This window comes from Sciurus carolinensis, chromosome 4 (assembly GCF_902686445.1).
Source record: "Sciurus carolinensis chromosome 4, mSciCar1.2, whole genome shotgun sequence".
In the NCBI taxonomy this organism is placed as follows: Eukaryota; Metazoa; Chordata; class Mammalia; order Rodentia; family Sciuridae; genus Sciurus; species Sciurus carolinensis.
Genome location: NC_062216.1, coordinates 141,727,255 through 141,799,343, shown reverse-complemented (window position 1 = coordinate 141,799,343; position 72,089 = coordinate 141,727,255).

Genomic DNA, 72,089 nt, shown 5'->3' with positions numbered 1-72,089 from the left:
TTTTCTTTTTAAATTTAATTCAGTGACTTTTCAAACTTTTTTTAGGACTATGGATATAAGGAGGAAATAATAAATAAAAGCCATACACGACACATTTAACACCTGGATCTTTTAAAATCAACGTGGTTTAAAGATATGTAAATTTAAGGGAAAAGCTGGACTCTGAGAGTATGGATACAGGGAAGGGAGAAAAAACTAATGCGTACATATTTGATCACAGTGAGTTGAGAAACCTGTAGTTGTAATGGGAATATTGGATTAAAAGTACATTTGGCTTCAAAAGAAGAGGACTGGGACCCATTTGAGGTGTTTCCATTTAGACACAGTATGTGCTGACCCACATTATATATATCATTCATGATTAAACATGAAAATACTGGCTTCAAGAGATTACTAGGACTCTTGGTCTAAGTTGTTTTCCTCTAAATTGCTGCACTGCATAATTGTTTTAAACACATGAGGATGCTAGCTCCTTCTTTTGTTTTCTTAATTGTCTTCCATTAAAAGAGAAATTTCACATTTACATTCATTCTGATTTGTACAGAAAGCATCTGTTATTACCAAATACACGTATTTTTTATATTGGTTAAATAAAACGTTTCAAATTTGTCTAAACAGGCTCACCCTGTCTGCTTTGTTGTTACTAACAATTGTGATACAAATAGAAATGCATATTGTGATTATTTTACTACTCTCAAATACTCAGTAACTATGACACTGGTGATTCGGAATATGAATATGAACTGCTCTAATTAGCCCTTGAACAATGTGTTGTGTTAGAAATTTTACCTCAAGAGCGTGGTACGGTGGCACATGACTATAATCCCAGTGGCTAGGAAGACTGAGGCAGGACCACAAATTCAAAGTCAGCTTCAGCAATTTAGGGAGGCCCTAAGCAACTTAGCAAGACCCTGTCTCAAAACAGAAAATAAAAGAGCTTGGGATGTGGGTCAGTGGTTAAGCATCCCTGGGTTCAATACTTGGTACAATTAAAAAAAAAAAAAAAAAAAAAAAGAAAGAAAGAAAGAAAGAAAGAAAGAAAGAAAGAAAGAAAGAAAGAAAGAAAGAAAGAAAGAAAAATACAGAAATCTCGCCTCAAGATTTATTCTGCATAACTACTTTAAAATTTTTTTCCTGTTTCTATTCTTTTTATTTAAATTTTTTTAAATTTAACTTTTAATTTTTTACAGATTGAATTTAAATTCATTGTACACAAATGGGGTACCAACCTAGATACCCTTCAACAGATGAATGGTTAAAGAAACTCTGGTATATATACACTTTAAAATTTTTGACCAGTCCATCTCCTACTCCATCTCCCTTGATTAAAATTTTTCCCATAGCACTTCTCCCTTTGTAACACATAGCATAATTCACTTAATAATTATAGTCATCACTTACCTACCTATTCCACACTGGAATTAAACTTCATTAGTGCAGAAATTTTTTTTCCTGTTTCCCAATACGTTTCAAAGCAAAGAAATATTTTGAATCATTGTTGGCATTCAGTAAATATTTAGCAAGTAAATGAAAGAAGGAATATGCTATTTTTCAAACAGTACAGAGTGAAACCAGAAATGGTATTACATTACTGGAGCATAGTCCTCTTGACAATCCTAGTAATTTAGGCAGTCAACAGGTCAATGAATGTTTATTGAATTCTTTACCCCAAATGACAGCTTTCCACATCCCCAGAAGTTTAGCATCCATTCTCTATTAAACATCACCATACTTTTTAAAAATATCTTATACCTTATTGTTTTAGTCAACTTTTTCACTGCTCTGATTAAATGACCTGATCAGAACAATTGTAGAAAAGGGAAAGTTTATTTGAAGGTTCATGGTTTCAGAGGTCTTAGTCCATACAAAGCCATACATCATCAGAAAGCAGAGAGAGACTCCACTCACTAGATACGAATATATACCCAAAGCCATGTCCCAATTCCCAATTCCTCCAGCCACACCCTACCACTTCAGTTACCATTCAGTTAATCCCTATCAGGGGATTAAATCACTGATTGGGTTAAGACTTTTACAACTCAATCATTTCTTCCCTGAACCTGTTTAAATTGTCTCACATGTGAATTTTGGGGGGGACACCATATCTAAATCATAACATTCTACTCCTGACCCCCAAAAGCTCACATTCATCTAACAATGAAAAATACATTTAGTTCAGTTCCCAAAATTCTCATAGTCTCAACAGTTCTGAGTTTACTCAAAGTTCAAGTTGAAAGTCTTCTTTGAGGCTCAAGGCAATCTCGCATTGTGAGTCCCTATGAATTTAAAAGCAATTTACAAATATTCAATATATAATGGTACAGAGTAAACATTTCCATTCACCAATTTAGAGGCATAGAAAGAAGGTATAGGACCAAAGCAAGACCATGGTCCAGCTGGGCAAACAGGTTCTGTAGCTCCATTTTCGGCATCTGGGGAAAATGCCATCTTGATGTTATCTCCAAATGGCATGTGTAGCTCCACCCCTATGGCCTTGTTTGTTGTAGCCCAAGTGGCCTTTCTGTTGACTTGTCTCTGCTCAATTCCAGAAACTTTCCTAGGAAGATGTTCCATGCTACTGGTATTTCTTAATCTCTGGGGTCTCCACTGCAGCTTTGGCTTCCTCCTCACATCTCCACACTAACTTCTTAGACAGTGCCCACAAGGACTCCAACCCTGCAGCACCTTGTTTGGCCTTCCAGGCCTTCCTCTGAAATCTTGGGGGAAGCCTCCATGAATCTCTAACTTCAACATCCTGCATACTTGCAAAACCAACACAATGTGGTTGATGCCAATGTCTGCTGCCATATTGAACAGGAGCCAGACCTCCAGGGATCTTGACTGAAGGAGCTTGTGAGTGTATGGGTAGCTGAGCAATTGAAAAAATTCCTAGGCCTCCTAATGCAAGAAGGGTGCCCTTGAGAACTGGTCTCTTCTCAAGAAAATTTTCACCATTACTCCCTTGAGGCTGAGATGGGTGTGGTCTTGCCAGCTCCTGAGATGCCCTAAAGCCATCTTTCTTATTATCTCTAGGAAAAGTCTTCAGCATTATCTGTAGTGGAGTTAATGTCTAGCTGTAACTTCCTTAGCCCTAGTTTTACTCTGACCTTTCAAGTTTCCTTTTTCCAAATCTTTCTGCTTGATTTTCTGCTCCTGACTATTACAATAAATTGAGCTAAAAGATGCCAGCACCATTCGTGTCACCAACTGAATGCTATGGCTATGCTGTCTATAAATTTCACCAGATTAAGAAGTCCATCACTTTTAAAACCAGTCTCGCAGAAAGTCTCTGGACACAGGCAAAAGGCAGACAACTTTTCATCCAGAACATAATACAAATGTACTCTACTCCAAATTCAAATAGAATCATCCTATGAACCCTCTTGAGCACTGTCTTCATTATCCCTGGTCCCTTTGGCATTTTGGTCTTCTGAGCTCCCACCAGAATCAGCTATTAAGTTTGTCTTACAACAACCTAAAGCATTTCCAGCTTGTACTATTAATCATCTCAAAGTTCCTCCCACCAATTTCAAAAAGCTCAAAAAGCTTTAGAACCAGAGGGTCAGGTTAGGCACAGCAATGACCCCATTCCTGGTACAAATTCCTGTTTTAGTTAGCCTTTTTGATGCTGTGACAAAAGGACCCAACCAGCACGTTTGTAGAGGAGAAAAGGTTTATTTGAGGGCTCACAGTTTCAGAGGTCTTAGTCCATAAAAGGTTGGCTCCATTTCTTGGGGCTGGAGGTGAGGTTTAACATCACAGTGGGAGAATATGGCAGAGGGCAGCGGCTGACATTATGGTAATCAGGGAGCAGAGGGACACTCTAAGCTAGATACAAAAATATACCCCAAATCATGCTCCAATTTCCACCTCCTCCAGCCACGCCCTACCACTTCAATTATGACTCAGTTAATCCCTATCAGGGGATTAAATCACTGATTGGGTAAGACTCTTACAACCCAATCATATCTCCCCTGAACCTTCTTGCATTATCTGAGATTTTGGGGTATACCACATCTAAAATGTAACACCATTTGTCTTCTAGAGCATAGCTTACAGTTATATGCACATACCACACAATAAGTATTTGTTTAAAGAACAAAAGAATGAAATGCATTAAAGCATTAGGCTACTTGGGAATCCAGTTATTTATCACATGAACATCTGGTTTATGACATTATGGCCCACAATTGTAGCACTTTGCAAACTGGGATTTGCATATTTTCTACCATAACTGTATGGTTTGTTTCAAAGATAATATAAAAAATTAACTTAAACATATTCTCTGTTATATGTATAACCAAATACTGGCTGTAGGTTTTTGTGTCCCTGATTGTTTTTCTGTCTATTTTGAGCATGTTAGCATTAGGTAATAGGACATCACCACAGGCTGAAGAAAAAACAGACCAAAAAATGTAAGTAATTTATTTACCCTAGTGAAACCCAAATGATGGTAAATCTCTCCTTCAGAAGATTTCACAGAAGTTTAAAAGGAGAAAAGAAATTACAAAAACTATTCATTAAATTTTGTAAGGAGTTTACTAAATTCCTGTTTTGAGAATACAGTATTGAGCTAAATATACTGATTTTCTTAACTTGTTTTAAATTTAATTTTTGTTAGTTTAATTTGCATTGATTTTGTAATTTTATGGAAGTTTGTGGGTATAAGAGGTATAAAAGAAGGAACTAGAACCTAATTTTGTGTTTTATATATTTAAGTACTATTATAATGAAAATAGTTTAAGTTGGAATATGGGACCATGAAAATGTGTTTTTACTTTAAGTAGCTTTTAGTGGGGTGTGTAAGCTTAACTCAAGTTTGTAAAACAACTACAAAGCCATGAACTTTACGGCATAAGACACAGAATGATTATTCCAATAATACCCATTGTGATAGTTACAAATATTTTTGCAGTTCTCTGGAAAGCTCCTACCACATGGAAACAGGACCATTCCCTCTCTCTGGTATATTCCATTACCTCCTCCTTATCCCATAGATGCAGCCTGAGAATAAGTGCTTAACAAATGCTAGATATTAGTAACAATAGGAGTATTAATCAAACAATTAAAATCTAAAATAAACTAGAATATTTTGGGAAGAACTCATTGCCAAAAACATTAAATAGTGATGTCAAATTAATAGAATATATAATTATTGTGCATGAAAACTGTTCAAGTAGCTAGAAATAAAATTTCCCATATGTTCCTGGGAGAACATCTTTTCTCATGCCAGCAACTTCTACCAAAAGTGTAGATCAATTGTTTTAGTGTAATTCAATGGGATTAGGTTAGAAATATGAAATTCTAATCATATATATGTTTCAAAAATTAATATAAGAATTGACTATGATAAAGGAAAAGTAATTGTATTCTATGTAAAAATTTACAATATAAATATCTGTTGTTGTTCCTCTAATTTGGTTTTGAGATCTCTCTCCTGAAAGTGGCCATAAACTCTAGCCCTGCCTCCATGGTACTCTAGTATACTTGCCACTGATGTTTACACTGCGCCTTTTATGTTTTACTTCTTTATCCTGAAAGTTGGCATCCAGTCTAAACTGTGACTTGACATCCCTCTTGCAGAAAACATGTTTATACTAGCAGATAACTTGGAGGCTCTAGTCTGACCTAGATTTACTTTATTTCTACCAAGATAGGTACTCTCTAAGAGAGCCTTGACTCAGAGAAGAGTTGGGTTTGATTATGTCAGGTGAGAGAGAGGAGTCAGTACAAGAAAAAACAAGAAATAACCAAAGTAATGTTTTCTTACAAATCCTAACAATAAAAAGGCCAAGGGATCCACAAAGAGAAATGGAAATGATAAACTGTGCAGGCCCCACATGCTCAACTAGTGAGAAGCAAGAGAGAGAGGACCTAAAGGACTAAAGCTTTCATGGGGATCCAGGGCATTACACAAACAGGTTTCTTTCAGGGACTTCCCATGGGTGAATTTAAATCAAGCAGATATGAGCTCTAGACAGTCATGCTGTGTTTTCAAGATGATTACTGTGGCATTTCTACATAGACTGTGTGGGTGTGGAAGTCTATGGGCTAGGTCAAATATGGTATATCTAGCTCTTCCACATGGAGGTCACATGGAAGTGATTGTATTGGGAAGATATCTGATGATCATCATAAGGAAGTGGGAGAAAGTGCAAAACTAGAAACTGTGTCAAGGGTGACTAAGCTCTGCTTCTGGTAAGAGAAAGTCCAACATGTTTAAAATGGATTCTGAAACAACATAAAATTATAAGAATTAATTACAGTATTTTCTGTTTACATCATTATTCTTTACTTACACTAACTCATTGTGGCTATACATTTTTATATGTTTCTTTTATATCTTCACTTGACTATAATTAAAAACTGATTCCACAGATCTTTAAATAATCTTATTTAAAATCACTGTTTAGAATTATTTAAGATTTCCTAGAATATAACAACAGCTGTTTTACATTATCTTTCTGTCAATCTCCTGATATTTTGTTAGCAACCTGAAAACACTCTCTTTTAACAATTCAGAATCTTCGACCATAGAGCCAATCAATGATGACATGAATCCTTTCATTCTTGCCATATTAAGTTATAATGCCATATATCAAACTACGAACAAGAATTTTCAATTCATGTGTTATGTTTATTAATCTCAAGTCAATCCTGAAGAACCAAAGTTCGAATGTTTTCTCTGGTATGTGAATGCTAATCCACAATAAGGGGGGTGGGGCTAGAGAAGAATAGAGGTACTTGGATTAGACAGAGGGGAGTGAAGGAATGATTGTAGAATGAATTGGACATTATTACCCTATGTGCACATATGATTACATGACTGGTGAAACTCTACATCATGTACTACTAGAAGAATTAGAAGTTATACTCCATTTATATATGATGTGTCGAAATGCATTCTACTGTCATGTATAATTAATTAGAACAAACAAAAAATTTTTAAAAAGTACATATACGTAAGCAGTGAAAAACTATTTTTTAATGTGTATATACATATAAATTCAAGAAACTTGCTGTTACAATACAAATTTGCCAAGTTTTTTTAAACAATTTTCAATTTTAATTTAAAAAATTATTTCAGGTTTTCATGTTGCTTTGAAATTTTAGGTTAATTGAGAGAGAATTAATATCTTTTATATATTAGACATCTTCGCCAATGAATATGATCCCACTTTCCACTTAGTTCAGTCTTACTTTAAAAAGACTTATTGAAAATTTTTAGCTATATCTATAAATATCTTGCCATTGTTGCTTATGCCTAAGACTGAAAAATGAGGCTACTGTTATGAATTAGCTCAAGATTATATTTTCTAATTAGTTGTTGCTAGCAGATAAAAATTTTTTTGGTTTCTCTAATAATTTTATTCCATTCTTTGTGGGTGTGTGTGTGTGTGTGTGTGGTGTGGGCATTGTGCATGGAAGTCAAGCACTTAAATCCTGATCTATACATTCCATTCTGAAACAGGTTTTTATGAGAGTACATCCATGAATTTGTTGTGCCCTTGTATAATTTTAATAAGCAATCAAAATCTTGTTGGATTGTGTATTGTAATTATGTGTATTACCTGCAAATGAAGAAAAATATTCCTCATTTCTAATCCATATATTTATGTATACATTTTTATTATTGTTTTATATAGGACAACCAATGTAATGCTAAAATCAGTAATAATATTGGTATTTTTACTTTTACTCATATTAAAGAAAATATTTCCAATACTTTCATTTCCTACAATGTGTGCAGGTATTTTTCTCTCTCTCTTTTTTTTAATCTGATTAACACAATTTGCTTCTGTATTCTCTTTTCAAAAATGTTTGAATTTGATAAAAGACAAAGATTAAATATTTATTAATTTATTTGCATGTGTTAATGTCTTATCAAATTTTTACACCTTAATTTGATAATACAGAAAATGTTACTGCTGCTAGATTAAGTGTTCTATGTTAACCATTTTTTCCATTATTGGTTCTCCAAAATATATGCAGATTACTTGTAGCTGAGTACTTATTTTTATTCATAAGTCTGAGGTTCTACATTGAATTTATTTTTTCCTTCTGATGATAAAAGTACACAGGACTAGATCACCTCACCTCCTTTTTAACATTTTTCCTCTTACTTTTAAATCCCATACCAATGCCAAGTTTTCTAAACATATGTTTACAGTCATAATGACATTAAAGAATATAACATTTTAGCTCAAATAAGAATCTTTCCTTTACTTAAGTTTTTAAAGAACTATTTAAAGGAAAATCCTGCTGTAGAGTTGTTAAACATCTCTTCAGTTTCTGGCATAGTTTGGCATAAGATGGATGATTACAATGTGATATTTGATTGATTGATGAGATCAAATAGAAGTAGAAATAGAATACAGAAATCAGGAGAAGAAAACCTCAGATTTAAGAAGGTGTGTATGTATTGTGTATACACATACATAATTTTGGAAATGCTGCCTATTATATCATTCTTTGTAGATTCACCTTTCATATGAATGTATTATATAACCACTGAGAGTTCCTTCCCTGAAGAAATTTGTTTGAACACTCAGTGCAATAGTTCATAAAGATAGTTGAGAAACACTGGTCCAACCATGACACCTTCAAGATTATCATCTTGTCATGATTGTTCTTATATGGTCATTCTAATCCTAGCTACCAATTTAAAGGGAGTCATTATTGAACAGCAGAAACCATATCCCCCACAAAATCTTCTCGTTGACTACTGTGGTTTAAGAAGAAAATTAATCTTAAACCAAGAGTTCCCAATACTTAAGACAGACAATAAAATGGAATACTAGAATCCCAAAACCATCATGGTTGATATAATCTAAAAATCTTGTTCATGATTATCACATGAGGAACCAGGAGTTCATTTGTGTGCATACCTCAAGCAACAGTACAGGAAATATTTTGCATGTTTAAGTTGTACCCAGTTATGTTCATATAGTGTTCACTTGAAAATAAGCTGACATTTTTCTATTTGTTCATAAATAATTATTTGGTTGTCAGAATATCCTGTAAATTTTTAAAGCGTGATACAGTGGGAAACTTATGAAATTATATGTGACTCATAATACAATTATTTAAGCAGAAGTAGAAAAAGTTTGACTTTTTTATAAAATATTTACAACATTAATATTTTTATTAAGAAAAAGTGTGAGGCTATATAATGCAAACTTGATTTAGAATTCCCTATAGGATATTCTGAGGATTTTCAAAATAATCAGGACAGTGGGCTTGATACATTGATTTAATTTTTAAGAAAAATATTTTAATTTTCTTTTTTATTCATTTGTTTAATTTATCTTTTAAGTTTTTACAGACTGCATTTTGATTCATTGTACACAAATGGGGTACATTATTTCATTTCTATTGTTGTACATGATGTAGATTCATATCATTTGTGTAATTATACATGTACATAGGGTAATGATGTCTGTCTCATTCCACCATTTTTCATACCCCCTCCCTCTCATTTCCTTCTACATGATCTAAACTTCCTCCATTCTTCTCTCACTACCCACCTCCCCCACACCCATTATATATCATTCTCCACTTACCAGGGAAAACATTCAGCCGTTGGTTTTGGGGGATTGACTTTTTTCACTTAGCATGATATTCTCCAACTCCATCCATTTATTTGCAAATGCCATAATATTATTATTCTTTATAGTTGAATAATATTCCAGTGTGTATATATACCAGAGTTTCTTTATCCATTCATCTGATGAAGGGCATCTCGGTTGGTTCCTCAATCTAGTTTATTGTGAACTGAGCTGCTATAAACTTTGATGTGGCTGTGTTACTGTAGTATGCTGCTTTTAAGTCCTTTGGGTATAAACCAAGGAGTGGGATAACTAGGTCAAAAGGTGGGTCCATTTCAAGTTTTCTGAGGATTCTCCACACTGCTTTCCAGAGTGGTTGCGCCAATTTGCAACTCCACAAAAAATGTAAAAGTGTGCCTTTTTCCCCACATCCACGCCAACATCTATTATGTTTGTATTCTTGATAATAGCTATTCTAATTGGACTAAGATAAAATCTTAGAGTTGTTTTAATTTGCATTTCTCTAAACACTAGAAATGTTGAACGCTTTTTCATATATTTATTAATTTCCTGTATGTCTTCTTCTGTAAAGTGTCTGTCCAGTTCCTTGGCCCATTTATTGATTGGGTTCTTTGTATTTTTGGTGTAAAGTTTTGTAAGTTCTTCATAAATTTTGGAGATAAGTAAACATAGTTCTGCATTATATAAATTTGTTTTTTTAGCAAAGAATATGCTATGCAAAGTCTATACTATGAAAATGTTCTTTTGTTTTGTTGGTTTTGGGTACTGAGGATTGAACCCAGGGGTGTTTAACCACTGAGCCACATCTCCAGCCCTTTTTGTTTTTTATTTTGAGACAGGGCCTCACTACGTTGCTGAGGCTGGCTTTAAACTTGCAAATGTCTTGCCTCAGCCTCTTGAGTTTCTGGGATTGCAGGTGTGTGCCACTGCATTCAGCCTCCTATGAAAACAGGAATGGAAGAAAGAAAAGAAATAGTGAAAAATAACATGACAAAAACAGACATTCTCATCAGGTTAGCTGAGCAAATAAAAATATTTTGAAACAAATGATGAAGGAAGAATGGAGAATTAATATTTAAAGATAACTGGTATGAATTCCTTCAGCTAATAACTAAGCCATAATTATAAATGAATAAAGGCCATTTGGGAAGACTGGAGATATTACATGTGTTTAATAGGAAACACTGTGTTTTATTTCAACAACAGTACTTATTCTATCCTATATTCTAGTGTAGTTATAAGTCTTTCAACCCATTAGACTGTAAGATTTGTGAATGTAAAGGATAAGTGCAACAGTTCCCCACCTTAAGCCAACATAGGTAATGCGTCTAGAGAATTCTGTTACTACAAAAGAAGGTAGACAGGAGTAAGCCACTCCTGGTGCCTGTTTAGGAAGAGTAAATATTGACCATCTGGGATTTGATGCCTCTGGGATGACCCTTGGAGTCTTTGTCTCCTTGTATCCTCCATATGTAATATTTAAAATGCCAAATGAAATCTCACTTCATAATTACTAAATGTGTTATGCTCCACAATGCTGAATCACATTAAATCTTAGTTGTGAAGATCATAGTTTGAGAGAGTTACATTCAAATTGAAATGGGTGCAAGGGAAATAAACGGTTATGACATTTACAAAGAATAATTGCTGGAGACAGTTTGCTAGCCTCATGATAGCAATGAGTCAAAGCTGAAGGGTGGAGTAGGAAACAGTGGCTCTTACAGTATTTGGAGATCAGACTAATATGAAAAATCAGATACAATGTTCCCTACAGATATCATTAGATCTCCTTAACTAGAAGACTAATGATTTCCATAAAGACAGACATACTTTCCAACTGTCTAGCTCAAAAAGTAGAAAACTCTTATTGGTGGTTTTAAAGGATAGCCTGAAGGAACCAGACATTTGCAAAGGAATTTAACATGATAAAGTTAATAATTTTTTGGATCTCCTCTAACCCAGATATACTATAAATCTTCATTGGTGATGAATCCCTAAAAACTAGATCCTGAAATCTAAGAAAAAGTGATATTCTTACTGTATAAATGTTCTACTCACTTACTGGTGTCAAATTATGAAATCAACTCGCTCTTTTTATGAATTTTCTATAAATAAAATGTCTTTAGGTTAAAATAATTAGTCTGTTCAGCCCTGTTGTAAATCTGACATCTTAAAAGAGTATTTTCATTTTGGCAGAATTTATATTTCATCTAGCACATTGAAAAATGAATTCACTATCACATGGCAAAATCTGAAGTTTAATATTTCATCAAAATGTGAGTCAGCCAATGGGTCTTTTGAACCTTCCTTTTGACTCAACTTGAAAGTTTTGGCCTTTGTTCCATATCATAAAAAGGATCTTAACATGTGGAAGAAATCATCAGAAACTTGAACATGATTTTATTCTTAGACACATAAACTTGAACAAATTCTTGACAATGACAGGGCTATCAAAGGTGTATGGAAGCCATGTGGGAAGGTTCTCCCAAAGAGCCCCCCAGTTGACTGATCCTCAGGCAAGTCAGTGGGTGCCAATGTAAGTAAGCAGGATCTGGCTAGTCACTTTCCATTCAAGCATCCAGATGCTACGGCTGCTGTTACTATTGCTGGGAAAAATGTTTTAAAAGCTTGTGTTAACCCGAAAACTGGATCCACAGCTGTACTATTCCCCATACATTCACTGTACTTTTAATTTCGTTTGTAGGCAAAAATTTAAAGAAAAAGACTAGAGCATCATATATCACATGGAAAACATGGGAAATCAAAAATGCATTGACCTACCAATTATATCTCTTAGCTTAAAACAATACCTTGATCCCTTGCCAGCACTCAGCGTGTTTGACCAGCGTAGGCTACTCTTCTCTGTTGTGAAGTCATGGTTCTTCTCTTGTACTCTTAACAGCACTATCCAATTTAATACTTAATGAAATTCAAAGACACGCCTAGTACATCTGTGTACGCTGAAACAATAAAAATCCTCTTGTTCTAAATGATGTTACCACACTTAAGTTTCAGGTCTCATATGAAAGTGAAATAATCACTGAGACTGAAGAAGTCATCTATTGTCAGAGTCTGGTAGTGGTGTGTTCAACCTATGAAAGGCAGCTTAACACACGCTGATGATAAGTTTTCAAATGGTTTACATTGAATGGGTTTTGTATTTTATCTGGCAATCTATCTCAAAGTACTCATTTGCCAGATCACATTAAGGACTAACCTATGAGATAATATATGTTTTCATTAAGATTGCTAATTAAATCTCATTTTTGGAAAAAGAGAGCAAACTAAATGAATTATAAAATTGTAAATGTAAATGTATATATATATATATGTGTGTGTGTGTGTGTGTGTGTGTGTGTGTAATTAATAGGTAATATTACGCACATTCTTAACTTACATAAACAAATTAATGTTCCTTGAAATGATTAGTTATTTTTTGAGATTCATTATTTTGAGAATTATTTGTCAATAATTTAAGTCATATTAGATTATTATGTTTATCTGTATCTCTGTAGTCGCAAATGTTTTTAAAATGAAATTAGTTGCAAAATGCTACAATGGAAGTCAATGAGATATCCCATACCAATTTTTTTCTATTTTAGGTTTTTTTATAATTACATTTGTGTAGACTATATTATTGGTATTAACATTGCATATCTATTATGTTGTGGAAGTAGTGCACATGATTTATTCCTTTTTCTGGAGGAGCTAACACTAAATTCTATTAAGTTTGTTAAGGATTAGGTTTTTATTTTTGATTTTTTAATTTCAACAGGGGACTTTATTCCCTCCTCGATGGTTATTGATTTCTCTAAGATTAAGCCCCCACATCCTTTGAAGAATCTTAGTTGACATGGCAGAGGCCTAAGGGCCTATTTTAACAAACAATCCCATTTTGGTTTATCCTTTTCCTTTTAATCCATTCTATACTCTCTCATTTCCTAAGAATGTGTCCCGGGTCAAAATACATTTAGTTTGAAATATCAAATTAAATTCCTAATTCATTAATGAAGCTTTGTGAAATTTCTGAAGGGGGGAGAAGGTAATAATGCAATTGTTCTTATGCTTACTTAACAACAGACATCTCTAATTTCAGAACAACCCTTTAAACACATTCTGCATAATGCTTCAGTTGTATTTACAGCCTTTTTGTTTACTTACTTGTTTGTATGTTGCTTGTTTTAGGCACCATGCACCCCTGTGCCTCTCTACCTGCTTGTGAAAAATCTCTGCATTTCTCCTACTGGTCACACCCCATGTGTCCAGTCTCAGTCCCTCTGCCCCTTCTTTTTCAGATATTCCCCTGATTTCCACAGCAAGGTTCACCCGTTACTCTCATGCCAGCATGCATAGTTCTTTGTGTTTTCTTTATCTTAGTAGTATTCACATTATATCATCCTTGCCATATTTCATCAAATCTAAGTCCTCATTGGTTGTGTTTCCTGCCAAAACTTTGGATCTTCAGTGAAACAAACAATTAACTATATAATCAATATATAATGTTTCAGTCTCCTTAGAATTTATTAGTAGGACTTTTAGGCTAATTTAACACCTTTTTTTATATACTAAATCCATGCATTCATAAAGAGGAAAATACAAAATAAAATAGAGTAAAAATATTTCTAAAACTACTTTGTATTCAAGCTTTTACTAAATTACTTTTCCAACTTGGTTCAAAATTTGTTAATTAGAATCATTCCGTGTTATCATGAGCACTGATAATTTGATCCTTAAAAGTATGCTCCAATATTGTCCCAGGGATATTCTTTCAAGCCATGGCCTCCCATTCTTTACATTTTATTGTGGTTACCTCACTCCAACAATGTTATGAGTACGTGAAAACAATAGTAACCATGGCAATCATGGCTTGACAAATTAAAATTGCAATACACAGTTGATTGTAAGACACATTCTAATTTTGGACATATTACAATGTGAAGAATACACACCTTAATTTTGGACGTATTACAATGTGAAGAATACACACCTTAGATTTGATGAATTATGGTATTTTTCCATTTCCCCAATAGGCACCATATCTTGAAGAACAGGACCTTATCATCTTCTAAAATATCCACTGGCACCTGAATTCTCCCTTCCCTAGGCACATGTACACTTCTTTTGAGAATCAATATATCTTCCTTGATTACTTTTGCATAAATATTCCTTACTGAGTTCTATAACACTATTTATTAAGCACTTTCACTTTATAAACTGTAAGTTCAATGATAAATACTGGAGTAGATGTGTGATTTTCAGTTAATCCTCAAGATTTGTATTTAGTAGCAGGTAAGTTAGCAAACATTGAGCCTATATGCTTCTTACAATTGAGAAGTCATTTCCAAGTTCTTTCTGAAGTCAAGAAGTCTAAGTGGTTGCTGTTATCCCTTAATAATATATATAGTGACAAAACGATGGCATGATATACTTCCTGGAAATTTCAAAGCTTACTGACAGGATATTTTTCTGCATAAAATACACCAGAAAAGAGCTCTGTCAATTTATGGGAACATTTTTCCCATATGTATTTTTAAAACAAATAGAATTTGCCTCCTGATGAGTATGTCTGTTTGTGTGGACAGATGGAGCATTGATTGAAGTAGCTGAGCAGTTTTCAATGCTAACAGAAAAGGCTGACCTAAAAAAAAGCAACCTCATAATTGTTCAGAAACTACAATCGATACTATGGGTCAAAGTACAATATTAATATATGGGATTTTTGAACATTGGGTAAAAATGCTTGTCATAATTGTTTGCCATTTAGTTCTGTAATAATTAAATTAACCTTTTAAAAGTTGTCAAGACATTTAAAATAATTTTTAGGAAAGCTTTAATGTGAAACAAGAAAAAATTACTCATAATTCTCATCTTTTCATATAATGTCATTGAATAAGAGTGTCATATGATTTATTTACTAAATTTAACATTAATAACATTCAGCTGGGCACTAACATGTCACATAAGAGTTAAAATAAGCCAGTTATATTTAGATAGGTGTGTGAAGGAAGCTGAGCATGTGTTTTTTTCTTTAGCAGTTTCTTTTTAAAGAAAAATAGGAAGGAATTAAAATAATGAGTTAAATATTGCAGTTTCCTGAGTCATGTAAAATACTTCCATTAAAATGAATAAATATAGCAATTATTATATGGTTTGAAATCTAAATAGAGAATAGTTTTAATGATGGTTTTTATATAGTAACATATTTTGTCAGTCTTGTTTCCAGAGAAGAACTATAAAAAATTAATTTACTATACTCTTGGCAGGGTCCTAATGGGTGTGTGTTTGTGTGGGCATACCAGATAAGTATGAAACCAATAAGAACACTATCCTCAAGTATTTTGAATATATAGACTAGAAGAGTTTAAGCTAGTGTCAGAATATCCAAAGGATATAGTATAATCCTTTGTTCATTTAATGAAATATATAATATTCAGACTTTTTCAAAGTGTTTTATCTTTATAATAAGCACTAATGTTATTTAACTTTATTATATGATTTCTGTTAGTGACTGGCTGATACAGCATTGCATACTGGACAAATTTGAGGAGATCTGGAAACAAGCTTAATGATTCTATAATTATGGTCAGCATAAATATTAAATACTCAGAACAGAACAATTTATTAACCCTAATTTCATTATCATTCTCAGAATCTAAGAATGTTGAACAATTGTTTCTAGATTGTTTCTAGTGTTTTAAATGTTGAAAAGTTATTTCTAAAATAGCCCAGCATATTTCTTATATGTAGTCACTGTAAAATAATTTAAATGTTTGAAGCCTTTAATTATAATTTTTGAATCTCATAAAATTATGATACTCAATGAAAATTTAATCTTGATTTTTTCCATTATTTCCATTATTTTCTAATTTCATCACAGAAGTATGGAAGTTTATGAATGTGAATATATATATACACATATACACATCCACTTGTACATATGCATATATATATATGCATACATGTACATGTGAGTAGTGTATATGAATATATGTACATAAGTATGTATATGTAAATATATTATTTTCAACTTCAGAAAGCATTAATTTTTAGTGTATCAGAGCTACTGCAGGGCTGGGGAGATAGCTCAGTCGGTAGAGTGTTTGCCTTGCAAGCACAAGGCCCTGGGTTCGATCCCCAGCACTGAAAAAAAAAAAAAAAAAGAATCTTCAGTAAGAGCTGCTGCAGTCCCCAAATCCATGGTTATTATTTTAAGGAGGTACCATCTGTAGATTATTTTCTATTCTAATGTTTTCATAGTGTTCCTTCTTGGCTAATAAACTAAAAATAGAAAAGTAGCAACTAAGCGTACACATAAGCACAAAATGAAATCTACATATTTTTTAACTCACTTTCTGCTAGGTTGTTTTGTGTCATTTAGATTCTACCTTCTGAGGCATATTTGTGATTTTTGATTCAGAACTAAATTCAGTGGGGAGAGAAGCATGCACTTATTGATACGAGTTGCAGCAAGCTTTCCTGAGGTGTTGTATTTCTAAGTCCTTCATGGCAGCTTAGTCAGTCATGGCAGTAACAGCATAAGCCTGGAGGCTGAGAACAGTTCAGGAAGTTTGACTTAGAACCTTTTACTCTAGAAATATCAATGATTTCTAAGTCACCTAGTACTTGGTATAATCACTCTTGCACAGTGGTTTCTTTTCTCTGCAACTGACCCATAAATATTACCGTAGATGCTGTCAAGTGTGATTATAGCTATCACTCTCACAAAGCAATTAATCTTTGTGACCAGTAGTGTGAGCATTTTTTTAAGATATATAAATGAAGTTGGAATTTATCTAGAATTAGAGGATGAGGTATGATCTGATTTGTATTTTTTAACTGGATTACTCTGACTGCTAGATTGAAGAAAAGACCAAAGAATGTCAAAGATGGAGAGAAATTAAATGGCAACTGAAGGTACAAGAATGGTTCAGAAGTCATTCTATGAGGCCAACCATATCTTAATTACTGAAAACAAAGAAATTAGAGTAAAAAAACTATAGTACTTTACGCTAAGCACAGTTATAAAAACTCTTGATGTAGTTTTGGTAAGTTTAATCCAGCAATATGTAAAACATATCAAAAAATAAATCTAGATCTTGAAAAATTAATATTCAAGGTATTTATGTAAGGTGGGTGCAACTTAAAAATCATTCAGTCTACATTAACAAATAAGAAGAGGAAAAAAATGATATTAAGAGATGTGGGAAAGCTGTCATAATTAAACAGTAACATTTTTTTTTTAAATCTGAAAATTCAGAAAAGAAGGGAAATGTCTCATCTTTTAAAGAGCATGTAAAAAGAGGTTTGACTTTCATATTGTCCACTTGAATCCATGGGAATGGAATGGGTTGCCCAAATATACTGTGCAAAATGGAAAGGGAATATCTCCTGTTGAATTTAAAAATCAAACAAACTAAGAGAAATTGAAAAGAAATTCAATAGTGATCAAATTTATTAAAGAAGAGTTAAAGAAATACTATTTTTGAGGTTAAGATAAGGGATTTTAATGTACAACACTTTTTTAGAAAGATGTTCAAATACTAGCAAATAACTCAATATAAAATACTGAAATGAGATATGTCAATTAGGTTATTAGAAGTCTTTTGGAAAATGAATTCAGTTAGAAGTATAGGATTGGAACCAGATTTCAGGGTATTGACTTATAGAAATGAGAAGTCTGTGGTAACATATATCAGTTACACTACAACACTGAGAATTTGGGTGGTTTAATGGATTCACCAGGGCCTCTGGCCCTTTGGAGATCTACCACATGATCCAGACATCCCATTTCTCTGTACTTATAATAAGGAAAAGAAATCATCACAGCAGAGATACCAGCATAGTCATGGGTACCATGGCACTATACACAATAGCTAAAACATGGAATCAACCTAAGTACCCATCAACTGATGAATAAAGAAAATGTGAGATATATTCATATATAGAGAAAGGGGGAGGGAGAGAGAGAGAGGTGGAATATTATTTAACCAGAAGAAGAATGACATCATTTCATTTGGGGCAAAGTGGATGGAACTGGAGGATGTTATGTTAAATGAAATAAGTCCATCAAGGAAAAACAAGTACTCCATGTGCTCTTTCACATATGGAAACTGGAAGTGTCAAAATGAATGTAAAAGAGTGATTACTAGAGGTTGGGAAGGCGGGCTGGTAAAAGGAGTTTGGATTTGATCTGTGTGTGCTGTATTCTTGTGTTGAACTGTCACACTAAACAACACTAAAATGTACAGTTAATATATGTTAACCAAAAATAAATAAAGATATGTATATATATTTATTTACTGAGAAAAATGTACCAATGGAAAGAAAGAGTTTATAAATACAAAAGAGAGACGTGATGTTACAAAAACAGGATATTGAAAGAGAAAGAAGGCAAGGGATGAGAAACTGTGGTTGTAACTGTGTCAGTGGTGAAGATTTAAAGTTCTTTCATTTGTTTTTGAAAATACTAAGTAAAATAACTTTACTTATATTCTTTTAACATCTTTTCTAGAGAGTTGTATGTTTTGAAACTATTTAAAATAGAATCGGAAACTGTACAGATAAACCTTTGGGTAGATAGCAGTTTCTGGCTATTTTATAGACTGCAAATTAACAAACAGGAATGCAATTTAGCACACAGCATTAACATAGAATAGGTACATTATTTCATTGGGGACACCACTTTCTTCATTTTTTGATGTTTTTCTATTTATCTTTGCATTCATTTTTTTAGATCATAGAGCATACCACATATTGTGAATAATACAACAGTAATGGTTTTTAAGCCTACAAATACTATTTTTCCATTTTATTGTAAAATGTGCATCTAAAAGCCATCATTTTTTACGAATGCTAACATGTTAACAGGCACTGCCCTTTACTGGAAAAGCCTCAATCGAATTAGCATTGTGGAAGCTTTGGGAATAATTTAAGAATGAAGAATACATTCTGTGGTCCAAGTATATTAAATTTACTAGATAGGATTTTTGTTTCAAAGAAGCATTCTAAACCACTCTTGAATCCCTTAGCACTTTGAATATTAATGCATTTTGTTTGGAGAAAGTTCAGATAGTAATTTCATATAAAAAGCAGAATATATTTAAAGAGAAAAGCCATTTTTCTACCTACAAAGTTTTTTGTATTTGACATGCTTCATTTTTTTAAGAACAGGAATCCTACTTTTCTATTGTTTTCATTTACTTCTAGCATTTTAAATTCATCTACTCAAACAAATAAAATAAATTATTTACTTTCATGTTACTTAAAGTCTAGGGGATTGTTTGTACTCATGGAATCTTAGCCATTTTGAATAAAAGTCTTACTCTTTACTTAGTAAATTCTGAAAGCAAAGACAATTTAAATGTTCAATAGTTTTTTACCCTTTCAAATGAAGAGATTCTATGGAATATTATGATTTTCAAGAGTATAATATAATCGAATTCCTGTTCCCCTCCTATACCCCAAGAAGTCTTGGCTCTTGAGTTTTTGCCTACTCTAAAGGTTGAAGCTATCATATACCAGTATGTCAGGTACTAAGTGTGTCACAGTGTTGATACCACAAACCCATGGGGATCTTCTGTCTCTGAGGATTTGAGGCAATGGGCTTGTGGGAGACAGTACTTTCTTTCCCTGGCCATGTCATAGTGCAGTGGCTGATGGAGAGGGTGGACCTGGAAAGTCAGCATCAACCAGTGCTTCTGAGGGTCCTTATTTGCCTTGAAAGTACCCTAGTTCACAAGAGGTGGAGCATGAAACAAGAAATCGAAACAACAGGACAATCAAGAGAGGACCAGATAAGAAAGGCAAAATACTTCATATATTTTAGTATATTCAGGTTTATATACACCTGTTTCTGTTCTGCTCACATGGATCTTGGGGTGGAAGAAGAGTTACCAGGAAAAAGTTGAAGATGTTAACTATAAACATTGTAGAAAAAAATGCAGCCTAATAGAACCTTGGGCTAAGTAGGGATTTCAAACCATACATGTAACAATTAAATTCCTGAATAAAAATGATAATCTGGACAAAATTAGAAAATAAACATATGATACTCTAAAACATAGTAGAAAATTAAATTGATAAGTGACTTGATAGACGAATGAAGAAGTCAAACCTCAGAACTCTGAGGGTAGCTTAATGTTAGGCCTTTGTCACCCAATAAACACCAATGCTAAGACCACCTACATAGATATGTAACATACCCGTTTGATATAAGAAATATAAAATTTCAAACGTGTACATTTCTTCACTATCTTTTTTTTTTAGAATGTCTATATAAGACTATTTAACCAGGTAACCAATCTCATCTGAACTAATTGCATTCTTTTTAGGATAATAGTTTCCTCACCCAGAAAAAATAACTTGCTTGTAAGGTAATAGCCCACCAAAATTTGCCTCAGACTCTTGTTCTACTAAATTTTCAGAATTCAATAGTAAGTCAACTTGACATATTCTTGAAGTGGAATGCCATAGTTTGGATAATGAATGTCTCCCAAAGTACCATATATTTAAGACTTGGTCCCCAGGAAGGTGCTACCAGGATGTGGAGAAACCTTTGAAAGCAGAGTCTAGTGACAGTCTTAGGTCATGATAGATTTTGTCTACCTCTGGCTCATCTTCTCTTCCTTTTGCTCTCTGGATCATGAAATATAACAATTTTACTCTGCCTTGTGCTCCAACCATGATGTACTCCATCAGAAACCTGGGGCAAAGGGTCACTCATCTATTGACTGGAAACATCAGAACAGTCAGCCAAAATAAAGCTTTCATCTTATAAGTTGATTATCTTAAGTGTTTCATTACTGTGATGGAAATCTCTCCCAATTACCTTGAACTTCTTATGGTAAATAATCAGTACTCAGAAACCCAGTATAATATCCAGGGTTTCATTGCTGACCAAAATACCTGAAAAGAACAATGTAGAAGAGGATATATATATTTTGGGCTCATGGTTTCGGAGTTTCAGTCCATGATTTGCCAAATTTATTGCTTTGAGCCTGAGATGAGGCAGAATATCCTGATGAAAGGGTGAGATGGAAAGGTCTGTGAATGAGGAGCCAGGGACAGGGATATAGTGTCCAAGGGCATGCCCCCAGTGACCAATGTCCTCTAGTCATGCCCTTCTGCTTCTTGTCAGTACCCCTAGTTCAAATTATTGATCCAAATGGATTAATCCTCTGATAAGGTTATAGCTCTAATAATCCAATATTTTTAACCTCATAACAAGGTTTTCAGGGGAACTTTCTAGACAAGCCATAACAATAATATAATATGATATAACAATATAACATAATATGATATAATATAATATAATATAATATAATATAATATAATATAAATGCCCTTCCCTAACTTCTGCCTTTTGAAATAATATGAAGACTTACCATGATAATGGTATTGCTACAATTTATTTAACTTGGTTTTGCTTGTCCAACACAGTTTTAAGATATCTTCATGCTATAGGCAAATCAACCATCTTGGAGGTTCCATTGCCATCACACCAAACCTCTTCACTGGTGTGGTACAAAGCCTTTGAACTGGAGTGAGCAAGCTTGCAAGAGGCTTCTTGGACTGTTTCTTGGGGATCTTTCCTTCCTCGATGGTAAGGCAAGTCCTATATCCTGTCTTAGCTCCAATTTATCTCTGTAGAGTTCCCAGATACCGGTATCTCTTTCTGTTGAGAATTTTAATCAGGCATAAACAGACACCATTCTAATAATTTAAACTCTAAAACTTTTCCAAATGGTTAATGGGCAAATGTTCTTGCTAGATTGTCTTCTTCATAAAGAAAATTGTTTCTTCGACATGTATCAAGTCTCATGAGAGCTTTCCTCAGAGATACTTTGCTTTGTTTAAGAAAATCTTGTTCCAGAAAACAGACTCTTTCCAAATGGTCTATTATTTGGAAATTATGAATTTATTAATTTCCAATTAAAAGTAACTGTACTAGTTGGTGGCCTGAGACATGATTGTTTTAGTCAGTTTTTTCACTGCTATGACTTAAGGACTCAACCAGAACAGTATTGAGAAGGAAAACTTTAATTGAAGGCTCAAGGTTTCAGAAATCTTAGTTCATAGAAGGCCAGCTCCATTCCTGGGAGCTCAAGGTGAGGCAATACATCATGGAGGAAGAGTGTGGCAGAGGATCAGCAAGCAGAGAGAGAGTCTCCATTCTCCAGATACAAAACACATACCCTATAGTCACACCCCAAATTAACCACTTTCTCCAGCCATGCCCCTCCTGCCTCAGTTAATCCCATCAGGGATCAATTTATTGATTAGGTTAAGACTCTCACAACCCAATCATTCTCCTCTGAAACTTCTTTCATTGTCTTACACATGAGTTTTAGGGGATACCTCACACTCAAATAACAATAGTGATGTACAACATAACTGATCAATATTTATCAAACTATTTTTTTAACTTTTTATTATTTTTGTGGTGCTGGGAATTGAACCCAGGGCTTCTCACATGCTAGGAAAATATTGTACCATTGAACTGTACGTCCAGCTCCTTTACCAAACTCATAGCTTCATTTTAATTGAAACCTGTTCTTCCTCCAAGTTACACCGTGAGTATTTTTATGTATTCACTCTTTAACTCATTAATTTATCTTTCTAGATGTTCTCCATTCACCAAGTATGATTTAGAATAATATAGTACCTCTTGCAGATATGTTCAATTTTTCAGTATTTTTTTCTTGAGAAGCACATTAGAATTAAGCAGAAGTAAAATTTCAAACATTTAACCATTTATGTTTTTTATTTGTCTTGAGGAAGCTTAAATTCATCTGACTGAATCCTACCATTAGTACTGCCATTCCCTGGCTTAATATCTGCTCTTATCTCTTCTCATAACTCATGTCTATTTTCCTCTCATAGGGCAGAAATGCTTGAGGCTTTATTCCTTCTTAAAACTTAAATCCACTTCAGAACTGTCTGAGCCCATCCTAATTGAATTTAAACCCCAGTCATAGCATCAGTTGAAACCCAGTATTAAAGACATCCCAAATTTTATCAGGATAATAGAGGAATTGGTATTTGTTCTAGTTACATAGAACCTAGGAATCCTGACCTAAAGCAGTTGTTTCATAAGTTGGTGGGAACCTCATGAAAAAAATGCATAAATACATTACACTATCATGAATAACAAATTAAAAAAAATTTTTTTTTTAAAAGTAGGATTGGGAAAGTTCTGAGACTCACCTAAAAGGTTCTGAATTGCATAGAAATCTGAAAGGGCTAAAAAAGACTGTAAATGAATTCCAGTAGATTGCTTGTAACTTTATTTCCTCAGATATTGTATAGCCTTTGTTTATTTCTTCTAACAGTCAAAGTACTACTCACATTAGGGTTATCTTTGAGGTGACAGCTATTCTGAGCAAATAGAAGATGGGTCAAAACCATGGCTAGGAAATGATTGTGTTAATTTAATTCAAAACCAAAATATTTGATACATGTGTTAACAGCTTTTGTACCTTTGATAGTCTTAATTTCCATCATGGAATTTCTACCCCAGATGAAATTTCTCCACATCAAATTATGTCAAATATTGAGGAAAGAATGATATAAAGTATAGTTTTTGAAAAATCAATATTATAGAAGATAAAATATATACTTAGATAAGGATAAGAAGATTATGCACCTGTCTTCTAAGTATGTAGTAGTGCATTTACCATATGACTCATGCACATTTTCACATACAAGTCATTCCAGAACTTTAAGAACAAGAACTTAAGTGTTTTTTCCTTGTGTAGTATAAAGTAATATTAGACAGAATGGTGTCCTCTAAACGTTCTACTTAAAATTTCCATTTACTGAAAGGTTGGCATTACTTATACTTAGAATACTCTAGAATACACACACACACACACACACATACACACATAATTTTATTTTTTTCCTAAAAATAATTAAATGTGTACAAGTGTTGTGGTTTGGATATGAGGTGTCCCCAAAAGCTCACATGTGAGACAATGCAAGAACATTTGAAGGAGAAAAGATTTGAGTTATAGCCTTAACCTAATCAGAGAATTAATCCCTGAGTGATTAACTGAGTGGTAACTGGAGGCAGGTGGGATGTGGCCAGAGGAAGTGGTTCACTGGGCTATGGGGCATACATTTTGTATCTGGAGTGTGGAGTCACTCTCTGCTTCCAGATCATCATGTAAGCTGTCTCCCTTTGCCATATTCTTCTGCCATGATGTTCTGCCTCACTTCAAGCCTGGAGGAGTGGAGCTGGGCTTCTATGAACTAAGACTTCTGAAATCTTAAGCCCTCGATTAAACTTTTCCTCCTTTAAAATTGTTGTGGTCAGATCTTTTAGTCACAGCAGCAAAATAGCTGACCAAAACAGGAAGCATACAGCTATGAGGTTAAGTCCTGAGGTCCCAAATTCAGAATTGAAATAATGACAATACCTCAAAGACATTGGCCTGTAATTAACCTCTCTGAGTCCTAGTATTCTAATTAGTTGTTTGTGGTTAAAACCATATTTCATAGAATTATTAGGGGGATTAAATCAGTTTAATGTGTGGAGAACTTAGAATGGAAACTGCAAATAGCAGAAAATATGTCATTTATTAAAATTATTCATCACTTACTGTTCTCATGTAAGAACAGTTTGTAAGTGAAATTCAAGTAGTTCACCCCATAATTTATAATTAATTTTCTATTGGTAACACAGGAAATCTTTAATCTCAGTAATAAAGAACGTTCTCTGAAGAACATGCTCTGAAGAAGAGGTCCTTCAGTCTATTAATATAAAATATCTCCACAATGGCTTCACAGTTTACACATTTTGTTGTGGTAACACGTTTTGTATTAGTATTTGCTTAGTTCCTGTCCAATAGCATTCAGTCTCAGTATCTCAGTGATGTACCACAGATGGTGATTATTTCCAAATCACATTCCTGGGACTGCTGACCACTACAGATTGACATTAACTTCATTGTTCTAAGATTCAGGCTAAATAACATCCTTTATCTGTTACACAAACTTTTTACTGGAAAATGGGGTTGGAGAGAGTAGGGGAATAAGAAAGCTGGAACATCATTTGATGGTCCTTGATGATTTTGCTCAAAATAAGTGTAATATTTCAGCTAGTCACATTCAACTGCTAGAAGCAGGTCACATGACCAAGGGGATGACTGGGAAAGAGAGGTAAAATTCTCCTCACATAAGTCATATAAGTCACAGAGCATCTGGCAAATATGAATAATATGGGACAGGAGGGCACATAATTGGGAACAATTTTAAAGTGTACCATGTTGGCATAATTTGTTTACTGTATATCTCTTCTTTTGGGTACCAGGGATTGAACCCAGAAGTGCTCAACCACTGAGTCCCATCCCCGGCCCTTTTTATATTTTGTTTTGAGACTGGTTTCCTTAAATTGCTTAGGGCTTGCTAAATTGTTGAGGTTGCTTTGAGTTTTCCATTCTCCTGCCTGAGCCTTCAGAGTTGCTGGGATTACAGCATGCTTGGCATATCGTATGCAGTACCATTACTTACCATTGAGTTAGTCTATAATGCTCTTTCAGTATGTAAGTTGATAAAACTTGAAAACTTTCAGTAAAATAATGTTAATCTTTTCTTCATATTTAAACAAAGTACTATAATACTCTAAAAATACTGTCTAAATTTTTGTAAATCTGAATGTGACATATATTGGTTTTTAAATTTTTCTGTTCTAATAATTCAAAAGGTTTATATTCCACTTTAAGTTCTAGTGTTTACTTGTGTATCTGTGGCTTTGTTTCTTTAATGTTGATTGACTTCCATCTATGAAGTATAAGATAATTATCATAACGTCAGTTCCTCCAATGCCCATCTTGCTTTCCACTCTAAGAGTTTGGCATATATATTGTTGTGCCGCTATCAAATATGTACCACCTGCTACCCAATATGTAATGTTAAAACAAAATCTACATAGTCCAAATGTTACCAAATATGACAAAAATAATATGTTATACTGCTTCCTGACTGTTGCTCCTTTGTAGCAGGTCTTCTCTTGCCAGAAATGGAAAATTTGAATCAGAAAGGAGATTCATTGGATTTATTAGTGGAATTTGGAGCAAAAAAAAAAAAAATGTGACTAAGATTCTCTCCTTCTCAATTTCTTCTTCCTGTCTTTGCTATATTGAGCCTTTCAGACTTCTTAACTTCTCCTGTAGTTACAAAATAGCTGTAGTGACTCTGAAATGTACTTACAATTTTATTTCAAAGAGAATTTCTCCATTCCTACATTTTTTTTTTTAAAAGTGGCATCTTTTATTTTAATTACATGTTTTCAATCAGGGCAGTTTTGCACTCATGAAGATATGGTTCTACATGTAGAAACATTTGTGCTTGTCACAACTGGGCTGGAGTATTGGGGTGCTACTAGAATCTAGTGAGTAAGGCCAAGGACATTGCTAAACATCCTTCAGTGTGCAGACAGCCCCTCCACAACAGAAAATGGTTGTGCTGAACACATGAATAGTGCCAAGGTTGAGGAACCTTGATCTAGAAATGGTATCGTAATACTTGGCTAAAAGCAGCATATCAAGGAAAAAGAAATGCTTATACATGTAAAGCTGTCCATTGCTCCTGAAGAAGAGAGTGGGCTTAACTTTATTGTGGCATGAGAAAGAGGGAGATGTGGCTCCAAAACTACTGAATACAATTCGATCAAAAGAAGTGACAAACACAAATCAAGAAGCACCTACTACAATCCCCTCTACCTTCAGTCCTTGAGAATATATATTTATTGTACATTTTTATATCATAAAAGATTTACATTCTGCTCCGTAACAAAACTTTCTATAGTCACTTTTGGCACTAGTTCTGCTTTTCCATGAAGTCAATATTTTTTTAATATCTCCTTTTATGACATGATAACAATTAAGTTTATCCTTGAGCAGTTTTCTAAATAAGAAACTAAGGGGAAAGGGAAATCCCTGAGTTCTTTGAGTTTAGAAATAACATCTTACAATAGTGAACAATAACGCATTGGTTATCTATTGCTGTACAAGAAACCACCATAAGATTTATTAGCTTAACATACCAACCATCTATTTCTGCTCTTGAGTTTACAGACTGTTTCTTCTGATTAGGACGGAGTTCCTGATTTATCTAAGCTTCAGACCCACTCCTCTGCACACTGCTCTGAGATATGAGGACTTAAATTCCACAAACCACATTCCGCTTTGCCAATTGACTCCCTGTTAGATTCTGCCAAATAGGATGCTAGAGAGTCTGGAAGTCTGGAGGAAGAAGAAGAGATTGCTCCCACCTGTTTGCTTCCTGTTCTTGAGAGTGTCATGACAGCCACACTTCTTTATCTTGGCAGTAGTGATGGGTTTAACCCACAGGATGAACTTTGTCTTTCCCCTGCAGATAACCCTGGAGAGTGAGTGTGAATCCAGCAGTACACACTCACCAGAGGTCTAAGTAGCTGGGCTTCCTCCAAGCTTCTAAGTGGTAATAGCATATGCTCTCCGTAGTAGTTAGTTGATCTTTTTACCATTGTGATTCCGTATTGCTGTTTTTTTTTTTTCAATAATTGTACAAAATCTCTTGTACTAGATATTCTTTATTAAGTGAGTTACTGTGGTACTGTCTTCTGACTGGACACCAATTGCTAATGCTTCCTGTTTACTAAACTTCCTCTCTATAGTGCTAAGCAGCTGGTGAGATTCTCTCTCCATGATAACTGCCTTACAAAAAAATCACAAATGAAGTAGTGTGGAAAGAGACGTTAAGGAAAGAAGTTCAGTCCCATTTTCCTTTAGGAGGACAAGACAGAACAGAACAGTGCCACAACCAAAACAAAAAGATCTCACCAGTGTTAAATTTCATGATTCAAACATGTTAGAAGGAGATTCCGGATCAAATATCCAGATGTTGTCCCTCTGTCACTTCCCATATATTTATGAAATCACTTACAAATCATTGATATCAAAGCCAAGCCTGCAGAAAGAATTGGATATGCCACTTACTAGCTTTAGCTGCTACAGTTATGGTTTGAGCTTACTTTTTACATAAGAAGTAGACCTCTTATCTTTCTGATATTTAATTTATGACCTGACTAGAAATGCCTTCACTCAGAGTTCTGCCAGAATCTCATCCTAACACTTTCTTGACAGTGTGTTTTTCCTCAGATGTCACACTGGTTTAACCTGAGATATAGAGTTCCAGTATTTCATTGTGTGAGGAGTTGATAAATATTCACAATGACATTTCAGGACTCTTGTCAGATTTAGACAGAGTGAAGAACCACACCAAAGAGCAACACTCTTTAAACATGTGCTGGGAGCAGTCTGACACCCTCCTTGCTCTTTCTGGAGCCACTACTTCAAAACTTTTCTTGTTTTCAGCATATATTTTTCTCCTCTGAAAGTAGTATTCTTACTGCTTCTAAGTTTGGTTGGGAAAATTCAGCTTTCTCAGCTCTTCTCTGTGGGTTTAAAACAAGGAACTGTACAGTGCCAATAACTTTTCACTTTTGTTCCTTATTTACTGCTGGTTTTGGTCTAGGGACCCTAATGGAATCCATATACATGGTTCATTCTTGGTATTTCAGAGGAAAGACTCATTTTCTGGAATTTTATCAAAGAAATGAAGCTATTTTTCCAGCTTAGAGAAGGTACTAGTGTAATGCTGGTAAATGTTTAACAATAGGCTCTCTAAAGGAAAAAGTAGATGAACAAAACCCTGATTATGCAATATTCACAATTCTTCATGATATTAATATTCCTGCAGTGGCCAGTTGAAGCTATTGGTATGAACAGTGTTGGGGCAAGATGGTTCTCAAAGGGAAATACAAGTTGGTTCTACATACCAATAAATAGATAAATACTCTGTATTCCAACTTGACAGCACCACCTATCCATTAATCAAACCTAATTCCAGGACAGAAGATCATCCCTATGTATGACAGCAAATTACAGTCTTCCAATATACAAACATACATTTGGTTAATCCACATTTATTGATTACCTACTTCACTAAAGATATTTTGTTCTCAGGAATGTTTTTAAGAAATCACATTGACATTAACGAGCTTAAACCTACCAAAACAACATCTAATTATTTCCAAGTACGTTATAATGTTTGTTAATATCACTGACCACTCAGAAATTGGTTGTGATTCTTGAAAAAAATACAAGTTTTACCTGAATCTTTTAAACTTAATGACAACAGTTCCATTGATGCTACTTTAAATTTATTTTTACTATTCAGTTAACACCAATAAACTCAGAGACCAAACTGCATGCAGATGATGTTCAGTAAGAGTCTGGGAGAACCTCTGGACTGTAGTCTACATCTAATACTAAATTTTAAGCAGATAAAAGAAATGACAAATTATACATTTTTCATTCTTTTTCAAATTTATTTATTTTTCTATCCTAAATTCTGTTCTTTCCCTTATTTCTACCAAACTCTCCACACATTCTCATGGTTTTCCAAAACGTTTAAGTGTATGTATCAAGTGCCTACATGTATTATTTTCTTTCTTGTTTACAAATCTTTGAGTAGTTTCTATTCCCCTTTTAAGGCAGGGAAATTTTTTTTTTTAAACAAGATGATGTAATTTCTGTATAATGAGATGGAAATTTTAATAAATGTAAAGAAGAGGAAAAATAGATACAAAATATAGATGCTCTAGTGAAAAGAGTACATATTTTCCATTTTAAACAATGGCATAAGGGAATTGCTTTCAATTGTTCTGACGGTTGGAGTTTTGTCGTGAGTACAGCCCAGTTACAGTGTACTATAGTAGTCTGTCTATTTATTTGAACAGAGAATTGAATTTTGACAAATGAGTTTTAAGGTTCAGATAAATTCCTCATGAAAAAAAAGATTTTTAAACTTAGAATATGAGTAGCAATATGTAATTATATTTTATAATACAAATCTCATTTATAAATAGGTATGCTTCTAAATATAAATGTCTAATTTAACTGATTTTTATGAACAGCCAATATTTCTGGAATGCCTCTTTTACACCAAACACAATTCTAAGTTTTATTTTGCATGTCTGCGTATATCAGTGTTTATGTGTGTGTGTGAGCATGTGTATGCATGTGTATGTACACTCATTTAATCTCTAAATTAACTCCTGAATTTAAGTCAGCTTTCTGATGAAGAGCCTGAAGCACTGAGAACAAATCACCCAAACAAACTGAAACTGCTGGTTAGTCTGGAAACTGATTCCAGTTTAAGTAGCCTGGCTCATATCCTGGACACCTAAGAGCAGCACTATCCTACAGCTCTATCTCCATTAACAAATTATCAGCCAGGAGACTGACAGCATGTGATGGAGCAAGAATAAATGGGTTTTAGAAATGGCTGAAATCAGAAATTTTCAAACTATGAACTTCTTCATTTCTCTAAATTTTTTCTTCACTACTTCTGTACATTTGTGTTTATTGTTATCTTCAACTGTCATTTTCAAAGAAATATGGTTAAAATATAGGGGGATAAAAATTTTTTTTCAAAACTGACATAAAACTTGTGATGTAAGAACCATTTAATTAGTATTTTAATTACAAAATTACCATGTTCCTCTTCCTTCAATTACTAAAATTCTTTTGGGCACAACAACTGTAAAATAGAAGTTTTAAACTCTGCTTTTAAACCCAGTTTTACAAATCCATACATAATTTTCAGAAATAACAAGTAACATTCTTTTTAGGGCATATATGTCATATATTATGTTATTTAGTATAATTATAATATATAATTAGTACTATTATATTAATATGTCACTTATTTATATTAGTACAGTAATTATAATAATCAATGCAATACTTTTCTACCTGCCTGGACTAATTGTTAAAAAGCTCCAATTTACATCACCCTGTTTCATACTTTTAGTTGCCACTTGATTTTTTTTTTTTTTTTTTTTTTTTTCCATACCCAGGATTCTTTTACCGATCTTAAAGAGCACTCTGGTTTGCATCTGGGGGATGCCTTTTCTCTACTCACTCCTCATAAATGCTGAAGACTCTACCGTGAACTTGCCTAATTAGGTCAGGAAAGCCAGAAAGTCGGCCTGTGGAAGATCAGGAGAGGAAGAGAAGCCGGGGGCAGAAAGAGTGGGTGAAGAACATTTTAGCTGAAAGTTTAAAATAGGTACTAAATGTCTTATGCAAGCTAGCCCGGGAAAGGGCCCTCTGGAGCTGCAGACGTGAGGTTCCCACTTTCTCATAGAGCACTGCAGAACTTTTCCTAGCTCCAGAAAGATTGGGCAGAGATGGCTTCCCTCAAAAGAGAAGGCTTGGAGGAGAGGCTTTTCCTGTGGGAAGGGAAGGGCATGGTGTCCCTCCCATAATCTTGTTCCCCACAGAACAAAGACAATAGACATTGTGGCAAGAAAGAAGGTAAAAGATGTTACTTTCTGTCACTAAAGAGGGAGAAAGACATTCTTCACCTTGAGGCCTAAGGGGAAAGAAAGCAGAGTTGGACTATCTGCCAAGGTCCCCTTTGTCAGGGAGAGAGGGAAAGGTCACCAAACAGGCAGCATTTCCAAGATCCATGAATTTAGGGGACTGCCAGATGACACCAGACAGCAGAAAGGATTCTCACCCACAAACCCCTATGTTTCCTTCAGCTTTGCCAACCTTCGGTTTTCTTCTGCCTCTAGGTCCTGGAACTGCATTTTGTTAGTGTTTGTAGAAATCATGTACTTGTCAATTCTTCCTCTATCCTTGAGATGTAAATCTTTTTCAAAGCTTCTTGCCAGTTTTAAGGCTCATGAATGTTTTTCTCAAGCACCAGGAGCTATCTCTTTGATAAATGGATGGCATTTACTAAATAAAATAAAAATATGCCCTATACTCCTGTCTTCCCACTTATAAAATGGATATGATAATGCAAAATGGAAACCGTTTCAATCATTAAATAGAATATAAATTGTAAAACTAATTGGCACATACTAATAAATTACATACAAATCTTTATGTTCAATATATACTACTGGACAAGCTATGGGGATACTTTTGGTTGTTGTACACTTCAACTTGTTCCTTTTGTTTACCTGGCTTTAAGGTGATTGATTTACCAATCTGAATTCAAATTTTAAACATGACAACACATATACAGTAAATAAAGTGTAATCTTTTAACTGATTCTTCACATCAATTTCTTTTTAAAAGTAGATTGGCAATTTTTTAAAAGAGTATTGTGAATTTTATATTTTGATTTTCTGAGTAGATAAATATGAATCAATAGCTTTTCTATGTGGGATTGTGAAAGGCTATGTATAGAAATCTTTCCTCTGAAACATATATTCAAAGAATTATTCCCATAATACTATCTTATTTATAGCTGAATAGTATTCCATTGTGTATGTATACCACAGTTTCTTTATCCATTCATCAGTTGAAGGGCATCTAGGTTGGTTCCACAATCTAGCTATTGTGAATTGAGCTGCTGTAATTGATGTGGCTGTGTTATTCTAGTATACTAATTTTAAGTCCTTTGGATATAAATTGAGGAATGGGATAACTGGGTCAAAAGGTGGGTCCATTCCAAGTTTTCTGAGGAATCTCCACACTGCCTTCCAGAGTGGCTGCACCGATTTGCAACTCCATCAGTAAAGTAAAAAAAAAATAATAATAATAAAAATAATTATTCCCTAGTTCTTCAATTTTCCCCAATGCTATTAAACCAAAATCATGAAAGTAAATGTAACTTAGTATTGGAAAAGCTCATCTTACTGAATCTATCAACTAAATCAAGATATGCATAAAGATAAGCCATGGTGATATCATACAAAGGTTTTGTAGTTCACAATAATTTAGGTAAATAATCTCATAATCAAAAGTGTACAAAAATTGCTCAAAGGACTTTTTATTCATTACAAACTCTGAAATTCATATATTGATTATGCCTTCAAGGCTTATTCTCCATGCTATAATTATGGAATTTTTTTCAAATCATTGTCTTGAGTAGATTTTTATAACACAGACACTTTGTGGACATCTAATAATATGAAATGAGGCCATAAAGAGTGTATGTGCATATATATTCCTTCATAGTTTAAGATTTGAATACAAGCATTACTGAAATGTATAAAAATCCACTAAGGACAATTTACCATTATCATTATTATTGCTATTTATGAATGCTTTCCTTGAGTATTAGGAAGGGTACAATAGAGTAATGACTTTAAAAAAACAAAAAGTAGAATTAGCAAGTGGGTTTGAACATTTTCAGAAAATCTTTAATTCCAAACACTTCTGCTTTTCTCATTCAGTTAGATGTTTTCCCAGTTTTTAATATCCATGCTTAAATATGTGACATTAATATCTGGCCTACCAGAAGCAAATAATAAACATATACAAATATATATATATAAGTATATATATATATATATTTATATAAATCCCACTTTAATTTTAATTTTTCATATATGTGCATATTTCTAATATGTAATCTTCTTTCATTTGTACTGATTAAAAGTATAATCTGGTAACAGCTAAAAGTATAACTATTTGTATTTATACATACCTTAACTAAATTCTTCCATTTTTGCCCCCAATACAGTCCAATGCATTTTCCATGGTGCTGCTGTAGTGGTGTTTCAGAAACACAGATCTCATATTTTACTTTTAGTATTACAAATGTTTCAATGTAATCCCCATCAGAAGCAGAATGAAACCTTAACTCTAAGAATTGTGTACAGAACCTTCAACACCTGTTGACTCACGTGTTGACTTATGAGGCCATATGGTTGGCATATAGTAACAGAAGCACACACCTAAACACTCTTTGTTTTGGATGTGATCTGGTGGGTAGTTACAGAAGCAATAGTGCAAAGACTGCAGTCATGGGGCCAACTCACAGTGCTCCAAGGTGGCCACTCTTTTGACTCTTCATTGCCAAGTTATAACGTTTCCTCCATCTATTCTACCCCATCCATATTTTAATCTCCAGTTATTTCTTTCCCTTTGAGCTGTAATCAACATAGTGAAAATATAAGAAGTTATTTCATGATTTATTTACCTCTTCTGAATACCCGTCTTTCTTTTGTTTCCCTTACAAATCTATTTAGTTTTCAAATTTTCTATGTGACTTCAATTTGTTTTTAAAGTCTTGCTTTGCTGGTACTGTATAATTATTCTGGTGCTATATTTTCTACATTAGTCAGTCAAATTTTTCATATTACTGCATATTTGGATTATGTTCTAGCTCTATCTTTCACAATACTCTGTGAGCAACTCAAGGGCAGGGTTGTTTTCTATATTCATTCTTTTCTTTAGAGGGCAACAGTATTCAGCAGACATTAGCATTAACTTATTTTTTGGAGCAGAATTTGTAGATGGGTGTGTACGTGTATGTGTATGCATATATGCATGTTCTTAGAAGTCTTTTAATAACCACATATATGAGCAAAAATGTGCAGTTTCAAATCATATACAGAAGGTTTGGGGAAAGTGATAGTGGTGAGCATTTATTATCTAGCCAAAATTGTAACTAAACCAACTGAAACAGAAAAGATAAAGAGAATATTGAATTAGTTTCCAGTAATTCAGGCTCCTGTGAATTAAACATTTAAATAATTCAGCCCACACATTTCACTTGATCAAGGTAGAGGATTTCATTATCCTTAATTGCAATAGCAATTACTAGATGGATGTTTAAATAGTAGAAAAGACCTAACTGACCCATGTCTAAAAACATTATTAAATTGATTATGCCAATTAAAAATCAAAGAAAAACTTTAAAATTTTCTTTTTATAAAACGCATTCAATCTCTTAGTTATTTCTACTCAGAATCTAAATATAACTTTATATTTAACATCTTTCTTTGTTTAATAGTAATCTATGTCTAACAATCAATTATTCTGTCTTACTGAATTCTTTCTTTAAATATGCAGTATCTTATGCTTCAAAGTAAAATTTATGCACATCTGAATACAACTATATCTTAGAGCATAAATTCTGCCTGTGTGTATATGTCAGGATCTAGTGTACATATATATTCTTTGCACATATTTGCAGTAATATAGCTATTGTATAAATAACCTTATTATCTTTGGTAGATTACTTTTTCATATTTGGCAACTTCCTGCTAAACAGGGAAGGGAAAATTCTGTAAATGATTGACCAATGTTTGTATGCAACCACTTGTCAAGAATCCTCATCTTCAGTCAGGCCTGGTGGCTCACGCCTATAATCTCAGCTGCTTGAGAGGCTGAGGAAGGAGGAATATAGGCCAGTCTTTGCAATTTAGAGATCATTGTAAATTAAAAAATAAATGAATCCTGAACTGCATGTTTCAGCACACACACATACACAGAAATAGTAGCTCATCACGGACACTGGAATCAGAAAAAAAAAAAAAGAAAAAGTTCCCTTCTTCAGCTTGCAAAGAAGCCTACAAAGGCTCAATGTTCAGTTATGCACTAAGAGGTCTTGAAAGAATGAGAGTGGGAAAAGCATGCAGAAATGTTGAATAGTAAACAGTTTACTGATTTCATTTATGATATTTTTGAATAAATCTAAATTTAAAGTATTTGATGAAATAGACATGTCATAACATAAGTAATACTCTCTCACATAATGTATTTTATATAGAAGGTGCATTGCCCTTTGTCCAATCACATTAGAAGTAGCAGCTATCACAATTTTATTAACAAAAATAGAAAAAGTCATTTGTAAGTTACTTTGGAATCAGATTCAATACAGCATATTGGGTTTTGCCTATTCGTAACTACTATCATTGGTTTTTGAAAAAATATATTCTCTAAGACTTTTAAAACTATGCAAATTCTAACATTACATTTATATATATATATTTTTTTTTCTTAAATGGAAGCAGACATGTTCTCTAAGAACTCTAAAATTAGAAGACTTTATCCTGTGAGACTAAAATTATTAAAATATTCCCTCATTAATCATACCAGAAATATACAAAACCACTTTAAACAATCAGAATGACACCTGGGACATTGTTACATACAACAACCAGAGTGAATAAAATATTAATGTTAATTAAAAAGCATGTCAATCACTGAAGGTGTTCCTGATGGAACATATGATAATGACATTCACAGAGGCAGGGACCTCTCAAGTACAATCCAGGGGAAATATCTCTTAGACTTAATAATTGTGCCTGAATTGTCCAAATGTTTTCAAAACTATTGTGTAAAAATTAATTATAAGAACAATATTAGAAATAGGATTATCAAAATTTTTAGGTTTTCAGTTTAGCAACATGAATGATCATAGCTATTTTTATTAATTTTTAATTTGTCTAATTAGTTGTATATGACAGTAGAATACATTTAAACATTTTGATAGATCATACATAAATGGAGTATAATTTCTCATTTTTCTGATTATACATGTTGTAATCACAGCTATTTTAATTTTCATTTTATTCATTTATTTTGAGGTTGAGCATACTTTCATACACTTTCTAAGCATTATTCATTTGTGTAGCTTCTTATGACCTCCTATACATTCTATTCAGATATTATCAGTTTCTCTTAGTATTATTTGTTTTGTTTCTTTTTTGATGTAAGAGCATATTTTATGTCATCTCTATGGTAATCCATTGTATGTTATATGCTGTGAGAATATTTTCTTTTAATTATTGTGTGTTTTAAGCATTGTTTACAATGTCTATTGCACAATGAATGATTTTACTCTTCAGAGTTTTATTTTCATTGCTGTTGTATATTTACCCTTGAAAGACGGAGCCATTGTCATTGGACATAAAATTCAGCCCCTATGCAATCTTTACACACAGGACCAAGGTGAGCTTACTAAGGCAAAGGACATTCTGTGAAATATTTTGGAGAATAAAACAGATGGCACTTCCTTGGCAGCAATTCTCAACCTCATATTGTACATCATACAGACATTCTTTAGAAGGTCCTACAGTCATTAATATGATTAACAGATGCTCAATGAATATTTATAAATAAAAAATACATACCTCAATATGTTACTAAAATGGAATTCCTGCTGAATACATGGTTCTGAATATATTGGCAAAATGTCAGGAATTACTGGACACTTTCACTCCTTTATTTGTTTTTATAATTATGGTGTCTGCTTTCAAATACAATAGGAAATTCTTTACTAGATAATAATGGTGATGTTTATTTAGATACATAGTGACAAAGTAATTTGTAATGACAATAATGTAAGGACACCATAATAGTGATGTGATTGATCCCTGAACTTTCCAGAAAGTACAGCAGGAAAGATGATAACTTAGTTTCCTCAAAGACATTCTTAGAACTTTTTGGATATTGTTTACTGGGAAAACTCTGATTAAAATATTTGAAAACAATAGCCAAAACATTAATTATATCGTTGCTAAACTTAACATTCATTCACCCTCACATTAAGGTTCAATTTTCTCAATTCTTCAGTAAAATGAGCAACTTACAAAATTACCCTGGGAATAGAATGAGCCAATATTCCAAAACGCACAATTAAGTCACAGGCAATTCTATCTTGAACTTTGAATTGTAAATACTTTTTAGAAATGTCTAGAAACTTTAGATGAGAAGCTTGCCTTAATTTGACTTCAATCATCTGTGTTTTCTGTGGTAACAAAGAGAATTAAAAACAACTTTGTACAGTTTTAAAAATTACACTCTGACTTAATCATATACTATCCTTAATTTCTGCAATTTTTTAAAAAAGCCCTACAAGTCAAATCATACTTGTTAAATTACCTTCCACATCTCAAGTATTTTTCACACCTTTTTTTCATATTAAGCAACCAAAACCAGACCAATATGCATGACTAATCTATTTCTAAATTTAAAGTATGAAACAGGTAACACATTATTTACAAAACTGTACATGTAGGAAGTCGATAAAAATAATCAGATGAGTTGGTAGTTCTTTGCTTGATATATTAGAGGAAAGTTTTTTTTTTTAATTTTCCTATAAAATAAATGAAATATTTGAATGCTCTGCTTTACTTCACAATCTTTTAAAATTATTAGAATGCACTTGCTATCTCCACTTCTCATTTCAACATTAATAGTTTGCCTTCTTTTCTCATAACTCTAGCAAGCTGTTATCTGAATGTTTTACAAGGACCTTGGTATTGATAAATCTATTCACATCTTCTCTGTCTTCCTCACTCTTGGTCTGTCAGTACAGCCCTCATTCTCTGTAACTCTGCCACCTGCCCCCCTGGGTATCTGTGATGTTACACTTTTATCCTCTTTAGGTTCAAAAATAATAAAAAATGTTGAAAACTTTTAATTTCCAAAAATTTTTCCCTTTTCTTTTCTTCTCTCTCTCTCTCTCAATCTCTCTCTCCTCCCCCCCTCTCGTTTCCTCCCTTCCTTCCTTCCTTTCTTTCTTTCTTTATTGTATTGTTTTCCAAGGTGCTGGGGATTTAAACCCGGGCTTGTGTGCACGTAAGGCAAGTGCTCTGCGAGCTGAGCTATTTGCCCACTCTTTCTTTATTGTATTGTTAATGGAATTATGATTTAAGTCAAATTTCCTTAAAGCACTGAACACATCATTCAATGTGCATTACACCTCATATGCTTGGTTTTTTATTTGTGTCCCAAATTTTAAATTACAATAAAATCTCTCACTTTCTCCTTTCCTATCCCAATTGAAAAAAGAAGAAAATCACTGTGTTTTACAAAACTCTAGTTTCTCTTCCTCCACTCAAACTCTGAGCATAAGGATGATTCTGTTCATGGGAATAACATGGTTCTCTTCAATAACCTTTGCACTAAGCCTGGCCTCTTCTCTGCATTGCTCTTCCCTTTTATTATCATGAAATTGGCTGCTTCTTTTCCAATATTGCTTCTTAAAGGCCATTTTTCAAGAAAAACCCTCCCTGACCAATCTACTTGGAAACTTAAGGTCCCCAAGAGAGAATAGGTGTGGTTGGGGTTTACTCTGTTTGAGCTGTCTCTATTACTAGATTCCAGGACAGGCTTGGCACATGGTTGGCATTAAATATTTTTAAGCAATGAATAAATATGACTTCGACCTTCATTTACCCTTCTTTTCCATTCTCTAACAGTTCAGAATACCATTGTCTCTTCTCTTAGAACACCAATTACCTGATTGCATTCTTTCAAATACAGCCTCTGCGATCATGTAACTTCCATTCTTAGAAATCTTCATCAATTCTGTATTTCTCAAAGAACAAGTCTTATCCGTGGTCTTCCATAAATAGATTCACACTTGCCTCTCCCATGCTGTGCTGCTTATATATCTTCAGCTTCTTTGCTAAAATTCTCCTTTTAGAAATCAAACGATTACATTCATTCCTCTAGTTAGACTGGACTTATAAGTCTCTTGAACATATCATTATGAACTATGATTTTTCAAATTATAGTTCCAAAATCACACCCTTTTCAAAACATTGTGATCCTAAGGTCATAAGTTCCTGCCAGTGAGTCTCGAAGTTCCACTCTTTCGGTAAGGACATTATTGTTCCAGTTGAGTAGAATTAATGTATTTCTTCTGTAAAGAATATTAGAAGCACTTTCTCATAAGTTCAGATTGATCATCTCACATCTGTTGCCTACTTCCCTGTCTCTGTACAACATTAACAGCTTCATTTCATGGGGATAAACTTAATCCACATATTTAATCCTTCCTTTCATCTAATGCAATGTTTAGCATATAAATAAACTCAATGAATAGATATTGAATGAATATTTGCACATTTTAAGCTTCACAATGCCAAAAACTCTGTTTTATGGATTATCTTGTGAAGGATATAAAATATATATTTAAAATGGTTAGCTGGAAATTATGTAAAGTTATATCTCAACTTCCAAGTTAAAACTGAAAGTCATAAATAATTAGTCCTATTTTGCATATGGATATTATTTGTCCATTTTTTATTATGTTTACTTTATATTTTAATTGATGTTTTTCTGATTCTCAGAAACTTTCATTTCAGTTCTTTAGTTTCCTTTTTTTATAACTTCCTTATAGAACAAAGATGATTGAACTTGTCCATCTAAACAATCTAAACTTAAATTGTAATTGTAGTTCTCTTTGAAAATATTTTTATAATTACTGGATCTGAATAATCTACCACTTCTGAAATATAAGTTGCCAACAAACTGACAATTTTTCAATAAAACAGTATTTTTAAAATTTTTATTTGTTCTTTTTAGACTTATATAACAAGAGTGTATTTTGACATATTTTACATACAAGGAGTATAACAGAATCTCATTCTTACAGTTGTATGTGATGTGGAGTTTTACTGGTCATGTATTTATATATGAAAATAGAAAAATGATGTCAAATTCATTATACAGTCTTTCCTATTCTCAACCCCCTCTCTTCCCTTCATTCCCCTTTGTCTAATCTAATTAACTTTTTTTCTTACCTCCTACCCACTTATTGTCTGTTAGCTTCCACATATCAGAGAGACTATTTGGGCTTTGATTTTTGGGATTGGCTTATTTCCCTTAGCATGATAATCTTCAGTTCCATCTGTTTATTGGCAAATGCCAACATTTCATTCTTCTTTATGGCAGAGTAATATTCTGTTGTGTATATATACCATATTTTCTTTATCTATTTATCTGTCGAAGGACACCTAGGTTGGTTCCATGTTTTAGCTATTGTGAACTGAGCTGCTATAAACATTGATGTAGCTGTGTCATTGTAGTATGCTGATTTTAAGTCCTTTGGGAATGGGATAACTAGATCAATGGTGGACCCATTCCAAGTTTTCTGAGGAATCATCGTACCTCTTTCCAGAGTGTTTCACCAACTATTGTTCATTGACTATTTCCTTTGCTGTTAAGAGGTGTTTCAGTTTAATGCCATTCCATTTATTTATTTATTTATTTATATATATAAATTTTTGTTTTGCCTTTTATTGTCTTAATTCTATAATCTATAGAAATACCAGGAGTATGTCTTCAATTGTTATTTTCCTCATTTCAAATGCTATTTTTACTTCAAGTACACATACACTGGAAAAAATACAAAAAATAGAAGAGCAAAAATCAGGAAACCATATGAGAATGCCTTTATGTAGATATAATTGCTAACACTTCAGCAACTCTTCCTCCATTCTTTTTATGTACATATATATGTACTTACATGTTTATGTACGTGTATATATATATTTATTTCTTTAAAATATTGTGAATACCCTATTTGTACTTTTGTTTGTCATTACATGTTTTTTAAACAGAATTACCATTGATAATTACCTTTTTTTTTTTTCATTTTATATTGATTCATGATTTTATTTCTTGAGTTTCAGGAGTCTTATTAAGGAGGTCAGTTCCTAAACCAAAATGATGGAGAGTTGGGCCTACATTTTCTTCTAGCAGGTGCAGAGTCTCTGGTCTAATTTTCTTGATCCACTTTGAGTTGAGTTTTGAGCAGTGTGAGAGATAAGGGTTCAGTTTCATTCTGATACATATGGATTTCTAGTTTCCCAGCACCATTTGTTGAACAGGCTATCTTTTCTCCAATGTATTTTTATGGCACCTCTGTGTAGTATGAGATAACTTTATTTATGCGGGTTTGTCTCTGTCTTCTGTTCTGTACCATTGGTCTTCATGTCTGTTTTTTTGTTTTTTTTTTGTTGTTGTTGTTGTTGATTTTTTTACCAATACCACACCTTTTTTTTGTTACTATGTTACTGGTCTGGTATTGTGATGCCTCCTGCATCCCTTTTCTTGCTTAGGATTGCTTTGGCTATTATGGACCTCTTATTTTTTGAAATGAATTCTATGACTGCTTTTCTATTTATATGAAGAATATCATTGGAATTTTAATTGGCATTGCATAAAATCTGTATAGTGCTTTTGGTAGTGTGGCCATTTTGATTTTACTAATTCTGCCTATCCAAGAACATAGGAGATCATTGCATCTTCTAAGGTCTTCCTCAATTCCTTTCTTTAGTTTTCTGTAGTTTTCATTGTATAGATCTTTCACCTCTTTTGTTAGATTGATTCCCAACATTTTGTTTTTATTTTGTTTTTATTTTGTTTTTTTGTTTTAGAGGCTGTTATGACTGGGATCGTTTTTCTGATTTCTCTTTCAGTTCATTCATCATTGATGCATAGGAATGCAATTGATTTATGGGTGTTAATTTTATATCCTGATATGCTGCTGAATTCATTCATGAGTTGTAGAAGCTTTCTGGTGGAGTTTTTGGGTCTTCTAATATAGAATCATGTCATTGGTAAATAGGGATAGTTTGAGCTCTACTTTTCCTACTTGAATCCCTTTAATTTTTTCTTTTGTCTAATGACTCTGGCTAAGATGTTCAAGGAATATGTAGAATAGAAATAGTGAGAGAGGGCACTAGTTGGTCTAGTGTTTTCAGCATGAGTGAATGCTGAATTATTTTGTTAAATGCCTTTTCTGCATTTATTGAGATGATCATGTGATTCTTATCTTTAAGTCTATTGATATGATGAATTATATTTATTGATTTCCATATGTTGAACCTACCTTTCATCATTGGGATGAAATTCACTTGGTCATGGATACTCCTTTAAAATATGTGTTTTTATGTGATTTGCCAGTATTTTATTAAGAACTTTTGAATCTATGTTCATGAGGGACAGTGGTCTGAGATTTTCTTTCCTTGATGAATCTATGTCCTATTTTGGTATCAGGGTGATATTAGCTTCATATGATGACTTTGGAAGGCTTCTTTCCTTTTATTTCTTTTTTTTTTTAAATTCATTTTTATTGTAAACAAATGCAATACATCTTATTTCTCTATTTGTACATGAAGTAGAGGCATACCATTTGTGTAATCATACATTTACCTAGGGTAATAGTTTTTGATTCATTCTGTTATTTTTTTTCTCCTCCAATCTCTCCCCCCATCCCTTTGTGGAGTTCCTCCTTCCTCCATTCTTGCCCCCCTCCCACTCCCCATTATGTGTCATCATCCGCTTATCAGCAAGATCCTTTGTCCTTTGGTTATTGAGATTGGCTTATCTCACTTAGCATGATATTCTCCAACTGCATCCAATTGCCTGCAAATGCCATAATTTTATTCTTCTTTATGGCTGAGTAATATTCCATGGTATATATATACCACGGTTTCTTTATCCATTCATCAATTGAGGGGCATCTAGGTTAGTTCTTAGCAAATCACATACAAAAATATATTTAAAAGATAGTGCACCACGATCAAGTGGGTTTTAGCCCAGGAATGCAAGGTTGGTTCAACATCTAGAAATCAATAAATGTAATTCACCATATCAATAGACTTAATGTCAAGAATCACATGATTATTTCAATAGATGCAGAAAAAGCATTTGATAAAATACAGCACCTCTTCATGCTCAAAACACTAGAAAAAATAGGGATAGTGGGAACATTCCTTAACATCGTAAAGGCCATCTATGCTAAGCCCATGGCCAATATCATTCTAAATGGTGAAAAACTGAAAGCATTCCCCCTAAAAACTGGAACAAGGCAGGGATACCCTCTTTCACCACTTCTGTTCAACATTGTCCTCGAAACTCTAGCCAGAACAATTAGACAGACCAAGGAAATTAAAGTGATATGAATAGGAAAAGAAGAACTCAAACTATCCCTGTTCACTGATGACATGGTTATACATTTAGAGGAACCAGAAAATTCCACCAGAAAACTTTTAGAACTCATAAGTGAATTCAGTAAAGTAACAGGTTGCAAGATTAATGCTCATAAATCCAATGCATTTTTATACATAAGTGATGAATCTTCGGAAAGAGAAGTTAGGAAAACTACCACATTCACAATAGCCTCGAAGAAGATAAAATACTTGGGAATCAATCTCACAAAAGAGGTGAAAGACCTCTACAATGAGAACTACAGAACACTAAAGAAAGAAATTAAAGAAAACCTTAGAAGATGGAAAGATCTCCCATGTTCTTGGATAGGCAGAACTAATATTGTCAAAATGGTCATACTACCAAAAGTGCTATACAGATTCAATGCAATTCCTCTTCTAATTCATAGAATATTGGTGTTAGTTCTTCTTTGAAGGTCTGGTAAAACTTGATTGAGAATCTGTGTGGTCCTGGGAATTTCTTTGTTGGTAGGCTTTTGAAGGCATCTTTAATTTTATTGCTTGAAATTGATTTGTTTACATTTTCTATGTCATCCTGATTCAATTTGGGTAGGTCATATGTCTCTGGAAATTTATCAATATCTTCAAGCTTTTCTATTTTATTGGAGTATAGAAATTCAAACTAATTTCTGATTATTGTCTATAATATAGTACTTTTTATCCAAATTGCTTTATCCTCATCATAACTTGGGTTCTGTAAAATTTGACTCTGAAAATAAATAAATAAATGGATATATTTATGTCAAAAAATTAAAACATCATCATGTACACACATTCATTGGGATATGATATTGAACACTAAAAAAAATGTATATAAATCCATTTTGGTATATGTATGAATACTTGCATCTAATTGCTTATTATAATTTAATTTTTAAATTCAGTTATAAAATTATGCAACCTTGCATATATATGTAATATATATATTACATATATATTATATATAATATATATATATACACACACACACATTTATACATATATATCATATCATATATACGTATTATTCTTGGCAGGGATTCTAATGAATAATTTTATGCAATGATCAGATTCCCTTTGAAAAATACTTCTTCTAAAAAGAGAAAAAAAGGAAAGAAAAGACAATTTAGCTTGTTCTTGCTAGTTTGAGAATTTAGGATTTAGGAAAAGTATTGGTTGATTGCTCTTCTAAAATATGTCATTTCTTTAATGAGATTTAAATTTTATATATTAAGAAGTGTAAAATACCTACCCTCTAATTTCCTTGTCTCATCTCTCTGACAATTATCACCTGACGTTACATCTGTGATGAGTCACAACAAAATGTAAAAAAAGCAGGCACCATTTAATGGTTCTATCCACAAAAGAGAGAGTCTGCTGTTTACTCCCTTATCCTGTAATTTCAAATGGAAGTGACTTCTGTAGAATAAATTAGTTATTAAGCAAGTGATCACACATTTTAAAATGTACTTTTTAATTTACTCTCCTCTGAGTCCTTTAAGGTTAGTGCCTTTGAAAATATCCATAAAAGAGATAAATCCTATACACTTTTCTTCATGGAAATACTTTTACATTTAAGTCCCAGTTAATTTATTTGAAAATTTCTCAACATGAAAATACAAATTGTAAAATTAAGTTTTCTCCCAAAACAGCACAAATTACAGTGGCAAATGTGCTTTTAAATTTTGATTAGGTAATAATTAAAAATTGAAGTTAAAAATGCAAAGCATTATGAAAATAAAATTTTGAGTTTTTTCTGTTAGTATATCAGTGTACTTCCTCCTATTAAGCCAAGTACTTTTTATTCCTTGTCTTCCTTAATTCTGAAAACAAACAATAGAAATATGGAAAAAGATCAGTATTTTGCCCAATTTCTGAAATATATTACAAAAATACATATTCCATTTAATAGCTAATACAGGGATGATATTAACTGTTAACTCTTAAAATATTATTTTTTCCTCCTCTTCCAGTCAATGTTCATATACACATATGCTTTTTGCACATTCACACAATCATGTTAGACCACATGATCAAAACTGAGTCAATTAAATATGTATTTTAAGAAACATATAGAAACCTAGTATTACACAGTAGGACTTTGTAAATTTTTCAGAACTTTAAATTCACATTGTACATGAAAGAAATAATTATATTTTTTCTTATTCTATCCAATTCAGAATATCAGAATACATCTTGATTATGGTCAAATTAACTCACAGTTAATTTTCTCCTCATTTTGAAACCTACATAACACCACAGTAATGGAATAGAGGATAAAATTCATATGTTCATCTCAGTAGGTAAAATATTTGAATAAATTCAACATTCTTTAATAATAAAAACTCTCAACAAACAAGGTGTAGTGGAGAGGTATCCCAAAATAATAAAGGCCATATATGACAATATCACAGTAACAACTTACTGGAAAAGCTGAAAACTTTGCCTCTATGATCAGGAACAAGATAAAATATCAACTCTTAAACCATGTCCACTGGTAATAGCATGTGCAGTGAAGTCCTACACAGAGAAATTAGGCAAGAAATCAGACATTCAAATCAGAAAGAAAAGAAGAAAGCAGTCTCTGCAGTTATCATGATCATAAATGTCAACTGAAATTATAGAATGTCCACTAAAAACCTGTTAGAACTAATAACAAATGGAGAAATTTACAAGATACAAAATCAATATATAAAAATTAGTGTTTCGATACACTAATAACAAATGATCAAAAACAGAAATAAGGAAAACAATCTTGTTTGCAATAACAATCATAAAATAAATAAATAAAATCTTCAGGAATAATTTTAACCAAAGAGGTGAAAGATCTTCACACTCAAAACTACAAAACATCCATTAAAGAAATTGAACACATGCATAAAAAGAAATATATTCCATGTCCATAGACTATAAAATTAATAATGTTAAAATGTTCTTACTACCCAAAATGATCTACTACTTCAATGCAGTCTCTATCAAAATAACAATGACTTTTTAAAAATGGAAATAGAAAAAAAAAAATACAATACCTAAAAGGTCTGGGGCTGTAGCTCAGTGGCAGAGTGCTTGCCTAGCATGTGTGAGGCACTGGATTTGATCCTTTGCACCACTTGAAAATAAATAAAATAAAGGTATTGTGTCTATCTATAACAACAACAACAAAATGCCTAAAGACCCAGAAAAATGAAAGCAATCCTGACCAAACAGAATATAGCAGGAGGCATCCCACTAACATTGCACAATATACAAGGTTTTATTTTAAAGCAATGAAACACACATAGACCAATGGAAGAGCCTAGAGAACACAGAAGTCTACACATTTACAGGAAGTTGATCTTTGAAAAAAAGTGCCAATAACATAGAATGTGGAAAAGTACAGTGTCAATAAATTGAGTTGGGCGGATTGTACACCACAGAGTGGATTGGAGACTTAAACACGAGACCTGAAACTGTGTAACTGCTACATGAAAACAATGATAAGGCCTGTTGACACTAGTCTGGGCAGTGATCGTTTGGCTATGACATACAACAAAAACAAAAAAGACTAATGGGATTGCAGTATATTAAAAAGATTCTGAACGGCAAAGGAAACAAGGATAAGGAACAACCTGTGGAATGGAAGATATTTTTAAGCCACACAGTTGGCAACAGTTTGATATCCAAAATATATAGGTAACTCAATAGCAAGAAAACAACCCAATTTAAAAATGGGCAAGGAAACTGAATATATATTTCTGAAATTAAGACATATAAATGGCAATAGGTGTATAAAAATATTCAGTATCAGTCATTTTCAGGGAGGTGCAAGTCAAAACCACAATGAAATATCATATCACCCTTGGAAGAATAGAGATTATCAAAAAGACAAATGATAAAAAGTATTGATGCAACCTGGAGAAAGAGAACACTTGTAATTAACAGGTGGTATTTTAAATTAGAACTGCCCTTTTGGAAAATAATATCGTGGTTCCTCAAAAAACTAAAAATGAAATGAACCCATAATCTTCTAAGTATATTTCAAAGACGTGAGATTATTTTGTTGATGAGATATCTGCTCTTCTATATTCATTGTAGATTGTTTACAATAGTCAAGACAATTTATCTAATGAATATGTGGACAAAGAAAATATGATTGTGTCATTATATGTAAAATGGAATATTTTTCAGTCATAAAAAGTGGAAATTTTATCATTTGTGACTTGATTAACATGGAAGACATGATGCTAAGTGAAATAAGGCACACACAAAAAGACATTGCACCATCACACTTATATATAAAGATTTCCAAATGTGAAACTCATAGGAGCAAAGAATGGTGTGGTGGTTTTCAGGGACTGGAGGATTGGGGAATGGGGAAATGTTGGTCAAAGGATACAAAGTTTCAGTTAGGATGAAAATGTCATGAATATCTATTGGACAATGTAGTGATTATAGTTAAAAATGCATTATCTACTTGAAAACTGCTGAAAGGGTAAGTCATAAAAGTTCTCAAACACACACAAATGATAACATTATGAGAATGGGTATTCAATTAGCTGGATTGTGGTAAACATCTTACAATGTGTACATATATCAAAACATCATGATGTACACAGTAAATATGTATAGAAACTTCATTTGTTAATTATTTTTCAGTAAAGTTTAAAAAATTTAAAAGCTACTTATAGTTAAGATTTTGGTTCTATTTATTTGAGTACATAGCATGCCAAAATGCTGTTTCAGGGAAATTTCATCTGACCAAAGGAAATTTAAATTTAAATTTATATTTAAATATGTATTTTTCTCAACATCTTTTCTTAATTTAATATTTGTCATACTTATAATAGCAAAGATAATCTTCAAATTTCATTTTTTTATTTCTGGATATGAGTTCTTTTTTAACAATAAGCATCATTTTTTTTTTTAATCCTAGGAATCAAACCCATGGCCTTGTACAAGTTAGACCAACACTCTACCACTGTACCATACATTCAGATCTCTAATAAGATTTTGATCAACTTATTTCTAGAATGTTTTCATTTATTCTATGTCCTTTTGAGGCATTCTATAAGTAGTAAATGTGGTATCTACTAAAATGGTCTATACACACACACACACACACACACACACACACACACAGAACTATATATACTATTTTATCCTTGTCTTCATAGTTTGAACACTGCCAGTACCAGCTAAACCTCATGTAAAAACCTAAAATTTATTTGGGAAGCAATATACAAATAATTCTTAATCTGAGTTAATATTTATTTCATCATAAAATGCTGGACATGTAAATAAATTCAGTTCATGCTTTCTAAAAGTTTCCAAATTTCCACAACTTTGATTTAAAATTGACAATGCTGACATACTAGAGTTTTAGTATGTATAGGTGTAAGGAGATAAAGGAAATCTAAGTAAAGAATTTACCAGTTTTAAATATTTTTTAACAATAATTATTTTGACTCTCTCCTAGGAGTTAAATTTGAAATGGAGGCAAAAGGTGTTGACCTTTTCTCTGAAAATTCACAAGATAAAAGAGAATGCAAACAAACAAACATAAATACAGAAAATGTGACACTGTTGATGCTTTGGGCAACACCTATTCTCCATTAAGCCAAATAGGAAATCTAGTAAGGACAGAAAAATTCCTAAAGTGCATAGAGGACATGACTTTTAAGTTGCTACCTGAAGTAAGTCAATATGATTTATTTAGGAAAGCAGAGCAGGAGTTGAGCAAAGGAGGGATTTGTGGTATAAAAGGCTTAGCAGGGCTGGGGATGTAGTTCAGTGTTGGAGTACTTTGCTAGCAAGCATAACACCCTGGGTTCTGTTCCCAATACTGGGAAAAAACAATAGGGAGCAGTGCTTAGAGATGATGAACCCGAAGTAAGCAAGGAACAGAATTTGAAAGATTTTGTGAGCTGCTTTAAAGACTGGCTAATTACCCTAAGGACACAAGAAGTCATTTTAATTGACTATTACTTAAGCAAATTTACAGTGTATTTCAAGTTGTCAGCTAGCTTTCATTCTGGCAAAGAAATTCAAGGAGGAAGTAAAAATTGAACAATAATGTAATAAAAAAAGAACAGCCTTAACTGAGATGCTGAAGAGTGCAAAAGCAGCCTAGTAAGAGAATCATACCTGCTCCTCAGATTCAGCTCCATTTGTCATGATGAACTTTGCCAAGGACTTTAACAGACACTGAGAGAACTATGATGAGGAAGAGCAACAGCAACTGGGGACAAGAACGGAAAGAATGGCAAGCCATTACTCACTGATAGAGTACATGGAACTATGAATGGAATGAAGGAGAGAAAGAAAACATTTACAAGTTCTAGCATCATTCGGCATAAAATGACAGACTTATTTGCTGTTATCTGTTCCTCTTGCCTCATATTTTGGCTTAATGCATATGCACAGCTGTTGTTTTTGACCCAAGAGACTTTGTATTCAGCAAATTAGGCTTTGGTTTTAAGGATTTTTATTTCCATAGATGTCATTCATCAAGCTTTTAAAGTAATAAGTTTAGTTAGAAACACATGTTTATATTCCTTGTGGTATAATTCCTCAGGTAAATTAATATTGCATTGCAAAACGTTCTATGTCCTATATATAATCTTTAATATTCAAAATCTTTATTTACAAATTGTTACTTTCCTATTTCTTAAATTATGTTTAAATCTTCAATGGTTTGCTTAAAATTAAAAAAAAAAAAAAAAGGTAAAGAAGAATTTTATGTTAGAAAACAGCTTCCAATTTTGTGGCACTGGCAGAGTATATTTAACAAAACTGATTGCTTAGAATATGAGAGATTTGGTTTAATCATTAAATATTCTCTATAGATTTCAAGCAATATCAGAATATCACAGTCAGAGGAAGGACTCTTTAAAAGAAGTTTAAGGTATAGAGAAATATCCTATCTTAAAGAGGCAATATTTATTAAAAAATTAAAATAAAAAGGCTTTCTTATTGTCTACTCTTTCCAAACCCCTGTTCTCAACCATACATGCCAATATTAGTCATTCTTAAAATTGTTTGAAAGGTATATGAGTTTGTGCTAATCCATAGTTGCACAAATTTGAACTTGCAGTCAAATTTTATCATTCATTAACACTTCAAATTTGTGCAAGTTATTTAAAACTTGTAGGTTTTACTTTATTCAACTTAAAAGAGGGCTTTGAAAAGTTGCTTTAAAGACAGATAGGTAATTAAAATTACTAGTGTAATGAAGTAGAGTATATAAAAGACTTAATCACTGCTTCATACATGGCAATTTATAACGAAATTATATTATTTTATTAATAGTATATTTTATCTACTCACAACTAATTTCAGTTTAAAAATACATCTGAGAAGCCATGAATCTTTATGATACATATAAGACGACAAGAAGGCATTTCATCTGAACTTGATACTTAATTGAGAAATTGACTATATTATGAGGAAAGTACTTATTCTTTATAACATGGATAAAAGATAAAGTACTTCTACACCCCCTTAAAAAATAGAGAAAACAGTGGAAAATAACTGAAATTCTAGTGAATAAATGTTAATTTTAATTATCCAAATATCTGAGACTAGAAATTGGAAGACTTTATTCGAACTCCAGCAGTAATTAATTATTTCATTAAGTCTTTTTAAAGTAGTTCTACATCTAGATCTACAAACATATTGTAACATTTTCCACAATGTGCCCATTGCCCATTGTAAACTCAGCACCATGATCTTTCAAAGTGAGGAAGAACGCTTCCCAGAATCCCCTTCCATATGTGATTATGGTTTACGTAGAGTTTGCCAAGGAGGGACAAATTGTGGAAGATGTATAAGGCAGAGACGGAAAGGGGTCCACTCAACTCATATATCATGGCAGCTAGATTTGAGGATTTTTTTCAGAGCTTTCAGAAAGATCCCAGTTTGTAGTCTCCACAAGATTTGGATAGCTCTTAAGAACCTAAAATCTCCATGGTCATGGCTAGAGGTCACTGTCACCTCAGCCTACCTCTTCATGCATGATTTCTGGTTTCTAAACCATTCCCTGCCATTCTGGCTGAGTTCTTAGTGATTAAATGTGACTTAAAATGTTCTTTTAGGTCTTCCTGATGTGAACTTCTCCCAAATTCTTGTACGCTATAATTTCAGTATTAATTTGTTTTTTCTCATGCTATGAATGGTTTGGCTTCTTGAAAAAGCAAAATGGGTGAAGTCTCCCAATACTTATTATGAATGTTAAGATATTATGTGATGATCCTGACAGATATGAAGTTCAGACTCCAAGCATCATATAGACAGTTTCATACAATATCTTGAGCAGCAGCAACCACCACCACCCTAGTAAGACTTATTGCATGAACTCTACTGAAATATTTCATTTCATTATCTCTGTCTTAAATCTATATTTAGGAAGTAGGACATATGGATACCTTCAGTGTACAGATCACAAACTATTTTGAAAAATTTTTTTAGCACATCAAAGTTAACAAATCAGATATCATTAATCATTCTTAGGATATCTTGTGATGTCACCTTTTAGTAAAAACAGCAAGCAAGGATAAAGAGACCATATGCTTTTAGGCATGTAATGGATGCTTTCACTAATACTAGTACTGATAATATCATATATCTTTCATCTAAAAACTAAATATTTTCCTGAAAATGCTACCACTAAGCAAGATTCTGCCAATTGCAAAAATTTTTTCATGATTTTTTCCTGTAAAAATATATGTTCTATTTCAATTTAAATACCAAATTAATTTTCAAAGACATACCATATACTGCTTCATTAACAAAAATATTGTGCATTAGAGTATATAAATAATAAAAATGATAATATATCACATTATCTGAGTGACAAAATTTCTTTAAAATGAAGGAAATTAATAATTCGATCTGCAATAAAGAAAAGAGGGCAGAGTCAGTGGTGGCAATCTCTACAGAAGGAAAGCAAGGGGTACATTTTTTGAAAGGTAGTGAAAAGTCAACTTTTAGACTGGAAGCCTCTTGGGTTCATTGTAGTTGCTTTCAAACTTCACTTAAAGTTCTGGAACAGTTAAATAGTCTTAGGTCAAAAAAAAGGTTACCTAGAAGAAAAGTTTAAAACTCATAGAAGTAAAATGGAATGAGTAATTATAGCAGATGCTACCTCTTCTTCCCACTCACTGGGTATATGTTTGCAAAGCAAAGTGATTTGGATTTATCCAAAATGGAAGCCAATTATATTTTGTTCTATATGGTATTTTCAAATTTGAAACTGGTATGCCATGAAAATGTCCTTACTTGAAATTTTAATACCAAAATATCACTTCTCAAAGTACTTTTTAGATAAATTTTGTTAACCAGAGTTGACATTCCTACTTTTTGCAGTTGCAGTAAGTTTCAGGATGAAGGTAGAAGATTGTTCATAAGTGTCTGCTTTATGGATCATCCCTTTTCTTGAATTGGGTTTACTTCCATATGGACCCAGAAAAGAGAATTTCTAAGGGAGGTGGAGTTGACTTTTAAATATTAAAAAAAATGGAATTCTGCTTCCCACTGCAAACTATTATTTCCTTAAACAGAGATAAATTCTATGTAGATAAAGCTGTTTTGCTGGTATGAAATCTTTTCCATAATAGGTCATTTTAGGTTATTTAAAGACTGCTGTAGACTATGGAAGGCTCAACATTTGTCCTTTCACACTGGTTGGTGTATTCCTAGCTTTCTTCTAAGTGATTGTTTCACTTGGAATGAATTCTTTGTTCTGAAGGATGGAACTGGGTCAGAAACATAAATAATTCACAAAAAAAACTGTTGTCGTCCCACTTCCTTCTAATGCTATCTCTCTCCAAGTGATTGATGGTTGACATTTGACCTTCAGCAGTACAACAGGATGGATAATTATGCTCATGTGTTTGATGAATATCCAGTGTTTCCTTATATGTTTATCACCATAACCCATGTAACCTAAAAAGAAAAGCACTACTACAAATTAGAGTTTATGGAAACCTCAAGCTTATTTAACATTTTAATAAATAATTCCTATTTGCCTTCTTATTGATTCATAGTTTTCTTAAAGTCACAGTAAGTTTGAAGAATTATCTAGAAAAAAATTGACTTTACTCAAAAAATTGTTTCATTGATCTAGATCTAATCCTTGTAAATAACAGAAAACTAGTGTGAAAGTTGCTCTTTCTCTGCTCTGTCACGTGTTCCTGTGCTTTTTTCTCATGGGTATATGACTGGAGTTTTTTCAGGTACAAGCTCACATACATCTGGAGAAAGTGTGTCCAGATACATTAATTACAATGGTTATAATGGCCCCAACAATTTAGCAAAAATTTGAGATGCACTCACCTTCAGAAACTTAAGTCATTTTGTAAAATATAATGGACAAACTTAAGTATTCAGGCCAACTGGCACAAGTTTTCAGAGATAGGAGAACATTCTTACTTTTTTCAACAAAAAAATTTTTATAGTTCCCTGAAACAGTACCAATGTTTTCAGGTATTCTCCCCAAATCCTCATAACATGTAAGACAATCAGGATAGTAGTAGCTCATGAACATTTTTTCCAAGTACATAAATAAAAATAACAGTTCTTTTCATAATTTTTAACTGAGATTATAATCTTAAATCATATAATCTATAATATACAATTTAAATAGTGAATATAATGGCCTCTATTTCCACATTGACCTTCTAAATTCTTAGCTATGATAAGAAATAGTGGAGAGTGGAAAGAAGCAAAGACATAGAATAAAACATTCTGGAAATTTAACTTTTCAATACTTTCTTGCTATTCTTTTCACATGCTACTTAAATATGAGTGCTTTTACATTTTCTACCTTCTTTAGCCCTTTTTTTCATTCACCCCTTTTGTTAACTTTTTTCATTCACCTCTATTCTTCGATATCACAACCCACATGTTGTTTCCTCAGTTTGCCTGAACTAGGGCTGATAAGGGGATTAGAAATAAGAAATAGAAGAGATAAGACTCAATTATAAGGGGACTCAGTGGGTGAACCAGCTTTGATGGAATCTGACATCTAACAATGAGTGAGACTCCATGTGTTTATTATATAGGTTTAAACATCAAAAAGATTATTGTGAGAAAGCTTCTTTAAGATAAACAAAAGTGAGGTGGTGAGGAAAAGAGTTCAACTGGGTTTATCAGCTTGCAAAATATTTCTCCCTCCTGCAGTTTGCATCTCATGGCTATTAAGTACACCCATAACTTTTCTACTTGGGTTTCAGCTGGCATTTGAAGAAAAGGTTATTTGAACCAATACATTCCATGAGACACAGAACTCTCTTTGAGCAGGACATCACCAGTGACTGAGCAGTCTCAGTCCATGAGACACCACCGAGAGTTCTCAGAAGGGCATCGACATTGCCTTGAGATGGTTCAAACAAACCTGTAAATCATTCACTGCTTCTGACACTTTGAGGTCCTTGTATTTCTTCTTGCTACTGTTTGCATCTAGAATGTCTCCCAATGGCCCATGTGTTAAAGGCTTGCTTCCCAGCCTGTGGTGCTATTGGGAGATAGTAGAAAACTTAAAATGTGGGATCTAGTGGAAGGATTTCGATCACTTAGGTGTGTCCTCAAAAAAGATGGTGATGTCCTGGTCTCTCTGTTTTTCTCTTGTTCACTTGCTATGATATGAGCAGTTTTTCTCTTCCATACTTTTAACCATGATGTGCTGCCTTCATACATGAGCAATAGGTCCACCTGTCATGAACTGGAACCTCCAAAACTGTAAGTCAAAATAAACTTTTTCTCTTCAAAAACTGATTATCTCGGATATTTGTGAGAGTAATGGAAAGTTGAATAACAATGTCGCCTTTATCCTCTACTTAGGTTATACTTTGTATATAATCTACATTTATTCACTACAGAAATATCACCAAGTAACCTGTGCCTATTTCAAAAGATTATAAACTAAAATAAGTTATTCCTTTAAAACTGCTTTATTCAGGTCAAGATATTAAAGCCATGGAATTCTATGAATAAAATAAGAGTTTTCACAAGAATTTCAAGGCTTTGAGGTGAGATTTTTCTTTAAATTCATTCTGGTTACAGAATTTTTGGTGAACTCTATCACCTGAGAAATAAAAATTAGAATGTGCTTATCATCTGTGAAAAAGACTATCATATTAATCAGTATGGAGATTCCACATAAAATATATTATTTTATGTCTTTCATTTGTAAGAATGTTTTATTTTCAAGTTGTAGTTTCTTCCTAGAAAAATAAAATAGGTAATCTGAAAAAAAGCATTAAAATGTCAAATACCTCAGAATTACATCTTGGATGAAACAATTACATATTCCCACTAAAGCTTTTAGCATGAACAGGTCACAAATGAGCCAGTGTACTGAAAGTTGGATTTCTCTTGCTTCATTGCACCAATTACCAATATTTTATAGAAAGAACACTTGCATTGACCCAAATATGCAAATTTAAAAGTTATCTCCTCTGAATATAAGTATAGGAGATAAATCTTTTTTGAGACAGTTTTATTTAATTCATCTTAAAGTTAAACAATTAAAAAACAATAAGCTTTATGAAAATTGAAAAGTTTTTAAATTTAAGTTAAATTTACTTCTTTAATACATAACAAAAAAACTGTTCCTATTAATTGAATAACATAACATTTTGATAGAATGTGTATATTGTGTAGCATTTACATCAGGCTCAACCTATCTCAAACATTTATCATTTCTTTGGGGTGAAAATATTCACATTCCTATCTTCTAGTTTTTTTTTTTTTAAATACACATTACATGACTGTTATCTATAGTCAACCTATTGTGCAATTGTACATCAGAACTTCTTACTCTTATCTAAGTGAAACGTAATACCTATTCCTCATTCTTTCCTCCTCTTCCTTTCCATAGTCTGTGGTAACCACCATTTCACTCAAATTCTATGAGATCAATTTTTTTTTTAACATTTCATACATTGGTGAGATTTTGTCTTTCTGTGCCTGGCTTAAAGACACAGTATTTTATATTTCTATAGGTTAAAAGAATCTCACTGAAATAAGATCAGTGTGTTAGAACATGCATTCCTCCTGCACTGAAGGGAGATTCTATGCTCTTGCCCTTTCCTGCTCCAAGTGGTTTTAAATGTCCCTCAACCCTCCTCCTCCATCTTTAAAGCCTGCAACATTGGGCTTGTACTTTCTCAGGCTACCACTTTTCTGGTTCTCTCTTCTTTCCTTTTCTACTTTTAAAGACTCTTGGGGTAACCCAGGGCTCACCCAGATAATGCAGGATAACCCTACTATCTGAAGATCAAGTGATCAGCAATCTTAATTCTTTTACTGAAAACTTGCTCTGCAAGCTCAGTAGCCCTTTGTCCTTTAACTTTTGCACTCTACACCGTGAAGATAGTTCTTCACTCTTTCTGAGGTCTAGGATGTGGACATCTCTGGAACCATAGTTCTATCCACTAAGATTTTCTATCAATGATTCACAAACCAAGTTCTAATGTCGATTGCAGATGAAAAAATGAAACTGGAAAAAATTAGGCTATTTATTCAGTGATTCACAAACAAGGAATATTTGTGACCCATTTCTGTTCTAGTCAATAGGAATTTTTATAAATTCCAAAGTGGACCTTACATTGAATGTTTATGTTCTGATCCAAGAAATGGAAACTTAAACAACTGATTATAAAATAACTCATTAATTGATACATACACATGTGTGTATTTTATGTGAATTATGAATAAGGTTCAAAATAATAAGTGTAATGATGAAAATTTTGGAAAGGAAAACAGAAAAAATTTTAATTAAGTGATCTCCTGAAATGCCATATTTCAAGCATATTTTAATGTGATTACATAATCCTAGTGTTGTGACCATTTAAGAATTCATTAGAATCATTTACTAATTAAATTTTCCTGATTTTCTTCCAGTATATTTCAAAAGGACATAGATTCAGTTAGTCATCAAAAGTGATATGTGCCTGAAAAGACTATTATCTGAACATTCTCTTTGCAAACAGAGTGAAAATAAAGCAAGGAAAATGTTTTCTTTAATAATTTGAGTATATCTACTTTCTATACCCCTGCATAAAATAATACTAAGTTAAGGCAAATGCCTTTGAGATAAAGGTGTATGCCTTAGTTTGAGGGATATGGAAGTTAATGATATGCGATGAGCATATACCTCTACCTTCTCTGCCTAAACTAAATGGTGCTTTGACCAGTGGGGTCTTGACTAGAATAGGTGGGGGAAAACAGCCATTCGCAATTGTGGTGTCAGACTTCAAAGACTGAGTAACTGAGTGCCAAAAACTTCACATGTTATTCCATGCATATAGTACTGTACACTACATATTTCTCAATAGGATGCAGAAATTCACATAAGAGGAGGGATACAGATAACCCAATGTTTATAAGAAAACAGGAACCATACCTAACTACTTACATAGATCAGGATATCTTTTGATGTAAATAAGAAATAATTTGCCCTTCAAAATGAATTAAATTATAAAAATATATTAATACATATATGAAGATAGAGTCTATATTAAGCAGCTGCATTGAGCCACAACTCCAAATCAGCCACAAGAGCACATTGGAACCAACCAAAACTCTACAGCACTGTGTTGTTCAACTCTGGCATTCAGGGGGTTGTAAATGCATTTTTGACTTAAGGATATGTTCAATTTACAATGGGATTATTGGGACACAACCCCATTATGTATTATTGTATAAATTATAAAAATATATCCAATGGCTATAAGGGTGTAAAAACTAGGAAATTTTTACTTACTTATCCCTAGTAATGTGAATTTGAGGAAGGTACGATTGATGTCACAAAGTAACATTCCCTTTAAAAAGGAGAAAATGATAAGCATTTTTAAATGATTCCTGGAATTGAATGTTCTGAGTTAGTTTTCTATAATCTGATATTATTTCCAAAACACTCAACTGTCATCTTGATAGCTCTATCCCACTATCCTCTGCCCCATACACATACACACACTTTCTACTTTTTTCCTTGAACTCTATAATTTATCCTACTCAGTATCTCTGCTCAAATTTTGCCTTTTTTCTGTTTTACAATATGATGTATCTCTGGGGGCTTGGAGCATTTTCCTTATGGAAACATGACAGGTTGCCCTTTTCATTAATAACAGATTAAAGAATCATCATTGGAACCAACTTGAATATTTAACACTTTAGGAATAGTCAACATTTTCTAAAATTATTTCTGGAAGTATCTTGCCAAATCTGTATTAGAATCCTTATGCCTTGAAAACTACTAAAAATTTGAAGTTGGAGAATTTAGTACATTTCATATTATTTAATTACTTTAAATAATACAATAGCCCTATCTTGACTTTCTATGAATTCCAAATCTCTTCCTGTCTTCCCTGTAAGATAGTCAACATTTTTTTCTCATTCACTTATTCTGAAAATATTTACTATGTACTGACTATGCTCCAGGAACTGTACTTTATTCTTAAGATATAATAAAAATGATTATAGACATGATTCCTACAGAGAGGCTAATGGCAAAAACGACCAAGCAATTAAAATTAAAAGTGATGTGGCAAACCTGCTGTGCTATGGCATACATAACAGGGATACCTTACCCAGTGTATAAATCAGCCTGTGTTTGGCATGTCCAATGCAATGTTTAAGAATAAAAAAGAGATATTTTTTGAATAGATGTAGTTCCAAAAGAAGTGTGTGTGTGTGTGTGTGTGTGTGTGTGTGTGTGAGAGAGAGTATCTTAAGTTTGATATTTGTTTACCTAATTATTCCAGAAACAAAGACCTAGGAATTTATACATATATAGAATCTCTGATATGAGACTGCAGGGGATTTGAACATTTGCACAAGTTCCTCTGCACCTTCACGCTAGCAATGGAAAGAATGATATTATCAGCCCCATAGAACTGTTGTAAAGAACACACACAGAATATAAGATGTGTGCCTGCACTTACGTGTTCAATAAACTTTAACTGTTATTATTAATAATAATGGTTAATGTATTTGGCTACATATCCCTTTCAAGCTGAATGGACTAAGACAAATCTACAAAAATTGGTCTGCAGTCCAAACTAAATTTTATGATTCTCACATTCCATTTGTCTAGTAGACTACCCGGTTGAGAGTATTCACAGATAAAGACATTTGTCCAGGGAGCAGTCAAATGAATACATTGCTTCCAGAGGTAGGAATAGGGAGTTTTGATGTGATATTGATACACACTCCCATCCCAGGACACTTGTATGAAAAACATTTCTTAAGAGACAAATTTTGGCACAGGACCTGTGCTTAGATCCACTGGCACTGCCTATTCCTTTTCTCTGCTTTACTTTCTTTAAACTGGTTCTCACACACCAACTAAGTTGTATGTATCTTGAGGTTTTTTTTTTTTTTCCTGTGTTGTTTAGTGGTGTGTCCAGTGTACCCATAAAATTGCCTAGCATACAGCTGCTCACTAAATAATTTTTGAGTGAACTAGATATTTATGATGTAAAAGGATATGGCAGGAACTCAGTAACTAAAGTCCCTTTATCTTTCCCACTAGAGCATCCAAGACAGAATAATTAAGGCTATTATTTGGGCATTTCAGAGTACATCCAAATTAATGTAATTGGTAATATCTGTACATTTGTACATATGTTAATTTATTTCAATTGTAAAAGAAATAAAGCATTAAAATATTTTAAGTCAAATGGTAAGATATATTTTAAGATATATATATATATATATATATATATATATATATATATATAAAGATGTTTATGTTGCTTTGGAAATTCACAGAGCAGGGACATTTAGCACTTGCTATGATGCCTGATTAGATATTTATGGACCATGTAGATAAAAATACCGATTTTTTAATATCAGGGAATTTGTACATATTCCTTCAAAAATAATAATATCAATTATATTTTTTGGATGGTTTCACTTCCCTTTTTCTAATTCATAACCTAAAACCACATGGAAAGACTATGAAATATGATTCAAGTAAGAAAATATGAATATTTTATGACCTTTTATTTTCTATGCAATAGCAGTATTAAGATGTTACATTTGGCAGAATTCTGTGTTTGACAGATCTGGTTATATGTTTCATGTTTTATTGATATTAAATTAATGTAGCTATCAAGCTGGGAGCCAAACCTTTAGGAAACAAGAATATTGCCAAGGAAAAATGAAGGTAACTTTTTTCTTTTTGCTGTGAAATCAGAGTGTCACAACAGTCCCATATCAGTATCATTTTGAGTATTTATTCTTTCTTTTACTGAAATGCTTGGATTTTGTTCTTTCTTCAACCCACCCCACTGACACACAAATACCCTAAGAAGGCACACATGATTTGTGCTTAGAATACAGTAGACATTGTATGATTATGTCAAATATTTCTTAAAAGAAGGAGAGAAGGAAGGAAGGAAGCAGGAAAAGAAGGAAGGAATGGGAAGAAATAAAATATTTTGAGGAACAGGAAACTGTCAATGAATGCCATCTACTCTGAAGCTAAATCAAATCCATGTCCCTCAGTCAATTTAATTTTTTATACATCCAGCATCTCCTTTGGAACATACATATCAGAACACAGACACCTAGCATAACATAATTAACCACTTTTAGTAACGAGGAATGTATCCCTGTTATTATTAATGTATGGTTTGATTAATTATAAGTATCCCAACCTGAAAGAAAAGTTTTTTTGAGTTTTAGAGGAGCAAAGTATCATCGTACTTCAAAAGGAAATAGGCTTATATAATGCTTTCCTTTTAATAGCTCTCAATACTTTATTTTATTAACTACTTAACATTTTTGTGTTTTACAATCTGTGAATGAAGCCAAAAGTGCAACAATTTCTCAAGTAGAATTCTATTATAAAAACTTTATTTTTCCATGAGGTTATTTACAATTACTTTAAGTGCACTAATACTTTTTTCTTACCTAAGAAATAAAAGCTTTTTAGTTTATGGCTTCTGCATTCCCTATAAACCATTATATTACTAAGAACATTATTTCCTTTACTTAACAAAAGTCAATAATGCAAGGTAAAAATATGGACTATTTCCAGTAAAGCATGTAATATCCATTGCCCCTTTTAAATACTTGGCAAGTAACCAGAAAATATATCTACTGAAATAGATTTTTTTTTCAGTACTTGGACTCTAAGAACTAATGTGTTTATTCTACTTTGTTTTAGAATAATATAATCATCATTGAAGGAGATCAGTGCAGGGACAATCATTCACAACAAACCTTGACCTTGGGACCTCACTAATAACCTGACAATAATTGTCATGCTAGATTCCCATTCACATTGGTTATTAGGACAAAATCTATCTCAATATGGTTTGATTATCAGTTATTATTAAGTAAGAATGTAAATATTATATAGTATGACCATCAGGCCCAAGGTAAGTGACTTAAAAGAACCTCAAATGTGAATAAAATCTTGTAGTTGAAGAATAGTTTCTGGAAGAAACTCTTTAAAATTGTAAGAAATCATAGAACTTTTGTTAGACCACAAATATTTAATGGGTGTTAAATCGAGTTTAAGATTACTTAAATGTTAAATGTTTATTTTCTTATCTGTTTTTCCATAGACTGAACTTTTTTAATAGATTAAATCACACTTTTATATTTATAATATCTATAATATACTGATGCTCAATATTTTGTTAATAAATTCATATGATATAATTCTACATTTAAGATTTTAACTATTTAAGAAGTGTTTTAATATTTCACTCTGTTACTCAATTTCAATATGTCTCAAAGAAAATCCATAGGAAATAACCATGACAATTTGTTGGTAAGGTGTGTAATAACACCTTAAACCTAAAATTCCACTTATTGATTTCATATGAAATTGTTTCCAAGATTTTTATTTTTTAATATGACACTTTCATGATTTTGAGGGTGTGAGGAACAAATTTCCTTTATGTGTAGTACTCAGGAACCACTGAAGCATTAATTAAAATTGATCCTGAAAATAATATCTCATATGGTGGAAGTTAGCTTCAAAAATTTGAACAACTGTTTAAAATAGTGATGCTTTAGTATTTTTGATGAAAATTTTAAATTCTCTAGTTCAAACTTTAAAATAATGCAACATGATCTTTGTGAAGAATTCTAATTTTATACAAATTTGTGAACCACAAATTTCTACCTAGTCAGAAGGGCTTTCTTTCTTTTTTTCTGCAACCTATGAATCTTCAGGCAAGTTTTCCAGTGTTAAGAATAATTAATTTGGAAAACAAGGAGTCTTTGAAAAATCTTGCTTTTTAAAATCCATATTCCATGAATAGTCCTTTTTCATATTTTTTCTCCTTTTTTAAAGCCAGAGATTTACTTTTTGCATTATTCCTAGCTTCTCATGTCTTTTCTGTTCAAAACCACAAACTACTTCTTCCTTCTTATGTCTATCTTTTTACTTGACATTTGACTATAGACCTGATGTCATTCCCCAATGTCCAGTTCCTTAACAAAAATAAACCTACTCTTGCCATATGATCCAGAAATCACACCCCTTGGCAGTTACCCAAAGGAACCATAAACCTGTGTCTGCACAGAAGTCAACATATAAATATTTACACCAATTTTACTTATACTGCCTCAAATTGAAAGCAACCAAGAAATCCTTTAATAGTTATAGATTTCAAAACTGTGGGTATATCCACACTGTGAAGTTAGATAAGAGCAAGTTCTGTTGTGCTACTGCACAGTAGGATGTTTATAGATAACAATACTGTACTACACATTTCAAAACACTGGAGAAAGGATATTTTAGTTTTTACCACTGAGCATATTTGAGGAGGTAGATATGTTTATCCTGAACTAAACATTACACAATGTGCAAATGCATTGAAACACCATGTGGCGCCCCATTGATATGTACAATTTTTTAAAGTTTCAGTTAAAATAAATTAATTGAAAAAAATGAAATGAGCTATCGAGAAACAAGAAGACCTGGAGGAGGAAACTTAAATATGTATTGTTAATGAAAAGTAGCCACTTTGAAAATGTTCATCATGTATGACTTCAATTCTATGACATTCTAGAAAAGGCAAAACCATAGAGGCAGCAAAAAAATGAGTGGTTGATGATTTTAAAGGCAAGGAGGGAAAGTTATGAATAGGTAGAACACAGGCAATTTTTAAGGCAGAGAAATTCTTTGGCATGCCAAGATAGGACATTATGCATTTGTCAAAAGACAGAGAATTGTACAATATAAAAAATGAGCTTTAATGCACATTATAGACTTTAGTTAACAATAATGCATTAATACTGGTGCATCAATTGCAACAAATATTCCATACTAATGAAAGATGCTAATAATAGTCGAAATTATGTGAGAACTCTCCTTTCTATTTGTACTGTTTTTTTTCTGTAAAACAAAACTTTTCTAAAAAATAAGTTCTTTAAAAATAGATTCTAATAAATCTTATAGATGGATTCAACACTGAATGAACTAAAGAGAATTAAATGACTTTGTATTGATTTTCATCTGATTTGTAAACCACTTAGGATTATTTTAGACATTGGTGTTTCATAAACCTTGGTGTAGCTTTGCTAAATCTACAAGATTGGGCATTCACCAAACACTGGTTGTTTTAGGTTTTGTTATCTTTATTTTTTTGTTGTTTTGTGACTTTTTATTTCATAGAAGCTATGAAACAACCTCATGACTTATGAACTTATGCAGTTTTCACCTAAAGAAATTGGCTCAATAAACTGACTAAATTTTAAGTAACAATGTAATATCTGTATAAACTATATTAACAGATTAATATACTTCATAAATATTTGCTATACATTTAAAGTGGAAAATTAAATAACTGAGGGATTTCAAATGCTTATACTCTTAGATATATAATAAAACATGGAAGACATACACAAAAAATATTGTTATCCTGGAAACTGGAGACAAGGATTTCAAACCTTTAATCAAAGATTCTATTCACAGATAGTTGTTTTTACTTTGGTAATATGTAATCTCAAGTCCTCATTTCCTGACTTGAAAAAAAAGAATATTTGTATATCATCTTCAATTATCTTACTGGATTTAAATCGCTTGTTTGTGTGTGTGTTCACAGTATACTATAATAAATCATTATTTATTATAATGCTGATTTGAACAGATGTCAGTTATTATTGGGAAATAATACTCATTTTCTGCTGTTTGAGGTGCCTAATTAACCAAAATAAGATTGCCAGAATGATATACATTTCTACTTATTTAATTATTTTATATGTCTTTCTTTTTTTTTAGTTAAATATGTAGTTATTGGATATTTTGGCAAAAGGGATTTCTCACTAGCTTCATAGTCAAGATATTCATTATACTTTTAAATAATAGCAGACAGTTGGTTTATGGTTATTAACTACTGAGAAAAGATTTTTAAGCACTCCAAACCAAGCACTGACACTTGTTCTTTACGCTAAAACTTGACCTAGTTAAGGGTCTGGTTCTTTATTGATAAAACACATTAAAGTGTTTTGCCTCTTTTACTCAAGACCATAGAATACCTTCCTTGAGTTTTCAGTGATAATCAAAACATCTTCCATGGTTTAGGACAAAAAACACATGTAGTTGGCTCTTTGACAAACGTTAAAGCTACACTGCTTGAAAAATAAACACTGGACTATACATAGAAATTATTTTTTTCAGTTTTTCCTTTTATTTTTTTAACAATTTTTTAGTGCCAGAACCCATTCTTCAAATGATAGCTTGCTCAGAAAACCAATACATAAAACATTTAAAAAACAAACAAACGAAAACATTAATCTTGCCAAATCTGTGATAAAAGATGAGGTGAAAATTGTCTGCTCTCTCTCCTTTTTTATTCGTTCAAATTAGTTATACATGACAGTAGAATGCATTTTGGCACATCATACATAAATGAAGTATAACTTCTCATTTTTCTGATTGTACATGATGTAGAATTACATCAGTTGTGTAATCATGTATGCACATAGGGCAATAATGTCTGATTCATTCTACTATTCTTCCTACCCTCATACCCTCTCCCTTCCCTTCACTCCCTTCTGTCTAATTCAAAGTATCTCTATTCTTCCCTAGTTGACCCCTTTATTATGAATTAGCATCTATATATCAGAGAAAATATTCAACCTTTGGTTCTTGAGATTGGCTTATTTCCCTTAGTATATTCTCCAGTTCCATCCTCATGGAATAATTTCATTCTTCTTTAAGGTTGAGTAATATTCCATTGTGTATATATGTCTCATTTTCATTATTCATTCTTCTGAAGGTTCCATAGTTTGGCTATTGTGAATTGACCTGCTATAAATATTGATGTGGCTTCATTACTGTAGCATGCAGATTTCAAGTCTTTTGTGTGTAGACCAAGGAGTGGGATAGTTGGGTAAAATGGTGGTTCCATTCCAAGTTTTCTGAGGAATCTCCATACTGCTATCTAGAGTGGTTGCACCAATTTGAAATTTCACCAGCAATGTATGAGTACACATTTTTCCCCATATCCTTGCCAACATTTATTGTTGCTCGTATTCCTGATAATTGTCATTCTGACTGAAGTGAGATGAATTCTCAGTGTGGTTTTAATTTGCATTTCCTAATTTCGAGAGATGTTGAGCATTTTTTCATATTGTGTCTCTTTTTATGTGAAGTGTCTGTTCAGTTCCTTAGTTCATTTTTTGATTGGGTTATTTGTTGTTTTGTGGTTTTTTTGAGTTCTTTATATATCCTAGAGATTAATGTTTTATCTGAGGTGCATGTAGTAAAGATTTTCTCCCACTCTGTAGGCTCTCTCTTCACATTATTGTTTCCTTTGTTTGAAGAAGTTTTTAGTTTGATTCCATCCCGTTTATTGATTCTTGATTTACGTCTTGTGCTTTAAGATTCTTTTTTAAGGAAATCAATTCCTAAGCCAACATTGTAGAGATTTGGGCCTACTTTTTTTTTTTTTTTTTAATTTGGTACAGGGTCTGTGTTCTAGAGCCTAAGTCCTTGATCCACTTTGAGTTAAGTTTTGTGCAGGGTAACAGATCAGGGTTTAACTTCATTTTACTACATATGGATTTCTGGTTTTCCCAGCACCATTTGTTGAAGAATCTATCTTTTCACCAATGTATGTTTTCTGTTCCTTTGTCTAATATAAGAAATTTATAACTATAATGCAAACACTAACTCATACTGGTATATATTCACATACAGAGATATTTGTGTAATGCCCGTCTATACTATTTAATTTTAAAATAATATAGGAAAATTCAGCACTGCGGAATAAATTTGATACCTCCAAAATTAATATGCTAATACCCCTATGAAAGGGGAGACAGGGCCCTTGAGTCATAAATAGGGTTATGGTAAAGTCATGAAGTTGAGGCACTCAGAATGGAATTTGCACACTCTCTCCATCCTGTGAAGACATAAACACGAAGCCAGTCATCTGCTAGCCACAAGGAGGGAACTTGTCAGAAAGTTAATTTGCTGGCATCATGATTTGGGACTTTTCAGACTCTAAAAATGTGAAAAATAAATATTGTTTTATTAAGCTTTTCTCTATGCTGTGATTAAAGAACCTGACCAGAACAATTGCAAATGAGGAAAGGTTTATTTAGGGGCTCACTCATGGTTTTAGAGGTCTCAATCCACAGATAGCCAGCTTTATTCCTCAGGTCTTCACATGAGACAGAACAACATGGTGGAAGAATGTGGCTGAGGAAAGCAGCTCACATGAAGATCAGGAAGCAGAAAGAAAGGGTTCCACTTGTCAGATACAAATATATACCCCAAAACCATGCACCCCAGTGCGCACCTCCTCCAGCCATACCCTCCCACTTCAGTTACCAGCCAGTTAATCCCTATCAGAGGAGTAATTCACTGATTGGATTAAGACTCTCACAACCCAATCATCTCTTCTGAACCTTCTTGTATTTTCTCACATGTGAGCTTTTGGGGAACATCTCACATCCAATCCACAACAAATATGCATTGCTTAAACCACTTAATCTGTGGTATTTCATTGTAGCATACCAAACTAAATAATACAGTCACCCAAGTAGTTTGAAATTGGTATTATGAAGAACATAATGGATCTCTAAAAGTAAGTTTTTAAATATCACAGAATACTTGTCTATTTAATACTATAAACTGTTACTAGACAAATTATAATTGTTCACTATAAAAATGTAAATCTGGCAATGTTATTTTAAGTGTTAAAATATTTCCTGAAAAAACCCGTAGTTTTTCCAGGGTGAAAGGTAATTATAAAATAAGAATTCCATGACAAGGTATAAGTCATGTAACAATTTTAATTTGTCAAGATCACCTTTGATTATTTTTAATGTTTTGCTGTACTCAGCATAATGTAATACAAAATTCCTTAGGTTATTCTAATACATAAGCTACATGGGTGCATTTGAATGTCTACACAAGATACTATATTTCAGTAATACCTCTCCAAATAATATGTTAAATAATGGCTTACTAGACTAAATGAGTAATCTTTAATTATCTTTTGAAAATTGAACAAATCATATGCTTTTGTTTGTATCATATTCATACTTGATTAAAGTTAAATTAGTTCAATAACAGTATGATTTCTAAAATTAAAAATAAAAATTCCTGGATTCTGAATTCTGGTTAGATTACTGTAAGATTTTTCTGGTGAATTTTTGTCAGAGAAACAATGACAAGATCTTAACATATCAGAAAATATATCACTAGATATTAATAAAAGCAGACTCTGAAGAATACTATATGCTCAAAGAAGAAAAACATTTCGATGCTAATCCTCATTTCTGTCCCTGTCATCCTTGGACTAACTGCATCTTCAGTGTTAGCCACATCAATGGTAGAAAAACCTGTAATCCTCTATTTGAGAAAACCAGAAATCTTGTGGCTGAAATCATTACAGTGAGTACAGGAAAAGAAAAGAGTCAGAGAAAATATACCCAACGGTTGTCACTCTGTACGTTTGTACTACATTCTGAACCATGCATACATGAAACCCACTCAGAGTTTAACTAAAGACAAGAGTTATGAACCCACACTGAGGCAGCCCTTGTGCAGTGGAATTTACAGGTTAAGTGGAAGCAAGACAATCACCTTATGAAATAATGGAATCAATACTCATCAGATAAACATATTATAAACCCTAATCTTTATGTATTAATATTTATAATGCCCAGAATACTGTCAAAAACCATTCCATACATAAAGAACCAAGAAAATGCAATACTCAAGAAAAAAGAAATTTAACAATCGAATTAAAATAAAATTAAATAAAATTAAAACTACTATTATTACTATCCTTGATGATATAAAATCAAATATGTTCACTAAGCAAAATTGAACATAAAATCTCAAGGGAAAAATAAACGATTAAAAGAAACAAAAGAGAAATTCTAGACAGACTAGAGTATATGCTGTCTGAAAAATAAAATCACTGGGTACATACACTTAACAATCAATGAAAGGTGACAGTAAATACTAAGCAAAATACAAAATAGATTAATAAAAATACACTCAAAGTGAATAATAGAAAAGATATTGGGAAAGGAAAAAAAATAGAGCCTCACCATTTTTTCACATTGTATCAAATAGATATATGTACATTTGAAATATCAAAAGGACAATAGAAAGAGATGAAGGCAAAAAAATCATTTGAAGAAATAACCCCAAATTTCCCAAGTCTGAAGAAAATTTTTCAAAATTTATTTTATCTAGCAAATTACAAGCAGAATAAACATCAGAGAAATCAACTGCAATATGTATCATAGTCAAGAGATTGAAAGTAAAGATAAAAAGCAACCATTAAAGTAGGTAAAGAATAATGGGTCTTACTGAACGTACAGCACATCCACCATTTGACCAATGACTGATTGCTCATCAGAAATTGTGAAGACTTATATCTTCATTAAAATAAAGACATTTTCAGATAAAAGTAAACTATGGTGATTTATGTCCATCATATAAATACTCTAAATTATTTAAGAAAGCTCTTCATAATGAAGAAATTATATCAGATCCATAGGTGAGAACGAATAGCATCAAAAAAACTTTTTTCTAGGCAAGGTAATATTTTTCTCTGTACTTTTCTTCCCCCTACATGCACACTATCTGAAGATATAAAATAAATATCAGAATTAAACAACCAGTTATAACAACGTAATGCCCATAGCCCAGCTGTGCTAGGGCTATGACACAGGTTACTGAGATACCAGTGGAAAAAATCATGTATTAGGGTGTGACATAAGCTTTTCTGGAAAATGCTTACCTGGAAGGTCCAGTGGTAACTGGCTGGGCAAGAGCACCACTATTCCTCAAGGTGCCTATAGTTAGTGCTTCATCAGAAGACAGCATCTCCTCCCCTCATCAAGCTTTGCTCTCGGCCAGCTGCCTGGATGGTCATTTTGCTCCTTAGGGTGCTGTGAGTCACACCAGTTACCACAGGGAGAAGGGTTTCCTAAGTCAAGCTACCAGCAGTGACTTTGTTAGTTTGTTTCATTCCTTGTCTGATCAGGATTTCAAGGAACAGCTGTCCTGGCATGTGTACAGGAAAGGAGATTTCTGAAAATAACACTAACTTGTCCTGTTTCCCAGCATACATAAAAGGAACTCAGTGTCCTTCTGGCTAATATTTATTTAGGCATTCTAGCTGGGCTGAAGCTCATAGTCCCTAGACTTGCCTAAGTCCTTGTGAACTAACTGAATGCATTTCAGGAATGATTCAGACACACATATGGAAATTATCAGAGAGAGAATTTAAGATAATTTGAGTTAATATATGGAGGTTTCTAATAGAAAAAAAATAGGCCATATGCAATAATGAACAGATAATGTAAGAGGAGAAAAGGAATATATCTTTAAGAAAGAATTAAAAGATAATGCTAGATTTTTTTTAATCACTAACAAAAAGTAGAAAACTTGACGGGCACCATGGTAGACAGGACTACTCAGGAAGAAAGCAGTGAACTTGAAAATATATTAATAAATATTTTTCTAAACTGAAATGAGAAAAAAAGATGAAAAAGACAAGACAAAGAAGACGGAGAGAAGAAATAGAAGAACACGTTTAAAATAGGGCAATTTCAAAAAGTATAATGTGCACATGATGAGAATACTTAAGAAGAAAGGGAGATTGAAACAGAAGAAATGTTTGAAGAAATAAATGGCTGAGTTTTTTTTTCCAAAATGAAGTCAGATCCCAATAACCAGAACTAAGAATATGAGAAAACATCAAGCAAGATTAATACAAAAATCTGCTCTTAATTATAGCATATAAAACCTATTAAGAACTCCTTGAAAGAAGAAATACACACACAAAGAAAGAAACACCTAATTTATAGGGGTAAGAGTGACATCCAACTTCACAGAAAAAACACAGGCAATGGGAGAATGAAGTGTTAAAATTGTTAGAAAATTAAAATTTAGTACAGAATTATATATCCAGTGAAATTGTCATTTAAAAGTGAAAGAAAAAATGGATTTTCTCAGGCAAAAGAAAGCAACAATAAACCTGAGGAAATGTATTGGTAGACCAATCTTGCAAAAAATGTTTTTCATAGAGGAGGAAAATGATATGAACTAGAAACAGATCAATAAAAAGAATATTGTTAGAAAATAAATGATACAGCATACAAGATTTCAATTTTTTGAACTAAAAAGTAATTATTTGAAATGATTTTTGATTCAAACTCGTAATAGTGATAAGGTCATAACTGATTATGGTCTACAGGTAATGAGCTGAATGATAGCAATGTTATAAATGATCTATGTTGGAAATCAGAATACTTGGTTGTGAAGTACCTAAACCAACAGTGACATGGTACAGTGTTATTTAAAAGTTAATCTGGATTAGTTACAAGTTTATATTTCAAATTCTTGGAATAAGTAACAGTAATGGTCAAGGTGATGTCAATTCTTCAAGAAAATATACATAACAATAATGTGTGTGTGCCTAACTGCATGGCATCAAAACATGTAAGGGGAAATAAGGAGATATGGACAAATCCATTATTATAGTTGAACACCTTTGTACTTTTCTTTCACA